The sequence below is a fragment of the Mirounga angustirostris genome, unplaced genomic scaffold, assembly GCF_029215605.1.
Source record: "Mirounga angustirostris isolate CCGP_5_RB_7025 unplaced genomic scaffold, mMirAng1.0.hap1 SCAF_4, whole genome shotgun sequence".
In the NCBI taxonomy this organism is placed as follows: domain Eukaryota; kingdom Metazoa; phylum Chordata; class Mammalia; order Carnivora; family Phocidae; genus Mirounga; species Mirounga angustirostris.
This window is the reverse complement of record NW_026991712.1, coordinates 158,256,250-158,326,533: the sequence shown is the minus strand read 5'-3', so window position 1 is coordinate 158,326,533 and position 70,284 is coordinate 158,256,250. Positions and strand designations below refer to the sequence as shown.

The window sequence follows — 70,284 nt, the reverse complement described above, 5'->3', positions numbered from 1 at the left end:
TGGTTTCCCTGCTTCTGCCCTTGCCCTTACGCAAGGCTCTGGCCCCTTGCTTGGTTCTTCCCTACCCCTCTCCTGACATGCCGACCGCAGAGTGATGGCCTCCACCCCTGCACACACCTCTCCCTCTCCCTTGTGTCATCCCGACCCTTTGTTCCCAAGAGCCTGGCTCCTGTTCTTCCTGTTCGAACTTCCCGATGGTGACGTCATCTGAGAAACAATGGAGCCTGCGCCTGTGTCCCTGCTCTATCTTTTCCGTCAGCCCTTTATCACCTCAGGCCCCATATTCTTTGTGCCCATGCTTCGCAGTCCCGAGCAAAGAAGACTGGGCCTCAATCCAGTCCCTTGACCGGTATCTTGGACGTAAGAGCATAGAGATGGGGGCGCTGAGAGGTGGGAAGATCTTTGGGAGGCGCTCATGTTCCCCCTCTCCTTTAATCCTCACTGTAACCCCAGGAGGCAGGAATACTTTCCCTTCCTCTGGGGGAGGGGCAGGAGAAGAGAGAACTCACTGGACCACAGCTGTACCGCTAGTCAAGATTCGAACCTCTAAGTCTTCTGACTCCAGTGCTCCTGCTTCTTCCACCCTTGGGGTCCTCAGAGATCAGTCCCCTTCCTCCCTTCCCTCTCCCCGAGCCCCCATATCCCATTCACAGAAAGGGGGCCCTGACATGCAGAGCCTGGGAGTACCTCTCCCAAGATCACAGGTGCAGTGACTGAGCCTGGAGGAGTCCCCAACCCACCCAGAGGCAGGAGGGGCACACACCCCACGACCAGGTCCTCCTCCCTTACGGCTCAGCCTCAAGTATGGAGACCCAGGTCGCACAAGCCCCACTGGCTCCCTGCTGGGGAGGGGAGGGCAGGGCAGGGCAGCTGTGGCGGGCGGAGGAAATTTCCCCTTTCTGTAGATTGGATCAGTCACTCTCAGAATTGATGGCAATGGCTTCATCACGAAGATCTAATGCTTTAATTATGTTGTGACATGACCTGACACGGGGGTGGCGTTTGATGGATTCTCTGGTGTCATCAGCATGGCCCTGACATAGGAAAGTGGCAGAAGGCAGGGGGGTGGGGGAAGAGGAAGGGTTCCCAGTGGGAGAGGAGTCCTCTCAGGTCCCTCCACCTTTCCCCGCTCCTCAGCTTCCAGGCCAGCTCCAGCAGCAATGGGAGAGGAGGGGAGCAGCTTCCGGGTAGGGGAGGGCTGATGTGCCCTTCGGGGATGGACAGGATCCTGGGAGGGTGCCCGGTGTGAGTGCATGTGCGTGTGTGCATACGTGAGCATGTGCCTCCATACACAGGGATGTGTCTGAACAGGTGAGAAGGTTCGGATCCATGTTGGAGAAGCCACAGCTGAACTGCTGTCCGGCCTGCAAAGAAGGTTTAGAAGGCGAAGGGTGGGGGTGGGGCACCGGGTTGGTCCGCAGGTCCTGGAGCTGTCAGGAAGCAGAAGGAGCAGATGCACTTGCGCGGCCTTGGTGGCCAGAGCTGAGACCCTCGGAGGGAACCTCCAGGGAGGCAGGCTTAGCTAAGCATGTGCTGGGGCCGTGGCCCGGGCGGCCCTGGGAGGCAGCGAGTGACATGTCCCTGGCCAAGGCTGCCGGGGCTGCAGCGAAGGGCCTTCCTTTCCCTGGTGGCCACTTTATAACTAATGGCCTCCGGGGCTAGGATTCCCTGTATCTGTGGGGGAGCCACTGAGTGTGTTTCTCTCCTTGTTTCCCCAACCCCCTCCTCCCGCCCGGCTGTGGGCTCAGCGCTTTGCAGTGCCCTCCATGGGGCAAGCCTAAGAAGCAAGCTGCTCCCCTCAGCCTGGCGCTCTTGGTCAGGATGCTCGCGTGCGCGGCCCCTCCTCTGACTGCTCTCCCCATCCTGCTCCTGTGGCTGGCCCTTTCGTTCCCTAGCTGGGCAGTCCCACTCCTCAGTGAGAAGGGAGGCTGGCAGGGGAGGGGTGGGGTGCATTGGCGGGGGCCACCTGGGTCAGGGGCTGGGCCAGGCGCTCCACGTGGAGCACCTTGCAGAGTCCTCATGACCACCTGTGACCGGGACTGGTTATCCCCGCCTTACAGGGGACGACAGAGAAGCTCAGAGACATGAAGTTGGCTGCCCAAGGCTAGGAAGGAGGAAGGAGAGGATCGCATTGACCTGCATGGCAGACTCTGGAGAAAAAGCTGCAGATCCAAATTGGAATCTCTGCCCTCCAGAAGCACAATGTCTGCCCACACTGCTCTCTCCTTCAGATGGCAACTGCTTCGCTCTGCCCTGGCTGGGGGCCCGGGGAGGGCAGCCCAGAGTGGGGAGGAACGCTAGAGCGGATGTCAGGAGACTGGAGGCTGGTCCAGAATGCCTCAGTCACCAGCCCTGGTTTGGGGAAAGCAGAGATGGAGAAATATGGGACTGGAGGGGACGTTCAAGCTCAGTTCAATACTATCTTCCCCATCCTACCCCCACCCCATCCCCTCATGGTTCAGAAGGAGAAACCGAAGCCTAGAGAGAAGAGACAGGCCCAGGGTCACTGTGTGTGTTAGCAAAGGAGTCAAGATTATGAACGTGGGCTCCTGGGTCAAGGCTCGACCATGTCTGCACTGGGCAGCCGCACTGCCTGGCCCAGTCATGAAAGGCTTCCAGGGGAGCCTTGAGCTTCTTCCAGACAGATGAGTTGAAGAAAAGCTGGCCAGAGAGGAGATTCCCAAAGCCTGGGAGGATTTTTGCAGCCCAGAGAAAGCTCTGGAAGTCTATGCCCAGCCCTAAACCCACCAATCCCAGCAGAAGGCCTGACTGGCTCAGTCTGAGGTTGGTTGGGCTGTGTCTCAGAGAGGTCAAGGTGGGGAAAAAGCAGGAGCCATGACTTGGCTGTTCCCTAAAACCCCAGCTGCCCTGGCTGCTCTACAATGATGCTCGAGGAAGCCGTGAGAACAGCAGGACCTCACGCATGTGAGTGCAGCAGCGGTGTGTGTGTCTGGGCACGGACAGAGGCGGGTGCTCCCGGGAGGACAGAGGCGGGTGCTCCCGGGCGGACAGAGGCGGGTGCTCCCGGGAGGACAGAGGCGGGTGCTCACGGGCGCTGCCCAGAGCCTGCTGTCTGGGGCTAGTGGGAAGACTGTGCAGTAGCCCCACGAGTGTGGAATCACGGGTCTGCACAGGTGAGGGCTGGGAACCAGAGCTGGCTGAGAGAGGAGGCACGTGTTCTCCCAGAAGGGCCTGTCTGGATGTAACCGCTATTCCAGTATGGCTGTGCTCCCACCATATGCCTTGGTGGGCCCTCCTCGGTGACCACTCCCCAGGGCTTAGTGTGGCCAAGTATTGTTGGGTGTCCCTGTGTGAAGGTGTTACCAGGTGCAGCCGTATCTGGCCGGGCTGGTATGGACACCTGTTCCTGTCTGAGCATCCCATGGGGACAGCTGTGTGTTTAGTGAATGTCGTTCCAGGCCTAGCCACAGCCCCTAACACAGCTCTGGGCCCCCTCGTAGCCACATTTGTGTGGAATTGTATGGCCCTATTTGAGACTGTCTCTGAAGGAATCTTGGCCCTATGGCCTGGGGCTCTGAGCTGCTGGGGCTCTATCCCAAGGGACACTGTGGTTCTTCCTAGACCATCAGCATCCGCTGGATTCCAATGCATGGGCAGGGTAGGCCGGGAACTGGCACCAAGAGCCCCTTGGGCAGGCCCAGATGATTCTGCCTCTAGGTCCCTGGGCACTCCTGGGCCTTCTCTCAGATGGAGGGAAGGGCAAAAGTGTCCCTAAAACCCTCCCTACTAGGTTTCTTGGGAGGGGTTCAGAGAGCTATCTCCTCCAACGGCCTCATTTGGCAAATGGAGAAACCGAAGGTCAGACAGGAAGTAACCTGCCCCAGATCAAATCCCAGGAGTATATTCCAACCCTGAGATAAAGCTGATGACACCAAATGTGCAAACTACATTTTACAGTCTCCAACATAGGCCTTAAGGTGCCCATTTGACAGATGGGTATTAACAGTAGGCATTGGAACTGCTCTGGCCTGGAATTCTGGTCCTGACTCCATCACTTACCTGATACGTGACCTTGGATCATTCACACCCTTCTCTGAGCTTTTTTCTCACCTGTAAACTGAGAGAATTGATGTGTTCTCTTTTTAAGTGCTCTGTTCCAGCATGAACCTTCTCAGTCCTAGAGGCTGGAGGTCAGTACGACCTGGGGATTGTGTGCACCTGTTGGGTGATCCTTATTCAGGGCTTAATTATGGCTGAGTATTAAGCATAGACCAGAGGAGACAGTGGTGAACTTGAGGTCATACAGTGAGTTGGTGGCAGTATTAGGATGAGAAGGAAGCTCCTGACCCCTCACCAGTGCCCACTCTATCGTAGAGCTGCTCCCACCCTCTCTCTGGGCCTGTGGGTGTCAGGGACTTATTGATATAACCCCACAGGCCTCCCTGAAGCTGTCTTGCCACTTCCCAAAGTCACATGTGTCCCATGTCCATGCCAGGCAGGTATTGTGCTAAAGATTGTTCTCTCCATTCCCTTATTCCGTCCTAATAGGAGACCATTTTACAGATGAGAAAACTGAGGCTCGAGGGAGTTAAGAGATAATAATTGCTCCTATTTTTAAATCTTTTTTTTTTTTTAAGATTTTATTTATTTATTTGAGAGAGAGAGAACACATGAGAGGGGATAGGGTCAGAAGATGAAGCAGACTCCCTGCCGAGCAGGGAGCCCGATGCAGGACTCGATCCCGGGACTCCAGGATCATGACCTGAGCCGAAGGCAGTCGCTTAACCAACTGAGCCACCCAGGCGCCCTTGCTTCTATTTTTGAGTCTTCCTTGACTGAAAGCAAAACTCCGTGCAGGCCACCCACTGAAATGAGGGGACGGGGACAGTCCAGCCTCCAAAATAACCCCGCCGAAGAGTGCCAAGACCTGCATGGGATTTGCCAGCCTGATTTAGACAGCAATTTGCATATAATTTACCCAGAAAGCTGCACTGTGAAGAATAGAATTCCGTTTTTAATATTCTTGCTCCGATGTGAATGCTTACCGCCCGGTAATGAATTACTTGCTTAATGAAGATAAACCTGAACTGGAGACGCCCTTTGCAGAGCTGCTGGGGCAGCCGATTTGAACCCATCATTTGCAGCTGTTCATCTCTGAAACTGATGCCCTTGTTGGTAAGATCATAAATCGAGGGGAAAGTCTATGAGCTCCAGCGCCACCAGCAACTTACTCTGTGGCACTGGTGGTCACTTAGCCTCTCTGTGCCTCAGTTTCCTCATCTGTAACAGTGGTAGGGGGGTATGAGAGAATCGTAGAAATGTAGGCGCGGAATGGACCTTCATTCAAGAATGACTGAGCATCCACAGTGTGTCAGGTGAGAGCCAGAGGGAGGAGGTGATTTTTTTTTTTCAAAGACACACATAGACTGAGGGACTTGTGAATCAAAACTATGCAGTGTAGCCACGTCTTTGCTCCCAGGTGCTGTATTTGGATCCTTGCTCCTAAATGGACTCTCAGCTACCTTCTGGCTGCTGGTGATGGAAGAGAGCGCCAGGCTGGAGTCAGGTCCTTGTAGGAGCAACAAAACTTACGGTCAGGTGTGGCCACTGGAAACTACCTATTCTTATCCTTGATGCTGGCCATTTTCGGGGACCAATCAGAGCAGAGGCCAAGAATCTTCAAGCCCTCCTTCCCAGCATTTTCTCAACAAACACACGTAGGTCAGGACTGGGGACTCCAAGACAAGAAGTCACCAGGTTAGTAAATACGTATTTACCACCTTCTATCATAAGGCATTAAATAGGCTCTAGGGATACTATGGATAAGGTCAACAAGGTCACTGTCACAAAGACCTGGAATTCTAGAAAAGTGTGGCAACCACCTAGAAATAATGAGTCAACTGATAATAAAGATACTGTCAGATAGTGATAAATGCTATAAAATTTTTTAGCGGATAATATGACATTGAGTGATTGAGGAGATTATTTTGACTTGTTAGTCAAAAAGACCTCGTAAGGAGGTGGTACTTGGGCTAAAATCTAAATGACATTAAGAAATCATCCCTGTGGGGCACCGGGCTGGCTCAGTCCGTAGAATGTGTAACTCTTGATCTCAGGGTTGTGAGTGTGAGCCCCATGTTGGGTGCAGAGATTACTTAAATAAATAAAATCTGAAATAAAGAAAGAAATCATCCTTATAAATATCAGGAATGTGGTTCCAGGTAAGATCTGAAAAGTAGGTAGGAGCCACATCAGAAGAAGCCTTATAGATGATAGAGGGGACTTTGGATTTTATTCTTAGTGCAAGGAGCGGCCATTGGATGTTTTCATAAGGGGAGTGACATGATTTATTGACATTTTAATAGATTGCTCTATAAGAAAAAATAGAAAATCTGGATAGCTCTATATCTACTATAGAAATTGAATTTATAATATAAAAATTTCCCACCCAGATGGTTTCACTGGTAAATTCTATCAAATATTTAAGGAATAAATAATACTAATTATACACAAACTCTTTCAGAAACTAGAAGAAAAAGGAACATACCCCAATTCTTCTGCTGGTTCTTTATTTTTGTACAACTATCCCTAAAAGTAGTGGCTTAAGACAATAATCTATTATTATTATATCTCACGGTTTAGACAGGCCACAGTGGGATTGGCTTATCTGTGCTCTATAATATCTGGGGCCTCAGCAGGGCTGGGGTGACTCAAATGTCTGGGGGCTATAACAATTGGAAGCCAGCTGAGCAATCTTTCTCTCCCTCTCCACATGGCCTCTTGGTTAGTGTAGGTTTCCTCACAGCAGGGTGGCCTCATTTCCTGCATGGCAGATTGGGGCTCTAAGTGTGAGCATTCCAAGAGACATGGGAAGAAGCTGCAAAGCTTCTTATGACCTAGCTTTGGAAGGACACATCTGTTGGCCAAGCAAGTCATAGAAGCAGCACAAATTCAAGAAGAAGAGACTGAGACGCCACCTCTCAATGGAAAGTAGCAAAGAATTTGTGGCCGTCTTTAATCTAACACACGTCTGATGCCCAAACCTGACAAAGACATTACAAGAGAAGGAAATTATAGTTCAGTATAACTCATAAACAAAGATGTAAAACTCCTTAACAAAATATTATCAAATCAAGTCCAACAACATATAAAAAAGAGAAAATATTATTACTGAGTGTGGTTTATCCTAGAAATGCAAAGTTTAACATTAAAAAGGCAATCAATTTAATTCATTACATTAACAGAATAAAGAAGAAAAAGCATAACATCATCTCAATAGATGCAGTAAAGGTATATTTGACAAAATCCAATACCCATTTGTGATTTAAAAAAAAAAAACAACAAAAACCTCTCAGCAAACTAGGAATAGAGGGGTAAAGGACATCTGTGATGAACCTACAGTTAATACCAAACTTACTAGTGAAAAAAATGAATGCTTTTCTCCACTTCAGGAATAAGGCAAAGATACTTGCTTTCATCTCTTCTATTCAACATTGTACAGGAAATTCTAGCCAGTGCAATAAGGCAAGAAAAGGAAATAAAAGGTATAAGGACTGGAAAGGAAGAAGTAAAACTGCTTTTATTTATAGATCCTAAGGGATCCTTAAAACAACCCCCAAACTAATGAGAGATTTTGACATATTTGCAGGATACAAAGCTGATATACAAAAATTACTTGTATTTCTGTATATTAACAGTAAGCAATTGGAAAATGGAAATTTTAAAAACTTATTTATAATAACATAAAAAGCACAAAATACTTGGAAAAATATTTAGAAAAAAAAGCAAAAATCTCTGTACTGAGTACTATAAATCAGTGTTGAAGAAGACCTAAGTAAATAGACTGATAGACTATGTTTATGGATTGGAAAACTCAATATTGTTAAGATGTCTGTTGTGCCTAAACTGATCTTCAGATTCAAAGCAATTTCAAGCAAAGCCCAGTAAAGTTTTTTGTTGCTGTTAAAATAACAAGATCATTCTAAAATTTATGGGAATATTCAAAGGAATTAAATAGCCAAGATAGTTTTGAAAAAGAACCAAGTTTAAGGACTCACCCTAGCTGATCTACAGAAATACTTTAAGCATAGTCTTTTAAAGGAGCAAAAAGACCAGATGGTGTGGTCTCTCTGCATCCACTTTTGGTTATTGGTATGGACCAGATGAGAAAAGATGGGAACTCAGACTCTGGTCTGAGGACCAATCAAGGAGATAGAGAGAGATGAAAGGTTTGGGCTATCTTTTAGAGATCGAGGCAGTGAGATTTGTAGATGATTGTAGGTGAGGGATGACAGACAGGGAAGAATCAAATGTGATTTTGACTTGAGCAACTGGGTACTACTGCCGTGACTTAATGAGATGGGAAAATTGGTGGAGAAACGGATTAAGAGGAGAACGGTCAAGTGTCTGTTACATATGTATTAAGTCTAAGAGACCCAGGAGGCCTATACGGGGAGGTGTCAAATAGGCTGTTAAATATGTAGGCTTGGATTCTGGGGAGAGTTCAAGGACTTGAAATATACATTTTGGAGTCAGTGCAGAGATGATACATAAAGCCATAGGACTGGATGAAATCATCTAGTCAGGGGAAGTAGAACGAAGAAGAGGGAGGGCCAAAGATGATTCCCTGGAGCACTCTCACCTTTAGAGGGAAGAAAAGCAGTAGGGCTTAACACAGGAGCCTGGAAAGAAAGGTAGGAGGCCAATCAGGAGAATGAGGTACAGGGAAAGTCATGGGGATTGGAGAGGGGAGACGTGAGACATAGGAAGGGAGTAACTCACATTGTCTGGTGTCTTCCACATGCCGGGCGCTGTCTCAGGACAACTTTGTGAAGCAGGTATCATTGTTCGGGAGACTCAGATTGAAGTGACTTGTCCCAGTCATATAAGCCGGAAGCAGAGAGCCCGGTTTTCAGCCAGACCCAGCTTGGCAGTTCTTTCCACCAACCCCATGCTGCTACCTTCTGCCAGTGCCTCCAGCAGGAGGTGTAGGACTGGGGGAAGGCACTTAACAGTTTCTCATCAGTAGAATGTTCACCTTTCAGGGTTATGAGGATAAAATGAGATCATCTGTGTTAAGCACCTGGTCTTGCTTGACTGAGTAGGCCCTCAGTACCCAACGTTGACTGTGGAGTCCTATGGGCACTGAGACCACTGCTGGGGGAAGCTGGGAGGGGCTGGGGCAGGCTTCCTGGAGGAGATGCAATGTAAGCTGAGGACTCAGTGATTCCAAACACTGTGATGAAGTTTCCAGTGGCTCATGGGTGAAATGAGGAAAAGGACGATGCAGTGGGGTTTACAGAAGCTAGATGCGTTCAATGTAAAGGATTACTCTTTATCCTGAGATTCTGTCCTTCCTACTTGGTTGGCATTAAAGCATTCTTTTTATGAAACCATCGTGGATAGAGGATGATAGTTATATTTTAGATATCCTTCCTAATGAAATGAAAACTTGGCAACCTTTCGTCATTCTCCAAACTTTTGAAGTTTTTAACTGGTTGATGAAATTCCAAAATCTGAGAACCTCTGACAGCTGGAGTGCAGAGGACATTCTTGGCAGAGGGAGCTGCACGGGCAAGCACAAAGGTACAGGGAAAAGCACAGTGTGCTCTGGAACTGCAAACAAGTAGCAAGAGTAGCAGGAACACATGGGGAGCAGGGTTTCTAGGGGGTCTGAGCAAGGAACCAGGAGGCCAAGTCCTGGGGGTGGGTGGTCACCCTACTGAAATGCCCACCCTCAGACTTTCAGGTGCCCAAACTGACAGGGGAAGTCACTCTGGCCTGAGATTGCTCCCCAGAGCTCCCCCATGACCCCGCGAGGGTGTATGTGTGGGCATGCATGCATGTGCAGAGACGCAGGAATCCTTGGTGAAGAAAGGAGGCCAGGAAGAAGGGATCATTGAGGACTGAAGGGTCCTGGCCTAATCAGTCTTGAAGAGACGCACAGGATGGAAAGGGAAGCCAAGAAGGGCAGTGGAGAGAAAAGGAAGGAGAACCCCAGGACTATCCGAGTGGGGATAGCAGAGTCTGCGTGTCCGGGCACAAGTGGGTGTGTGTGGGTGTGCGTGTCCCTGAGATCACATGTGTCTGTGTGCTTACACATTTGTACCCTACATCGTGTGCACCTATTTCTTGCATATGACACTTGAAGGTGGAGCTGGGGGAGGGCAAATTCTTGACCCCTCTCGCCCTCCTGCGCCCTTGTCAGCCTTGAGGCCACTCAGGCTAGAGTGCTGGGGTGGGAGAGGCCTTGTGGATTGTGGGGGGGGGGGGCTTCCAAAGCCCCGCTCCCAGCCTGGTCCCGTCCCATAGAGACTCTGTTGGCCTCTCTGCAACCTCCTCCGTCCCCCCGCTCAGTGTCTCCCTCCGGGGCTGCTCTTGGCCTCCAAACTGCTCCCCATGCCTGTGAGCAGACCCGCCCTCCTCATCGCCTGCCTCCTCTCCCCCCTCAGGCCCCCCTCCTCCGGGCTTCTCCAGAGTCAGGCCTCTGTGGTGGCGCTGGGTCACGGGGAGTTTCCCCCCGCGGTGACTTGCCCTTGCCCCCTGGCCTCTTGGCCCACGGGCAGGAGGCTGCCAGGGGGAGTTTGGCACAGAGAAAAAGTGGGGTAGCGTGGGAGGGTGTGTCTGGGGGTGAGGGCACCCCGTGAGCGCGTGTCCATGTGTCGTGTAAGGTCAGGATGACAAGTGTATGTGAGAGCAATGGCACGCCCACCTCAGAGAGCCGTGGGCAGGGCCAAGGGGCGAGGTGTGTGCAAGACAGACAGCGTGTGAAAGTGCACGGGGAGGGGGTGCGGGGACACGCTCACATTTACCAAGCGCCCACTGTTAGCCAGGCAGGACACTGAGTGCTTCGCTCAGATTATCTCATTTAATAAGTGTGACAGCGTGTGAGAGGGTGAGAGAGGGTGGAGCGGGCGGGTGGCCAGGAGCACTCCCTCACCGCACCCCAGCAGGGCCACCCCAGGCGTGTCTGAACCAGGCCTCGGGCTGGGGAGCCACCTCGCCGCCCCTCACCATATGGAGCCTGGCAGCAGGAGGGAAGGGCCGATTCCCTGCCGTGGAGCCCGGCTTCCCCTCCCGCCCCAGGCCCCCAGGGATGGGCTGACTCCCTCGGGGGACAGAGGGCCGCCTCTTTCTCGTCTTTTCTCCCACTGTGCTTAGCACAGGGCCCAACACTCAGCAGGGGCTTAACCAGCCCCTGTTCTTTAGCAGAGAGTGAGGCAGACCCTAGAAACATCTGTACATTGGCTCAGCCTCGTCTTTACTCTGTAAATGTCACATGGGGGAAAGGAGAACCCCCATGGGTCAGAAGCCAGGCCCCAGAAACGAAGGGAGCAATGGCTGAAGCTGTCTGAGCTGAGGCCCAACGGCTAATGGGGCTGCTAGATGTGAGGGCGTGAGGCTCCTGTGCCCCACCTGAGGCCTCAGGGCCCACTTCTGATGCTCATTGCTTTATCTCATTCCAGTTTGGTGCTGGGTTTTAGGTAAGTGAAGGCGCTTGGAAGTGAGGACTGCGGTCTCTTGTCACCCAGGTGGTAACGCGGTGGGGGACTGATGGCAAGAATGCCATAGATTTCTAGAGGAAAAGTGACAAGGAAAGAGGGAAGGAAGGAGGAGGAAGGGAGGGAGGGAAGGGGAAGGGAGGGAAGAAAACCATGGAGGTAAATGGAGTCTCTCCTACCCCTGCATCAACCACCCCATGGGGGCAGAACAGTTACTTAGAGATGAGTTATAGAAGTATCAGAGGACCCTGAGCAATAGCAGTAGGGAGGGCTTCCAGGAGGAAGCAGGTGGGCCCTGAAGCACAGAAGGATTGCCACAAGGAGGGGCCTGGAGGGAAGAGCTCCAGGAAGGGCCAGCAAGTATGTTTGCAGGTCAAATGCACATCCAAAAAAACAATCACCTCCTACCCGCTCCCCGTGATTGTAACAATTGTAATTTTCACAAAAATGCTAATATTAGTTATCATTTATTGAGTATTATCAGAGAAATACAATCTTTTTTTTTTTTTTAAGATTTTATTTATTTGAGAGAGAGAATGAGAGACAGCATGAGAGGGAGGAGGGTCAGAGGGAGAAGCAGACTCCCCGCCGAGCAGGGAGCCCGACGTGGGACTCGATCCCGGGACTCCAGGATCATGACCTGTGCCGAAGGCAGTCGCTTAAACATCTGAGCCACCCAGGCGCCCTATTATTATTTTTAAAGATTTTATTTATTTATTTGAGAGAGAGAGAATGAGAGAGAGAAAGCACATGAGAGGGGGGAGGGTCAGAGGGAGAAGCAGACTCCCCGCCGAGCAGGGAGCCCAATGCGGGACTCGATCCCGGGACTCCAGGATCATGACCCGAGCCGAAGGCAGTTGCCCAACCAACTGAGCCACCCAGGCGCCCCCAGAGAAATACAATCTTATTCCTGCATGAGGAAATCAAGGTTCAAAAAGGCAAAGGCACTTGCCCAAGGCCTCATGTAGGAGCAGCGCTGGGATTTGAATCCAGGGTTTTGGCTTCAAGCCTCATGTGTTTTGGCTTCAAGCCAAAGCCCACCCCTGCTGGCTCTCTGAAGTGTGGCACCACCACGTGCCAGGCACTCAGGCTCAAAACCTCATCGGACCCCCCTCCAGGAGCACCACTTCCGGCAGCCACCAGATTCTGAGTATACTTCCTCCCCAGGATGGAAATCAGACAGACCTGGGTTCCAATCCTGCTCCATCACTTGTCAGCTGTGTGATCTTGGGGGAAGGCACTTAACCTCTCTGTGCCTCAGTTTTCTTGACTGAGGGAATAGTAATGGCACTGAGAGGATTGTGGTGAGATTTTAACCAGTGAATGCCCGTAAAGAACTGAGCACAATGGCTGGCAGAAGAGATACTTGGGAAACACGAGCTATTTTTATTTCCACTAAACTACACACAGTGTTGATAACTGCCCTGCACAAGAACCCGTCACTCCTGCTTTCTACCTTGCAGATGAGCAAGGCAGACTGGCCAGAAATCCCAGAACACATCATGCTATCTGCACCAGTCGGTTGGTCCGCTCAGGCTGGGGGTTTAAACATTGGAAATTTATTTTCTCGAAGTTCTGGAGGCTAGAAGTCCAAGATCAATAAGAAGTGTTGGCAGATTTGGTTACTCTGAGGGCTCTCTCCTTGGCCTGCAGATACATGGTCTTTCCTCTGTATGTGCACCCATCCCTGTCTCTTTGTGGGTCCAAATTCCTTCTTCTGACAAGGAAACCAGTCGGGTTGGCTGAGGGCCGACCCAGATGACATCATTCAACCTTAATTACCTCTTTAAAGGCCCTATCTCCAAATACAGCCACTTTCTGAGGGATTGGGGTTTAGTGTTCTGACACACAAATTTTATGGGGGACACAATTCACCGAATAATACTATCTTCCTTCTCTGGTATTTGCTCATGTTTTCTCTGCCTGGGACACTGTGCACATTCTCTCCTCCCCTACTCCTGAAGACCTCCTACTCATCATCTAAAACTAAGCCAGAGCATCACCACCTCCAAGAAGTCTTCCTGGCTAGGCTTCCCACAGCACACCGTGCCTACCTATATCATGTCATGCACCACACTCTAAGAATTGTCTTTTCTTTTTTAAAATTTTGATTGATTGATTGATTGATTGATTTAGAGAGCGAGTGGGTGGGGGCAGAGAGAAAGGGAGAGAGACAATCTCAAGCAGACTTCCCGCTAAGTATAGAGCCCAATGCAGGGCTCGATCTAATGACCCTGAGATCATGACCTGAGCCGAAATCAAGAGTCAGGCATTTGACTGTGCCACCCAGTGCCCCTAAGACTTGTTTTCTCATACTCATCCCTGCTCAGGTAGATGCCTCTTGTTTTGATCTGTGCAGCATCCCTTGTCCTTCTGATAGTAACATCTTCCTCACAGGGAAGAAAGGACACTCCCACTCTCCATCCCCTTCTTTATGGCCTCTTTAACCTTTCACCTCCTCACAGGCCCATCTCCAAATACAGTCACACTGGGGGTTAGGGCTTCAAGATATGAATGGGGGTGAGGGAGGACACAAGCATTCAGTCCATAACAGTTAATGAGAATGTGGAGGAATTGGGACTCTCATATCTTGTTGGTGGAGATGAAAGATGGGGCATTAAATCATGGTTCCTGCTTCTTGCCCCCAGGATGATCATATGACTCCCACTAGAGTGCTTCCTTGAGCTTTTCATCTATGAATGCTGGATGAGAAGATACTTCCATTTCCTCAGGGATCCAGAATGATGTAAGCCTGGAACTTGGTGTAGTCCTGCCCCCCTCTAATCCCACTATGAAGGGCCTTCATTCTGCAGCGGGCAGAGTGAAGCTCAGGCCCAGAGGGAACACCTACTATGGGCCAGATTCTTTACCGAAATCTTAAATTTTTATATTTCAATTTCTAGTCTTTTGGATAGGTAACACAGTTAGGAAGTTCTCCAATAAGAAGGCTGTTTTATACCTGCTTCTGTCAAGCCCATTACCCACCTCCCTGCACATGGATAATCACTCTATTATCTATCTATCATCTATCTATCTATCTATCTATCTATCTATCTATCTATCTATCATCTATCTATCTATTTTAGAGAAGGGGGAGGGGCAGAGGGGGAGAAAGAGAATCTTAAGCAGCAAGCTCCTGCCTGTTGTGGAACTCGATGTTCTACACCTTGTCTATTTTCCTTTAACAATATATTCTGGTATACTTTCCATAAAGTACTCTGTGATCCTTCTCTTTCATTTTCACAGCTGCATGATATTTCAACGTGAGAATGAACTACACAGTTCCTAATGACGTACACTGGGATTATTTCCAATCTGTTGCAACAAATAGGCTTTGCATGTATCATTTTACGTGAGTATGAGTATATGCAGGCTTAATAATAAAATGATAACCCAGTTGAAAAAACTGGGCAAAGTATTTGAATAAACATTCCTCTAAAGAAGATATACAAATGGGGGCGCCTGGGTGGCTCAGTCAGTTAAGTGGCTGCCTTTGGCTCGGGTCATGATCCCGGGGTCCTGGGATTGAGCCCCACGTCTGGCTCCCAGCTCAGTGGGAAGCCTGCTTCTCCCTCTCCCTCTGCCTGCCGCTCTGCCTACTTGTGCTCTCTCTGTCAAGTAAATAAATAAAATCTTTGAAAAAATAAAAAAAAATTTTAAAAAAAGAAGATATACAAATGGTTGATAAACACATGAAAAGATACTCACCATCATTAGCCATTAGGGAAACGCAAATCCAAACCACAATGAGATACCACTTCACACTCACCAGGATGGCTATAATCAAAAAGACAGACAATCCTGAGTGTCAGTGTCTTAGCCTCCTCAGGTTACTATAACAAAAATACCACAGACTGGTTGGTTTAAACAACAGAAATTATTTCTCATAGTTCTGAAGGCTGAAAAGTCTAAGATCAAGGTGTTGGCCCATTTGGTTTCTTTTTTTTTTTTTTTTAGCATTTTATTTATTTATTTGAGAGAGAGAGATTATGAGCAGGGGGGAGGGGCAGAAGGAGAAGCAGACTCCTCGCTGAGCAGGGAGCCCGATGTGGGACTCGATCCTGGGACCCCGAGATCATCACCTGAGCCGAAGGCAGACGCCTAACTAACTGAGCCACCCAGACGCCTGGCCAGTTTGGTTACTTGTGAGACTTCTGGCTTGTAGATGGCTGCCATGTCACTGTTTACTCAATGGACTCTTCTTCATGCACCTGCAGAGAGAGGAGAGAGAGCTCTGCTGTCTCTTCTTAGAGGGCAGTGATCAGATTCGAACCCCACCCTTATGACTTCATTTAACCTTTCACCTCCTCACAGGCCCCATCTCCAAATATAGTCACACTGGGAGTGAGGACTTCAACATATGAATTTGGGAGGCACAAGAACATTCAGTCCATAATAATTGGTGAGTAAGTGGAGAAATTGGAACTCTAATACATTGTCCATGGGAATGCAAAATGGTGCAACCACTTTGGAAAACAGTTTGGAAGTTATTCAAAATGTTAAACATGGAGTTATCATTTGATCCAGAAATTCTATTCCTAGGTACATACCCAAGAGAAATGAAAACATATGTCCACACAAAAACTTGTACATGCGTATTCATAGTAGCATTATTCATAATAGCTAAAAATAGAAACAATCCACATGTCCATCAACTGATGAACAGGTAATATGTGGTATGTCCACATAATGGAATATTAAGTAATAAAAGCAATGAATTATTGATCCATGCTACAATATAGATGAAACTTGAAAGCATTGTGCTAAATGAAGGAAGCCAGTCACAAAGGGTCACATATTGTATGAATTCCATTTATATGAAATTTCCAGAATAGGCAAATCTATGGAGAGAGAAATTAGATTCATTGAGGGAATTGGTAGGAGAGGAGAGAGACTGCTCATAGCATCTCTTTTGGGGGAGATGGAAATCTTTTAAAATAGATTGTACCACTCTGTGAATGAACTGGAGTCACTGTATTTTACAGGTTAAATTTTACAGGTGAATTGTGGGGTATCAGAATTATATCTCAAAAGAACTGTTGACATAATAGGGTTCTAGGACTGCAACTGTTGGGCAAAAGGGTAAATGCATTTAAAATTTGATAAATATTGACACATTTGGCTTCTTAACATTTTTCACTCCCACTAGTGGTATATGAAAGTGCAAGGCAGGTACTATTATCTCTATTTTATACAGAAACTCAGGCATGGATAGTCCAGTATCACACAACAGATAATACCCAAGATGTAACTGAAATCAGGACTGTCAGGCTCCAAAGCTTGTGCTTTTGCTGCATCCTATTCATTTGGTGTTTTTCCAATAGACATTTGATCTTCTAAAAACAGCAACAAGAACTTTTGATTGCATTGATTTTCTCTATTATTTTTCTGTTTTCTATGTCATTGATTTATGCTTTGATCTTTGTTATTTCTTCTTTTCTGCTGACTTGGGCTTAATTTACTCTTCTTTTTCTAATTCTTAAGATAGAAGCTGATGACACTGATTTGAGACCTTTCTTCTTTTCTAATTTATGTGATTAGTTCTATAAACTTTTTTCCTAAGTACGTTTTAAGTGTCACTCCTCAAATTCCGATATATTGTATTTTCATTTTCGTTCAGTTCAGAATACTTTCTAATGTTCTTTATGATTTCTTCTTTAACCAATGGGATATTTAGAAGTATCTTAATGAGTTCCCAAATATTTAAGGGATTTTCTAATTTAATTCCATTATTGTCAGAGAACATGCTTTAATACTAAATTTATTAAAACTTGTTTTATGGTCTTGGTAAATGTTTTATGTGGATATTAATAATGTGTACTCCACTGTTATTGAGTGAAGTGTTTTATAAATGTCAAGGTTAGGCCAAGTCAGTTGATAGTGTTTAAGTCTACTATATTCTTGCTGATTTTCTGCCTGCTTGTTCTATTGACTATTAAGAAAGGGATATTGAGTGGCGCCTGGGTGGCTCAGTCGTTAAGCGTCTGCCTTCAGCTCAGGTCATGATCCCAGGGTCCTGGGATCGAGCCCCGCATCAGGCTCCCTGCTCCACGGGAGGCCTGCTTCTCCCTCTGCTGCTCCCCTTGCTTGTATTTCCTCTCTCCCTGCCTCTCTCTCTGCCAAATAAATAAATAAAATCTTAAAAAAAAAAGAAAGGGATATTGAAATATTGCCAACTATAATTGTGGATTTTCTCATTTATCTTTGCAATTCTATCAGTTTTTGGTAGTATTTAAATTTATATTTAAAGTGGGTTTCTTGGGGCACCTGGGTGGCTCAGTTGGTTAAGCGACTGCCTTCGGCTCAGGTCATGATCCTGGAGTCCCAGGATCGAGTCCCACATCGGGCTCCCTGCTCCGCGTGAAGCCTGCTTCTCCCTCTCCCACTCCCCCTGCTTGTGTTCCCTCTCATGCTGTCTCTCTCTCTCTCTCTCTCTGCCAATTAAATAAATAAATAAAATCTTTAAAAAAAATAAAGTGGGTTTCTTGTAGGCAAGCAATATGTAGTTGGATCTTGCTTTGGATAAACAATCTGACAATCTTGGCCTTGTAAGTGTAGTTTTAGACCATTTACAGTTAATGTGATTATTAATATGAATGGGTTTAAATCTACCTTCTTGCTATTTGTTTTTATTTTGTTCCATGTGTTTGTTGTTCCCTTTTCCCTATTTTTCTGATTGGGTTTTTTTAAAATTTCATTTTATCTCCTTTATTGTTTTAATTAGCTATATATATATATTTAGCAGTTACTTTGGGGTTTATAGTACACATCTTTAATTTATCCCCATCTATCTTCAAGTAACATTAAACCACTTCATGTATGGAATGAGAATCTTACAATAGTATATGCTTTCATTTCTCCCCTCCCAGCCTTTATGTTATTGTTGTCACACATTTTACTTCTATATGTGTTATGAACCCAGAACACTTGTTATATTTTTATTTGCTTTAACCAATAAGTTCTCTTTTAAATATATTTTTAAATATATTTGATATTTTTCCACATAGTTATCATTTCCGGAGGTCTTCATTCTTTTGTGTAGATCAGATTTCTGTTTGGTATAATTTTTCCTTCTGATTCAAGGATTTCCTGTAGCATTTCTTATAGTGCAGGTTTTTTTTTTTTTAAGATTTTACTTATTTATTTGATGGAGAGAGAGTGAAAGAGGGAGAGAGAGCACAAGCAGGGGGAGAGGCAGAGGGAGAGGGTCTAGCAGGCTCCCTGCTGAGCAGGGAGCCCAACGTGGGGCTTGATCCCCAGATCCCGGGATCATGACCTGAGCCAAAGGCAGATGCTTAACGAACTGACTCACACAGGTGCCTCTCTTATAGTGCAGTTTTGGTAGTGATTAATTATTTCAGCTTTTTTTTTTTTAATCATGGAAGAAGTCTTTATTTAACTTTTGTTTTAAAATATATTTTCAGTGGGTATAGAATTCTAGATAAATGGGGGGTTTTGTTTTATTTTTTATATTCTATACTTTAAAGGTGTTGTACCACTGTCTTCTGACTTGAATTGTTTCTGATGAGAAGCCTGCTCTAATTCTTACTTTATTTCTTTGTGTGTCATGTGTCTCTTTTTCTCCGGCTGTTTTTCTGATTTTCTCTTTATCACTGGTTTTAAGCAATTTTATTATTATAAAGTTATAATAATAAACTTGCCTTGGTGAAGTTTTATTTGTGTTTCTTGTGCTTGATGTTCTTTGAGATTTTTGAACCCCTGGTTTAGTTTGTCAAATTTGGAAATTTTTGACTACTATTTCTTTTCTTTCTTTTTTTTTTTAAAGATTTTATTTATTTATTTGACACAGAGATAGACAGAAGAGCACAAGCAGAGGGAGTGGCAGAGGGAGAGGGAGAAGCAAGCTCTGCACTGAGCAGGGAACCCGATGCGGGACTCGATCCCAGGACCCTGAGATCATGACCTGAGCCGAAGGCAGATGCTTAACCATCTGAGCCACCCAGGCACCCGACTACTATTTCTTCAAATATTTCTGCTCCCCTCCTCTTTTGGGGACTCTAATTACATATATATTAGGCCTGTTAGAGTTGTCCCACAGCTCACTGATTATCTGTCCACGTTAAAAAAATTTTTTTTCTGGGGCGCCTGGGTGGCTCAGTTGGTTAAACAACTGCCTTTGGCTCAGGTCATGATCCTGGAGTCCCGGGATCGAGTCCCGCATCGGACTCCCTGCTCGGCGGGAAGCCTGCTTCTCCCTCTGCTTGTGCTCTCTCTCTCTGACAAATAAGTAGATAAAATCTTAGAAAAAAAAAATTTTTTTTTCTCTCTATTTCATTTCGGATCTTTTTATTGCTATGTCTTCAAATTTACTGATCCTTTCTTCTGTGTCATTAAATCCGTTGTTAATCCCATTCAGTGTATTTTTCATCTCAGACACTGTATTTTTCATCTCTAGAAGTTAAATTTGGCCTCCCCCCCACCAACATTCTCCACTTAACGTGATCAATCTTTACTTTAGCTTCTTGAGCATGTGGAATATAGTTACATTGTTTTAATAGCCTTATATACTAATTCTATCTTCTGTGTTATTTTGGGGTCTGTTTCTATTGATTAACTTTTCTCCTTATTAAGGGTTGTATTTTTCTGTTTTTCATGCATGTTATTTTTTGGTTGGATCCAGACATTGTGAATTTTACTGTGTGTGCTGGCCATTTTAATATTCTTATAACTATTCTTGAGCTTTGTTCTAGGATGCAGTCAAGTTATGAAAAGGAGTTTGATTCTGTTGAGACTTGCTTTTCAACTTTATTAGGCAGGACCCTTACCTTTTTTCCCCACTACTGAAGCAGTATCCTTCTAAGGCATCAATTTGATGCCCCATGACTTATGAGGTTTTTCACTCAGATTCTAGGTCTTGTGTGTACTTTGCAAATTGTTTCCTCTGCTCCTTTGGGATGTTCTTCCCTCAAACTCGATAGTTTCCTCACATACAAGTGCTGCTCAATATTCAGTTGAAAGCTTGAGGGGAACTCTCTGTAGGTCTTTGAAGCTGTCTCTCTGCAAGGCTCTCTTCTCTGCAGTTCTCTGCCCTGTGAACTCTAGTTGCTTTGGCCTCCCCAGACTCCCTGTTCCATCTTCTCTATGCAGAGAGGCAGCTGGGACCCTGCTCCCTGTGCTGCAGCCTGGAAACTCTCCAGGCAGAAGCTAGCAATCAGAGGGCTCACCTCATTAGCTTCTTCTCTCTCAGGGGTTGCTATTTTGTGCTGCCTGATATTCAGTGTCTGAAAACTGTTGTTTTGTGTATTTTATGTGGGTTTTCAGTTGCTCAGGACAGAGGGTACATTGACTCCCTGTATTTTCCTCTTCCCAGAAGCCCTATAACTGCATTTTTATATTTAACTATTACTATAATCTTATATATTAGGAATGATTATCCCCATTTTACAGATGAGGAAAATTGAGGCTTAAAGAATGAGTTACAGTAGTATTGGGAGGCAGAATAATCTAACAGATAAAAAGATGGATTGTGGGGGCACTTGGGTGGCTCAGTCGTTAAGCATCTGCCTTTGGCTCAGGTCATGATCCCAGGGTCCTGGGATTGAGCCCTGCATCAGGCTCCCTGCTCGGCGGGAAGCCTGCTTCTCCCTCTCCCACTCCCCCTGCTTGTGTTCCCTCTCTCGCTGTGTCTCTCTCTGTCAAATAAATAACTAAAATCTTAAAAAAATAAAAAAAAGGTGGATTGTGTAGCCAAACCTCTGGATTTGATTCTCAGATTCCCCATTTATTAGTTGTGTGACCTTGGACAAATTCTTTAACTTCTCTGTGCCTCAGTTCCCTCACCTGTATGAGTGGAATGATAATAATAAAAACTACCTGACGGGGTTGTTAATGAGAATTAAATGAGTTAATATGTAACTGGCATATAGTTACTATGTAAGTATCAGTTATTATTATGAAGGTAGAATAGTTGACAAAGCTAGAGCTGAGTGGCAGGCAAACTCATTTTGAATTCCAGTTCCATCACTAACTTCTTGTGAAACTTTGCCATGTGTATCATTCAGGGTTCAGTTAGAGATGCAGAACGACTAGGAGATCCTGACCAGAGCTGTGCTGAAAAGGAAATTCTGGGAAATGTAGTTCAGCTGAGCTGAGGGGACAGCATCACAAAGCTGTCACACCACGCCATTTATCTGCTCTGAGAATCTAGTTCCTCATCTGTGAGATGGGATAATAATATCCTTCACCGGATGAAATGAGATCACGCACATTAAGCGCTTGGCCACGCTGTCTAGCCGGGGTTCAAGAAATGGTTCTTACTGCCCAGGATCCCACTGCTAATAATGGCCAGAGGCATGCTCTGCCCCCCAAATCTGTTGCTCTCCCCCCTTCACCATGTTGCCTCCCCGTGCCGGGCCTGGAAGTATGGAAATGAGTAAGACAGTTCCTACCCCGCGGTAGAGCGGTAGGTCAGGGGCCCCAGTGAGGATGACAGAGGACAGGAAAAGGAAAGCAGTCACTATTAGCAGGAGCTCCTCCAAGACTGGCTCTGAGCTGGATCCTCTACAGCAGGACGCAGAGGAAGGGATCTAGGATCTACTGCATGCCAGGCACTGTACATGACCATCCTATTGAGTCATCACTGCTGAAAAATAGGATAGATGGTCTTATTATGCCTGTGATACAGACAAGGGAACTGAGAGTCCGAGAGATTAAGCCACTCGCCCTGGGTCACAGAGTGACCAGACGACAGAGCCCCCGAGTCCCAGGTGATGGCTAGAACGGTGGTGGAGGCGGCATCGTGGGGTCATCCCGGGGGAGGTGGCTCTCCCGAGCTGGAAGCCAGGGCTGGCTCTGAGCCCCCCGGGGCCGGCTGGCCTCCGCGCCTGTGTCTGCCCGTGGGCGGTGGGCACGCCGGTGGCGGTGGCAGCAGGGAGACAGTCACACCTCGCTGTTTTGTAAACTGTTTCTCACAGCTTGTTTGTTCCGGGTTAGGGCTGGAGCGGCACCGTATGGAAGTGTGACTCATTGTTTAATGTGGCAGCTCATTAGCAGAGCTTGTTGCCGCCTCTGATTTCTCTGCTCCCGCTAATTGGAGAGCCCAGTGGGGCCCTGGCTTCCCGTGAAGAGCAAGCCAGTCCCCAGGGCTCCAGCTGGCCCTTGCCCCTCGGGCTCCCTGAGGAGGCCACCCCTCGCGGGTGGGCGCTCGTCTCAGCCAGGCTGGGTTCAAATCCCAGCTCGTCCTGGCCGGGTAGCCTTGGACAAGGCTCCTTGTCCACTCCGCCTCTTTGAGCCTCAGTTTCCCCACCCAGCCAATGGAGGAAGTAGTAGCGACCTCATCATAGTGGGTGGGAGGAAGAGTCATAAAATGTCTCCAGTCCCCTGGCACGTACTAGATGCTCAGTAAGTGGGTCTTGTAGTGTTATTATCATTAGGTTGGAACCTGAGGAAACCTCTCAGTCCTGACTCCCCCTGGGGCAGCCACCCCACCAAAGGGGCTCCCGAGGCTCTGGTGTGAGGACCTGTTCCACCGCAGATCATCTGACAACACTTCTTCCCTCCCTGCGACCCCTCCTAAGGCAGATCTGTGGGGCCCGTCCACCCTCCGCGCCCCCCCGAAGAGGAGCCGACAGCGCGGGCCTGCCCTGGAGTGGGAGCTGGCTTCCCTGGAGCTCTCCCTCAGGCTGCCTGTAAGGTGACTGCTCCCTGGGCCCCGGGGCCGTCCTCTGCGCTTTGGAGACAGCAACCATGCCTCTCTCCAGGTGGAACCAGTCCAGGTCCTTCATGGGTCCCTTCCGTGACACAGCTCATGGGGTCGCCGGATGCAGCTCTGATGTCCCTGGAGTCATGCAATGCTAGGGGCTCCTTCTGAGTCCCTTTCCCACTGTCCTCACTTTCTCTGGATATGCTCCTCCCCGCCCTCCCCCCTACATTTGAGACCTGCCCCGTCCGACAGCAATATAATGCCAGCCCTGCGTGTGTTTTTAAATTTTCTAGTAGCCTTCTATTCATAAAAACTAAAAAATAGGCAACATGAACTTAAAACTATATTGTATTTAACCCAACATATCTGAAATAGTATCATTTTAACATATAACCAATATAAAAATCATTAATGAGAAATCCTAAACTTTTTTTTTCATACAATATCAGGTGTGTTTTTACACATATGGCACATCCTCTTTCGGACGAGCCACGTTTCAAGTACTCGAAAACCACATGTGACTGGTGGCTACAGTGTTGGCCAGGCATTTCTAGCCTCTGGCTCTATTAGTGGGGTCGGGATTGGCCTGGGTGTTGTGGTTAACACATGATTCTGATTCAGGAGGAAAGAGTAATCTGGTGCCTGAGGGTTAGGACATCTGGCTGTTGGGAGGTCCGGGACCCAGGCTGGGTTCTCTTACCTGCTCACTCTGTAGGTGACTGTGGATACGTCACTGCTCTTCTCCAGGCCCCAGATTCCTCATCTGACAAATATGAGGAAGTCTCTGGGGTGCTCTTTATATGTTCTCTTATGCATTTCTTAGGAAAGCCCCATGATGTAGGTTTTCTTATCTCTGTTTCCCAAGTGGGGAAACAGAGGCTCAGAGATCTGACCTCTTCCTCACGTTAGGGGCTTGTGGATTCACCCAGCTGGTGACTCCTGCCTTGCTGGCCACCATGGATCCCAGTGGGGCTCTTTCAGGCAAGCAGCCCTCAATCCTGTCCCCTTCCTTATTGTTATTCCTTCCTGACGTAACAGACGGAGGGTGGTGATGGCAACATATGCAGGTGTATGCAGTGTATGCACGGGAAGGTCTGCTGGAGGAAAATGCCTCCATCTGCTCAGGTATCTGCCCTATCTCTGCATAGCTGTCCCATCACAGCGGGGGCCTGAGGTCAGGTCCTGGCCCCTCCCTGTGTTTGTTTTTTGCTCCACCAGGATGTATCGGGGTAAAACCCAGACATCATCTCACTCAAGGCTCCTTCCCTCCATCTGCTTCCTCCCCAAATCCTTGAGTCCAGCTGACTTCTCCTTCCTGACCACAGACTTGTCTTCCAATTCCAGAGCCATCTTCTGTCACCTGTATGACTTTAACCAAATCACTTTATTTGACAGAAGCTTCACTTCCATGTCTGAGATAGGGGAGACTCTCCCCTTCCTCACAACGTTGATGAGAGTAATGACTGAGTCAATGTATGTGAATGGGCCTCACCGGGTACTTTATGTAAATGTTAATTGTGACTGAATATTGACTGGTCATTTTAAGAACGACTTAGCTTAACTCTTCCAAACTGGACCTTGCCTGGTCTACTCTACAATGCTCTGCATGGCTTTGTTCCATTTTTCTAGCCAGTCAGCCTTCTTAGCCTGGCAGGCAGGCTCCCCACTGTCCTCTAAGTAGAGTGATCATCCACAGATGACCACTCTCTCTGGTGAGAACATGGGATGATGGGGCTGAAGGGGTCTTGACGGCCATGCCTGGAGCACCTCATCACCAAGACCAACCATCTTCAAAAATAAGACAGATGTGACTTTTTTTTTTTTTTTTTTAAGTAAGATGCCCAGCGTGGAGCCCAATGCAGGGCTTGAACTCACAACTGTGAGATCAAGACCTGAGCCAAGATACAAGAGTCAGACACTTAACCAACTCAGCCACCCACATGCCCCAAGATAGATGTGGCTTTTTTTTTTTTAAGATTTTATTTATTTATTTAAGAGAGAGAGAGAAAGAGAGAGGGAACACAAGCAGGGGGAGTGGGGGAGGGAGAAGCAGGCTTCCCGCCGAGCAGGGAGCCCGATGTGGGACTCGATCCCAGGACCCTGGGATCATGACCTGAGCCGAAGGCAGACACTTAATCATCTGAGCCACCCAGGCGCCCCTAGATGTGACTTCTATTGTGAATCTTTCTAAAGTATATTGCACACTTCCCTGTGTCCCCCAAACGAGGATAATTGATGTGAATTTATCTTTTTCTTGATTCAGGATCATCATCACAGAAGGATGTTTTTATATTAAAATAGGACCAAGAGCACTCACTCTCATTGAGCATCCTCTGTGCACGGATGCCTTGCAGATGGCATCCAGTTCTTACATGACCCCGATGTAGAGCTTGGATACCATCCCCTTCTCACGGGGGAGGAAGCTGAGGCCCAGAGCTGTAGAGAGACTGGGCAGGGTCTCCCTGCAGAGGGACTCGGTCCCACCGGCTGAGAAAGGCAATACTGTAGCACAGGCTTGGAAGCCTTTCCTTGACCTGTCTGTGCCACTTACACTGTTTCCCAGTTCCTCCTTCTTTCACACTCTCTTCTCTTGGCTTTCATGAGCCCCCTTTCTTTCTTAGCTCTCTGGCTGTTTTCCCCAGATTCCTTTGCAGTCTGACCTCGCTCTGCTCTCCTTAATGCGCTGGCATCCTTCAGCACCCCCTCTGGTGCCCTGCTTTGTCCACATCTTGCTCCACGTCACCCCCAGGGTCTTAGCTGTGGCCAAGGCCATGGCTTCACGGTCTCTGCGCCACGGACTCCCAGATTCACATGTCCTGTGCAGCCCTCTTCCCAGAGCTCCAGGCTGTGTATGGATGTATATCTTCCTCGGCTGTCCCACAGGCACCTCCAACTCAGCACCCCAAATGGAGTGGAGTCCATCCTCCTCCTCTGAAGCTCCCACCCCCTCTTGTGATCTCTGCCTCAGTAACCCCTTCCCGACTCTCCCAGCTTTATGATAAAACAGGCTACTATTTCTCACGGGCATATAGAGTACAGACTCGTGCTAGGTGCTTCCATGGCTCTCACTGGATCCTTAATCCACCCAGGAGGTTGCCAGTATTGGATTATCATCCCCATTTCCCAGATGCCGATGAGGTCTGGACAAGGTAGCAGAAGTTCCTGGCACGTAGTAGGCACTTGACAAGTGCTGGTTCATTCTTTTGGCTTTTGGTTTTTCAACAGTCTAAATTCATAAAGGAAACCAGCTAAGCTCACGCCAAGCCAAGGTGCACCGCAGTCATTCCCACCCAGACACCCGCAGATGTCAGCTTGCTCTGTGACTCCAGCTTGGCAAACTGGACGCCCAGGCTGCTTCCTTGTCCGGAGGTATCTCTCCTGCTGAACTTGACCTTGCCTCAAGAGGCAGTTGTTGTGCGGAGTTAGTTAACCAGGAAGTCCCCTTCAGTTGTGCGGCCCCCAGGCTGCCCCCTCCCGCACCCCGGGTAATAGCCACAGGACAGGGGACGGCAGCGTTTCCAGGCGTGTCTGCGGGTGGTGGTCTGTGAGGGGTTTCCTCCTTCTGCCTAGCCATCCCACCGTGATGGGCGGTTGTGAGGCGGGGTACTGCCCCTCCCCATGTTGGTTGTCCTTGTTATAGTTACAATCACGATTCTTATCATCATTATCGTCCCCAAGACAGCCCGTGAAGCAGGTACTGTCAGTCTATGGGGCTAAGGCAGCTGAGGCTCAGGCAGATGAAGTGATTTGCCCATGTCCACACAGCTAGAGCCAGGCTCCATGCATGTGTTCTTTTGATGTGTAGTTTCAAGGTGATCGTTTGCTTCAGGAGAGTAACATTCAGTTCTCCTTAAAATGACTTGTAAAATGTAGGCATCCCCCCAGAAAAAGACTGAAGATTCGGTCACAGTGAATATTTACTCCACATCCTGGGTGAGGCACCTTCACATATATTGTCTCACTGTGGCTCCCCCCAAACTTGAGAGGAAGGGGGGTTCTCCCCAATCCCAGACACGGAAACAAGGATTCCATCAAAAGCAGTACTTTGCTCAAAGTCACCCCGGTGACAGGTGATGCTCTGGGATCAAAAGACAAGCCTCTGAGACTCCAAGCCCAGTGCCCCATTCCCCATGAGACTATGGGCAGGAACAAGTGCTAGGGAAGAAGCAGGCGAAGAGAGAGAAGCTTGGGTCACCAGGCACAACAATCCATTTTTCTGGACAGGGAAACTGGGGCTAGAGAAGCGCAGAACTTTGTTTCGAGTTACACAGCTAGGAAGTGAGGATGCTGGCATTCTGCCCACATCTGTCTGATGCTGCCCCACTCCACAGAGTGGTTGCCAAAGCCACACTCCTCCTCCTCCGGAGACCCTCTTCTTCTAGCCATAGCCTAAGGTCCATTAGGAACTCTAGATCCTTTTCCCTAAGGTAGGAAGGACTTAAGCCCTTCTGCCTTATTACCCCAAATTGTGCCAGGCATTGTACTAGGCACTTTATATGCATTACTCTATTTAATCCTCATAACAAGCCTGACAGGTAGGAGCCATGATTATCCTCATTTTAATGATGAAGACTCTGAGGCCCAAAGACGTCACAGGATTAGAAGTGAGGAAGCTGGAAACTGGAATTTGCAGCAGGGACTGACTCCAGACCTGACTGAGTTTCTTGCTTGCATTGGGTGGAGTCTTCCCTCTTTGACATGTGTCGGGTCATGAGCCCTGAGGGCCAGAGCCTAAATCTCCAGCTACCCTTGTCCCCATCCATTAACTTCCCCTTCTTCGTAAAGACATCACCACCCCATCTAACACCATGGGTCAAGTCCCATTCTCACTTGGGGACGTCTTTAGCCATTTCTCTACTTTGTCACCAATCTCACAATTGCCCTCAGGGTAGGCAGTGTGGTCCCCATTTCGCAGAGGATTCGAGGCTCCAGGGTGCCACAGGGTGGGCATCAAGGTCTAAAACCAGGTCTGTCTGTCTCTAAGACCCATGTCCTTTCTACTCACTGCACCCCTCCCTCCTGGGAGGTCTTAGGGGAACTTGAAAAATCTCCACTTGGAATTGTGATGCCTGAATTCTGGCCAGTTCTACCCCTACCTGGGTGCCTCAGACCATCCAAGGGATTCAGTTAATGGGCTTGATGATTTCTAAGTCCCCTTCTTGATCTGAGAGCATGGGGTCCTGTCCTCATGACTCTGTCTCAAGTTCCACAGGGAGAACAGGGCCGAGCTCTGACAGGGGACCAGCCTCCTGATCTTGAGGCTGATACTCAGGCAGCAGGGGCCACCTCTGTGTCTCCAGAGGGGTCACCAGTCACAGCCCTCCTCAGTAGAGGCCAATTCACCTAACTGGTTTCTCTGGGTTCCTGGAACCTACCCCAAGGCCCTCCCCATCAGACTCTGTGTCTTTCCACCCTCTGTGCTCATCAAGCCTGTCCCAGGGCAATGGAGGCAAAGTGATCAGGCTGCTGGACCCACTGAACCAAGTCACTGGGCTTTTCAGCTGGACTCTTTTTGGGGTACTGATTCATTAAACTATTAACCCGAGGACAGATATTCTAGCAACTCTCTTCTTTCTTCTTTCATTATTCTTAATCTGTTGAAAAAAATATCCAACAATACAAAACTATATAAAGGAAGAGGGAAGGCTCTCTCTAATCCCCCAAATCACTCTTGATTGGAACTAACTAGTCTTAATAGTGTGGGGCAATCCTTCATGTGTGTACATGGAACTTTTTTTTTATTTTAAGATTTTATTTATTTATTTGACAGAGAGAGACATAGCGAGAGAGGAAACACAAGCAGGGGGAGTGGGAGAGGGAGAAGCAGGTTTCCCACCGAGCAGGGAGCCTGATGCAGGGCTTGATCCCAGAACCCTGGGATCATGACCTGGGCCGAAGGCAGATGCTTAATGACTGAGCCACATGACACTGAGCCTGGCATGGAGTAGGCACCTACTACTTTTCTGTCACTTCTTCTTTCACTTAACGTTACATTATGGCTATTTTCCTGTGTTAGCACATGGAGGTTTATTTATTTATTTTCTATCATTTATTTTTTTTTAATTTTTAATTTTTTTTTAAATTTTTTTTAAAGATTTTATTTATTTATTTGAGAGAGAGAATGAGAGACAGAGAGCACAAGAGGGAAGAGGGCAGAGGGGGAAGCAGACCCCCCGCTGAGCAGGGAGCCCGATGCGGGACTCGATCCTGGGACTACAGGATCATGACCTGAGCCAAAGGCAGTTGCTTAACCAACTGAGCCACCCAGGCGCCCTTAATTTTTTTTTTAAGTAATCTCTACACCCAACATAGGGCTCAAACCCATGACCCCAAGATCAAAAGTAGAACGCTCTTCCGACTGAGCCCGCCAGGTGCTGGAGGCCCATTTATTTTTAAAGAGCTGCTTGATTGTCCTCTCTGTGGTTGTGCCCTAATATAATGTCCTCCAGATGGCCCCCAGTGTTTTCCCTCTATGACTATGACTACAACTGCGGCTGACCCTTCTAGAGTGCCTAGCACGTGCCTGTCACAGCAGGAGGCCCATTATGTATACACTTTTATGAATACCTCCCCTGGCATCTACCAGGTGCTCAGGAAACTACCGGAAGACCGAGCTCAAGGGGCTAGTCTTCTCCCTCACCCACCCCTCCCAACCCATCAGGTCCTGCGCTGGACCCAAGAAATGAGCAAGACTGAGACCCCGTGCCAGAGGACCTCACAGACTAGCAACCAGATGTGGGAGCAGGTCATCACAGCCCAGTGAGGGGGAGAACAGAGGAGGAAGGACGGGTGTTCCTGCAGGTTTGGGGCGGGGGCGGGACGCTCTCAGGGGAGGGGATAGCTGAGCCTCGGAAGGATGCGAGGAGTGGGGCAGGTGTGCAGGGCCATGCCGGTCTGTCTACCTTCCATGGGACTGGCTTCCTGCGTCTGTGCTTCTCGCTCTTATCACCTTCATGCCCCATCTACTCCTGAGAAAAGGATTGGGGTAGATGCTGATTTTTATAAAATTATGTACATAATAACAATAGGACCACTGAGTGAAGAAAAGGAGTAAGAGTTTTATAATAAAATGGGGGAAGAGAATGACCGTCCCCCTACACTGAGGGTAGTTCCTGCAGTGGAACATAAAGCTGACCTCCACTCCCAGAGGCCAGGAGGTCCCAGCTCCCAAAGGCCCATCCAGGCCCACCGGTGGAGTCATGTCCCCTCCTCTCCACACTTGACCCCTGATTTATTCGCTGGGCTTATGGCTCCCTTGTGTACTGGGCTGCTATTTTGAAGGGATCATTAATTCTGACCCGGTCACATGACTGAACTGTGGCACATAGTAGGTGCTCTGGAGCACCTACCGTGGGCCACTCCTTTATAACCGCTTCACTCCGAGACACAGACAGAGAAGAAACCGAGGCTTGGAGGAGTTAGGGGAAAGGTGGGCAGGGCTGTCCCTGGACCCCCATCTCCTGACCGCAGCCCAGCCTCTTTATACGTTCGGCCAGGAAGGAGCTACGGATGAGATACCTCTGGACAAGGAAGCAGCCTGGGCGTCCAGTTTGCCAAGCTGGAGTCACAGAGCAAGCTGACATCTGCGGGTGTCTGGGTGGGAATGACTGCGGTGCACCTTGGCTTGGCGTGAGCTTAGCTGGTTTCCTTTATGAATTTAGACTGTTGAAAAACCAAAAGCCAAAAGAATGAACCAGCACTTGTCAAGTGCCTACTACGTGCCAGGAACTTCTGCTACCTTGTCCAGACCTCATCGGCATCTGGGAAATGGGGATGATAATCCAATACTGGCAACCTCCTGGGTGGATTAAAGATCCAGTGAGAGCCATGGAATCACCTAGCGTGGAGCTAGCCCTCGATGAACATTCTCGTTATTATGTTTGTCATTAAGATTATCCTCCTCGCAATGGTCCCATGAGGTAGGGACTGCCAGTGCTGTCTTATGGCTAAGATACTGAGGCTTCGGGAAAGGAAGTACCCAAGTTGGAGCAGGAAGCCTGTCGGGCTCAATTTCTGTGCTGTCTCCACACTGAGAGATGAGCCCAGGAGGTCAAATGAAGGCCCAGGGCAAACACGCAGAGGGCAGCCAGGCTTGGGTGAGTGTGCTTGCTGGTGTCGAGTCCCTCTTGGGTGAGGGGGCCTCCAGAGGGCAGCTGCAGAGGGAGCTGGGGCACAAGCGGCTGGCCTGGGCCCGGCGGCTAGAGCTGCAGTCCCTGTGGGTCACGCACAGTCCCCAGAGGAACAGTAGAAAAGCAGCTGCAAAGCAGGCGGGGCCCAGGTCCCAGGGCACTTGACAGGGCCAGGCCACCTCAAAAGGGGCCATCTCTTGGCACTTGGGTGCTGAGAGCTTAGGAGAGGTGGGATGGTATCATTTGCGCGACTGCATTTTTGGCTTGACCTCACTTAGTCTGACCCAACTCTTAAACTATACTGATTGAAAAGTAGAATTTAAGGGCGTGGGCTGAGCAGGTTTCACAAAGCTGTCAGCCGCACTTGGCTGGGGCACTCTGTGTCTTCCCCACCCCACCCCACCCCTGCCCTTATTTGGCCTCACCTGCCTGCGCAGGCAGCCACCAGGCGTGATAAAGCAGTTGCAGCGGTGAAGGCACCAGCTTTGGGGTTGGACGACTCTGGCTTAGATCCTGGCTCACCGACCTGGGGAAGTCATTTACTTCTCTGAGGCTCTGCTGCCCCTTCTAAAGTAACGCCAACCGCTCAGCGTCAATTAAGGATCACGGGATGTGATCATGAACATGGAATCATTGAGCGTAATGGCTGCACTTAGGAAACACTCGATGAATATTACTATTGTATTTATTATTGTCATCGTTCTCACGATAGCCCTGTGAGGTTTCCACAGCAGATCCTGCCTCAGTTTCCTCATCTGCAAAATGGGACTCGTCCTGAGGCTCCGAGGGTGCATCTGTGGATGGAACGAGGGGTGTAATGGACAGCCGGTGCATGGGAGGCCCCCTGATCACCACGGGCCTCCTCACCCCTCCACAGCTGCCTCAGCGGGGCCCGATGCTCCAACTGCCCTCATTGGCCGGGAGCCTACTGCCTCTCTTACCCGAGGCCTTCATGCTGTAGGAGTCCTGAGACCAAGAGTCAGGCCGAGGAGGTGGTGGTGTGTGCCACGCATCCAGTGGACACAGGGCCAGGCCAAGCTGTGGGCTGCAGAGAAAGCACACCCTGAGAAATTCTTTGGAGGTTGTGAAGCTCCTTCTCCCCCCATGTTCTCTCCTTTCCTTCTCCTGTCTGCTCTGGGGGTAGGTGCTGCGACCTCCATTTTGCACATGGGGAAACCGAAGTTGGTGACTAGTTCTGGGTCACACATCGAGTCCTTGACGGGGCTGGGACTTGCAGCCTCTTTCCCCAGTACTGGGGAGGGGAGAAGTAGCGACCCCAGGGTGCAATGGGTGGGTGGACATCTGGGGACTCCTCACAGACTTGGGCTCAGTGGCTTGGCATTGTCTGCTGCCTCCGGCGCCTGGTGGACCAGGCGGGGGGGGGGGTGGCGCTTGAGAGGGGGGCAGCTGGAAGAGGCAGCCTTCTCTTAGAAACCTCACTCCCTTTTCCAGGACTCCTTCCCCTAACAGTCATGGCTCTGGAATTCCAAACGACTTTAGTATTTTGCAAGGAGGTCTCAGGGCTCTGTGAACGTCAGCCTCAGATTGAACCTTCAAGATCATCTGCTCCAAGCCTCCCATCCATTTGACTAATCAGAAGATGGAGGCCCTGAGGAATGGAGAAGTGACTTAGCTGAGAGCAGGGCCGGTGGCATAACCATTCAGCCCAGCGTTCTGAGAGCGTCACTGGATCAGGGAGATGACAGGCCGGGGTCAGGACATTCCAGAGAAGAGGTCACATGGGCTGGACAGGGCAGGACAGGACCGGGCAGGGCCGGGCGGGCAGGGTGTGAGGCCACAATCAGACACTAGGTATTCTTCCGCCAAGCTCTGCTGTCAAGTCCTCACTTTGTCATTTCCTTTCCACAACCCTGGGAGGTCAGGGTTGTTGTCCTCACTTTACAGGCTAAGAAACAAGACACAGAGAAGTCCCAAGTCAAACAGCTTCTTCGTGCAGGAGGCAGAATTCAAACCTGGCATGGCCTGTCTCCAAATCCGACAGCTTTTCTATTACACCTCTGTACTAGGTGGAATCATGTCCACCCCCTACCCCAAAAAAGTCATGCTCTTTCTAGAACCTCAGTATGCGACCTTATTTAGAAACAAAGGCGTTGCAGATGTAGTTGGTTAAGATGAGGTCATAGTGGAGTAGGGTGGGCCCTAAATGCAGTGCGGCTGGATTTAGAAGAAGAGGAGAGGCACAGAGAGAATGCTGTTGGAGACCCGGAGAAGACACAGGGGAGGACAGCATGGAGAAGAAGGCAGAGACTAGAGAGAGGTGTCTACAAGACCAGGAACACCAGGCTTGCTGGTGATGACCAGAGACCAGAAGAGGGAGGAAGAGTTTTCCCCTAGAGCCTTCAGAGAGCACGGCCCTGCCAGCACCTTGATTTCAGACTGCCAGCCTCCAGAACCCTAAGACAATATTCCGGTTGTTTTAAGCCACTTTGGGGCCTTGTTACAGCAACCCTAGCAAACGAATATGCCTCCTTCCTGTCGTGCGGAGAGAGGGGTGACGTATAGGGCTCATGGATCCCAGGCGTGGTTGTGTTGCGACTTAGAGTATCAGGGCAAACGCATGGTGGAGAAGGACGGAGGGAACATACATTTTGTCTGACATTTGCTCAGGGCCGCACCTTACACGTGTGATCCTGATCACCCTCCGTGGGTGACTAGAGCCATTTCCCAGATGCCCCATGAGGCATCAGAGAAGGGAAAGGATTTGCCCGTCAGACTCTAGGTGCCTCCAGGTGCGATGCAAGGAGCAAACTTAGACTCCAGTTTGAATCCTAGGGAGGGAGGCCACTCACTTCCCTTCTCTGAACCTCTTTCCTCATCTAGAGAATAGGAAACATGGTCACTGCCTCTCAGGTGGTTGGGAGAATGAAATGGGCTCATTCTGTCATTCAACAAACATGTGTTGACAGTCTCTGTGCCAGCCCCTACTCTAGTTTCTAGGGATACCGCAGTGAACAAGATGGGCCAAGGTCTTGCTCCCAAGGGGCCAGATTCTTCTGGATAGTGCTTGTCAGGTGCTCTGCAAAGGCTGACAGTAAGTGCTCCATACAACTTCCGGGGATAAAGACCCAGGATTGAATGGGATGGTGTGCAGAACGGGCTTGGCCTGGAAGAGCAGCACGCATCAGCACTAATTGTCTGCCCTGTCAGTGTGGCACCGCCCCCTGGCCCAGGAGAACACCAGGTCCTTGGGCGCCCGGCAGTCACTGGTCTAAGCTGCCTGCGCAAAGCCAGCAGCACCCTCTGCCCCAGGCAGGGACTGTGGAGGCAGCTCAAGGAGGCTCCGGTCTCGTCAGAAGGGCCCTCCCCCGCTGCACTGTCCCCCTCCGCCACACAGCCTCAGCTCAGCCCCACCCACTCCCTGACACTGTCCCTGGGCCAGGCCTGAGCTGCTCTGGAGGCTCTCCCAGCTGTCCTGATGTCCCCTCTGGCTTCTGCAGACGCTCCCCATTTCCACCCCTGGAGGCCTCGTCTGGGCACCAGCCCCTCCCCTCCAGAGGCGTCCCCAGACATCACTCCTGTGCTATTCTCTTTTCCTGACAACTGTGGCATCAAATGTCAACCAGGCTCTGCTCGGCACCAGAGGGTGGGGGCAGGGGGCTGGTTCTTGATAATAACTGGGTGGTTTAGGGGAGGGTCCTCCTCAGCGCCCCGCGAGGGGCTAGGAATGGCTGGCCCTGGGCTGGCTCTGCTCCCAGATCACTGTGCCGCTTTGAGCAAACCTCTTCCTCCTCAGACCTTGGACTGTCTGAGCCACGAAGGGGAGGCAGCCTTCTCTGCCTTCCCCTGGCGGTATGAGAAGGAGGGGACACAGGCAATACCCTTTGGGGGCTCGGAGAATGCTGGGCCAGTGGCAGTGGACTTCCCCCGAGAGCCACCTTCCTTCTAGGTGAGCTCTGGCAGAGGTTCTGGGGGGTGCAGAGTAGCTACGCCCATCAGACCTCAGAGAAGCCCGTCCTCCTGTCCTCACTTGCCCCGAGTGAGCCGGGACAGCCGGCACCAAGCACCGGGGAAGCGGGCTCTGGCGGGCCCTGACAGCTCAGCAGTGACAGTGGCCGCTGTGGCAGAGGCTATTCTGAGAGCTGGGAAGGGCTGGGGAGCGGAGCCTGGAGGAGGGGAGCAGCTCAGGAGAAGACAGTCCTCTGAGGGTGAGGGGAGTGTCCCTGCGGCCGTGTCCATGTTCACAGTAGGGAGGACTGTGTAATGTGCACTGGTCACTGGGAGGGGAGGGAGCACTGAGGTCATGAGGCACGCACCAGGGCTGCTTGCGTGTCTGTGCCCAAGTTTTGGGATCCAAGTACAAGTTGAATGGGTAAAACATGTATCTGGAAGTGTAAGAGCAAGCGAGTGTGCATGCGTTGGAATGTGAGCATGTTCAAGTGCATGGGAAGGTGTGAGCAGAAGCAAACGATCCCGGGCGTGGAGGGGGGAAGAGCGCAAGGGTAAGCAAGTGGGGGCTTGTTTGTGAGCAGGAACAAATGTGGGAGTGGTAAGAAGGGTATATGGGAGAGCAAGCGTGGGTGAAGGGAGCAGAGTGTGAGAGGCCTGGGGCCAAGGGAATCCTCAGGAGGGTTTGGGGACACAAGTGAAGGGACGTACGCAGGTGTGTGTGTGAGTGAGCCAGTGTGCACCAGCGGATGCGAGTGTGTGCGTGCTGAGAGCAGGGGGGAAGTGTGAACTGGGACAAGTAGGAAGGGAAGATGTGTAGGAGCACCAGCAATGGTCACAAAAACAGCTAGCATTTATTGAGCACTTACTCTGAGCCCGATGCTGACATTTATGATCTTATTGAATTCTTTGCATACCCCACGAAGTCCGTGCTGGGATGATACTCATTTATAGATCAGGAAATAGTGGCTTTGAGCAGTTAAGTAACTTGCCCCTACTCTTAACCACTATGTGATACTGCCTCATAATGAATGTGTGAGCAGGGGCCAAGTTGTGAGTAAAGAATGAGTGTCTGTATTTGTGGTAAGTGTGAGTTTGAGTGTGTGTGGGGGGGAGGCTGAGTGTGCCAGACGTGGGTCCCAGAGGAGAGTGCCGGCAGCAGCTGTGGACACTGGGCGGGGCAGGGGCCCGAGCAGAGCCTGAGTCAGCCTCCATGGCTTCTCTGCCAATCTGACTTCCCAGCCCCGCAGTGGCAGCCTGCGCCAGGGCCCCCAGCTAAGGGATCCTCCCAGCTCTGGTATGGCCCCCAGCAGGCCCCTGGCTCACACAGCAGGCTGGGCCAAGGCTGGAGACTGGCAAGAAGCCTGCGTGGCCTCCAGGGTACCTGGGGAGCTGCCCACAGTGTGGGCTCCCCAGGCAGGCAGGGCATATGAGAAGTGTGGGAGGGGGTCCAGCAGTGATTTCAGGCCCCTTGTGACTCTAAACAGAACCACCTGGAGGGTGTGTGTATGTATGCAGAACGAGGGCAGCCAATGGTTCCCATGCCCACCCCTGCCTTTAGGATGTGACTCAGGCAGATGCCATGCCAGGCATTTGCAAGCTGGGCCTCCTTCCACCCTGGGGGGCGGGTGAGGAGGGGCCCCTCCAGCCCTGCCCCCACCGTCACCCTTGGACCTACTCCTCAGGACCCAAGCTGGAAGGAAGGAATTTTTGAGAGCTGGCTGTCCCCTGTGGTGGGGTCTGGCCCCCGACTACCCAGAGAAAGAGGAAAGCTGCAGTCTCCAGCCTGGCCTCCAACCTCTCCAGATGCAGTACCACCCGGGCTGGAGAGCTTGGGGTTCTGGTCCTGGCCAGTTACCTCCCCACTCCAGGCTTCTGTGTCCTGACTGGCAAAAGAGAAATAATATACTAAAGGGACCCAAAGTGTGGCTGGCAGAACAGCAAGTGCCAGGGGCAAGCAAGTAACGGAGATAGTGGTGGGAGCTGGGGCTAGAGAAGGTGTCAGGACGAACTGACATTGCGCTGAGCTTTGAGGAATGGGAGAATCTCTGGTGAGGACCCTGAGGAGGGAAAAGGGTGTTCCAGGCAGAGGCGCAAAGGTTGGCAGGTGGAGTGGGGGCTGGAGACCTAGCCCAGGACTCTGTGGGATGAGGTCATGGACAGCCCAGCTTCTCAGGCGGCCTCTCCTTTCTGAGGCCATATGGTGATCGGATCAACATCTGACTCCTCCACTAGCCTGTGCAGCAGGGACCTCATCTGTCTCTGTCGTCTGCCACTCTTGTTGGAGTGGCCCGGACAGTGCCTCATGCATTCAAGGTGCTCAATAAATATCTGTTAAATAAATGAGAAGCTTCTCCCCAAATGGGATGAACTTTAGGGCAAGAGCTTGTTCAACAGCCCCTGCAAGAGCCTCCCAGAGGCTATAAAACAGTGGTTTGCCAAGTGTGGTCCAGGTGCATCACCTGGGAACTTGTTAGAAATGCAAAGTCTTGAGCCCCAACCCAGACTTACTGGGCTGGGGCCCAGCAACGTTTGAATAAGCTCTCCAGGTTGATTCTATTACACGTTAAACTTTGAGAACCGAGGCTCTAAAACTATGTCCACAGGTCCCCTAAGAGCCCATGAAGAACCCATGTGCAGATGGAGAAGCTACAACTGTGGCCAAGTGTGGCCCCAAACTCAGATATTCTTGATCCCTTCCCTTTCCCCAGCCCAGTCCAGGGCACAAAAGAGAGCTCGATCATCCGCCCTATCAGGTTGGGAAGATTGGAAACCCGGGGTCTAGAATCAGGGGGCGGGGCACTCCCCCCCTCCGGGGAGCAGAAGGCGGGGCCAAGTGCCCTGAGCCCCGCCCCTTCCCCGTTGCCCCGGGAAACCCCGGGTTGTAACAATAACCCGCTGACGCGCTTCTGGGAGGGATCCTGCGGAGCTCGTGGGCGGGACAGCTCGGCTGCGGACCAATGAGAGAGCTCGGGCCCCGCCCCTGCTCCCCCTCCCCCAGCGCCGAGCAGGGGGCGGGGTCGCTCCCGCCTCTCCTCCCCTGCTCGGTAGGCGGCGCTGTTGCGTGCGGGGGCTGCGGCGGGGTCGCCCCAAGCCGGGAGCTCCGCGCCCCAACCCCCAGCCCGCGGGCGGGGCACCCGGGCAGGAGGAGGATTCCGTGGCCGCGGGCGGGCACGCCCCGCCCTCTCCCGCGCCGGGCCCGCCCCCTCCCCTTCCCCCGCCCATCCCGAGGTGCAGCCGGCGCTGAGCGCGGCAGGCGCGGGAGCTGGCGCTGGAGCCGGAGCGGCGGCGGCGGCGGCATTCACGGGGCGGCGGCGGCAGCGGCGGCGCGGGCTCCGGCACGGGCTCCGGCATGGTGCAATCCGGCCTCCTCCCGGGAGAGCGGGGCCCGCGCGCGGGGCCGGCGCCGGGGGAGCGGCGGCAGCGACGGTGGCGGTGGTGGCTGCAGGCGCAAGCAGGCGGCAGGTGCTAGAAGCGGAGCTGGGCGAGGTGTGTGCCCGCTGGGCTCCGGGGCCGCCGCTCCCTCGCTGCCCCCATCTTTCCCTCCCTTCGGGATTCCCAGCGCGTTCAGCCCCCTGTCTCCGCGTCCCGGCCCATGGCGCCCCGCGGTTGAGCCGGCGCCGCCAGGGACCCCTCCCGCGGGCCTCCCCGGGGCGCGCAGATCCCGGAGCCGCCCGCCCACCCTCCGCGGAGTCTCCCTCCCCTCCTCGCCCGAGCCGGGCGGGACCATGGCTGCGAAGCTGCGAGCGCATCAGGTGGACGTGGACCCGGACTTCGCGCCGCAGAGCCGGCCGCGCTCGTGTACCTGGCCCCTGCCGCAGCCCGACTTGGCCGGCGACGAGGACGGAGCGCTGGGTTCAGGGGTGGCAGAGGGCGCCGAGGACTGCGGGCCGGAGCGCCGGGCAACGGCCCCGGCGATGGCCCCAGCGCCGCCGCTGGGCGCGGAGGTCGGACCGCTGCGGAAAGCGAAGAGCTCCCGGCGGAACGCGTGGGGGAACCTGTCCTACGCCGACCTCATCACCAAAGCCATCGAGAGCGCCCCGGACAAGCGACTCACGCTCTCGCAGATCTACGACTGGATGGTCCGTTACGTGCCCTACTTCAAGGATAAAGGCGACAGCAACAGCTCGGCCGGCTGGAAGGTGGGAGCGTCCGGCTGGGGAGGGGAGCTGGGGTCGCCGGCTAGGGCTTCCAGGGGCTGCTAGGTGCGTCCGGGTTCCCGGGGAGCCGTCGGGAGGGAGGCCCTGGGGCACCCCCAGGGGTCACGGAGTGTGTGCCCGGGGAGTGGGGCCGGCCCGGCAGACAGGCGGGGGCGTGCTGGGAGCAGCTGTGTGCGTGCTCTGGATGCAGGGTGGGAGGTCTGGTGAGGTGACAAGGGACTGCCACTTTGAGGCACCCCCGAGGGACACCCCCACCCCGTCCATGGCGGCATAGCAGAGGAACCCACTCCCAGGCCTCAGATATTAAGGGGCCCCCTCTTAGCCCCCGCGAGTTTGCTTTGTGTGTTACTCTTGTTTTACCTTCTCCACCGGGGCACCTTCCTTAAAGAGCTGAAATAATGGCCTGGGGCCAGTGCCTGCTTTCTCCCCAGATCTTTCCCACTACCCTCCCTGGAGCTGGCCTCAGGGTAAGGAGTGCGACCCTGAGCTCACAGTTCTTCCTGTGGTGCCAAGAGTTCACCCTAGGGCACCAGCAAGCCTGGGGTGGGGAACTGGTCAGGTGACCTGGAATCTGAGTTCTCCATGGGGCAGCTGCTGTCCCCCCTTGCCTGGATCAGCATGGTGGGCTGGTGATGACCTCTGCTGGTGTGAGGGCAGGATATTGAGGGCTGGGGAATCTGTCCCTTCCCACCCCAGGCTGTCTGGCTTTCAGAGCCCAGATGCATTTGGGGGTGAAGGGAGGGGCAGGGGCACCCTTGGGAGGCCTCAGTGCCATCCAGTGGAAAGGGGGGAGCCATCTTGGGAGAGGACAAGGGCTTGACTGGATTGTGGCCTCCAGACCCTCCTCTGGCCATCTTGTTGGGGAATGGGGATAGTCGATGCCTTTGCAGGAGGAGGAGGTTGGGGGGTGGGGGCTGTGCCTAGGGCCTGTGAGCTGTTAGGCTTCCTATGGGTGAGGGGTCTCTGCAAGGGAGGTATGCCTAGATGGAGGGAGGGAGCCATGCCTGGTAGTGGCTGCAGACAGGGTCAGAGGAAGGAGGTGTGCCAGAGGAGGAGGGGAGGCTGGTGGACAGGAGCAGCTCTGGTTGCCCAGTGGCTGCATTGTAGGGGCCACGGTGCTCTGACCTGGGGCCCTTGGCTGTCAGGCTTCATGCTGGCGTCATGTCTGTCTCTCTCTGGCCACTATGGGGTGGAGGCACAGGTTGGAGGAGCACCCATGAGTCTCCAGTCTCCTTGGGCTCAGCCCCCACGAGAACACTTACTCCTCCTAAGTGGGTACTGCCCTTGGGATTTGCTCCCACCTCCCTCCCTGGGCCCATGCACTGTCCCACCTTTCACTTCTCCCTGTAGATATATTTCTTGTCCTCAAGAGCACAGAGTTCAGATGCCTCTTCCAGGAAGCCTTCCCTGACCCTTTTTAGCTAGCTAAGGGCTCCCTCTTCCCTGGCCCTCTCCCTGTCATAGGGCTCGGTCTTTTGTGTCCTCTTTCGTTTCCCCTCCCCACCCACCCATTAGAAGACAGTGGCAGTGGCAGAGCGATCTCGGTGCCCACGGCGCCCAGCATAGAGCCTGGCACTGAGGAGCCACTGGCGCATGTCTGGTGAGAGTGTGAAGGAACGGGTGGCTGGTGCAGAGGATGCTGAGGCTGGGGAGGGTACTGTGGGCCAGAGTAAGCCAGGAGGGCTTCCTGCAGGAGGTGGAGCCCCACCTGAGCTTGAGGGATCAGGAATGGTGGGGGCACACGGCAAGGGGAGACGTGAGACTGGAAGCCGAGGGAGACCTGCAGTTCCTGAGGGTCTCAGGGCCAAACCAAGGCGTCCAGGGGCTGCTAGGTGCTAGGTGTCAGCCACCTTCAGGCATCTGTGCCAGGTGTCTCCTTAACGCTCTCAGCAGTCCCTGAGGTAGGTTTCACTGTCACCGTTTAGAGCTGGGCACTGAGGCGCAGAGTGGAGGCGTGAACTGCCCAAGGTCACGCAGTCGGTAGATGGGAGAACTGGACTCCAATCCAGGTGTGTCTCCCGCCAAAGCCCCCTCCCTGCTCCCTAGCCTCCGGAATAGTGCCCTGCTGGCACTGGGTGTGGGAGGCGGACACAGACAGCTTTTGAACAGGGGCAGGTCTAAATCCTAGAATGTGACTGGGAATGTGCTTGGAGATAATTTAGTCCCTGGACTTCATATCTTGGACGGTGAGCCTGAGGCCCCGGAAGGGGCTGGAACTCCTCAGGTTGTTGGTGAGTGGCAGGTGCTGGACGGTGACCCAGGTCTCCTGCCCGCCCACTGGAAGTGGTGTCCACGGCACCACGCTGCCAGGGACACACTGGTTCTCCCTGCACCTGACTCAGGGAGGAAGGCGCACTGGCAGGCTGGCCCTGGGCTGGGGCATGGGAGAGGAAGCCTGAGGCTTGGGCTCCTGACCCAGGCCCTGGCAGAGACCACCCAGGCACTGGAGGAGGGCTGTTCAGAGGGGCCTCTGGCCTTTCCCATCTTATTCGGTCAGTGGCTGTCCTCATTCTACCCCACCCCCCATCCTTTTCCTCCTCTCATTCCTGCCCCTGCCCCCATTCCCATTCAGTCCCTCCAGGGAGCGGGTGGAGGGACCATCCCCAACTCCCAGCCAGCCTGTGTGTTAGCAGAGGCTGTGGGACACCTCAGGTGCCAGGGCTGGGCCATTGTTCCTCTCCCCCCTTCTCCGCCCCATAAGTGTTGCACCTGAATCCCGGGGGTACACCAAACCCTGTGTTAGATGGAGGGTGGGGGACCAAAGGGGAAGGCATCAGGCCTCCACACCCAGGCAGGAAGGGCCGGAGGTGGGGGGCAGGGGTGCAGGGAAGGCAGGTTAGACCCCCTGGGAGCCCAGGCAAACCCACACAGAGAAGGTGGCACTTGATCTGGGCTGTCTTCATTGGGGGGTAGAATTTGGAAGAAAGTCTCTCAAGGGATGTTGACTGCAGATGCAAAGGCAAGGAGGTAGAACTGTAGGAGAGGAGAGGATTGGGCGGGCCAGGCTGGAACCAGCGGCTGCTAGGGATGGCAGGGAGGTGGCATGGGAAAGGCAGAGTGGGCCAGATCAGGAAGGGCCCATGTGCTTGGCTTTTGCCCTGTGGTCCCACCTGTGATGTGGGGAGGTAGTCAAAGGTGCTGCGGATGGGAACAGGAGGCCAGATCAGCAGCAGGTGCAGGACCCCCAACAGGCTGAAGCCTGCAGACAGGCTGGCCTTGGTGCTGGAAACTCCACCAAAGAGCCTGGTAGTGTTTCTCTCAGGACAGAGGGTCTCCAGGCCCTGGATGAGGGCTCGGACAGGAGGTTCCCCTCCCTCTTCAGTGTCTTAAAAGTGTGGATGTCAGACAGCAGGGTAGAGCCTCCCACTTCCTCCCGATGCTCCAGCCCCACCTTCCCTAGCACAGGACTCCTCCAGGAAGCCTTCCAGACTGCTCTGGGTCCTGGGTGCTCCTTCCACTCAGCGCCCCTGGAGTTGTTCAGCCTGCTTTTGTGTTTCCTGGCTGCCAGCTCCTCTGGGAGCTCCCAGGCCAGGCCTGGGCACCTCCCATTCCTGTCCCCAGGCTTGATGGGGGAGGAGCACAGTGGATGGGGACTTCCCTTCTCCCTCAGGGCCTGGAGCAGCCCTGTGGTTGGGGGATGGGATCAGGAGGGGTGGTGCTACCCCCATCTGGCCCATGCTGGCCAGTAGGTCTTAGGTGGGGTGGAAGGAGGGACTGATCCAGAGGCCAAGAGGAGGGTCCTGTTACAGCCAGGCTGAGCAGTGGCTGTGAGTGCAGAGGGCTCCCCCTCCTCTCCCCCCTCCAGCTTGCTCCAGCAGGGCTCCCTCCTCCTTCTTTGTCCTCCGGGGATCCCCAGCCCCAAGGGCTGGTGGGGGTGCCGGAGGAGGCGGTGTGAGCCCCGGTTGGGGGGTGTCCTCACCCCCCGCCGTGCACGAGCGGGGGGCTGGCAGCTGCCCGCCTCCTGGGCACGAGCCCGCGCCAGCCGCTCCTGGCACAGTTGCTGGCACGCCCGGCAGACTCCCACGGCCACCTGCTCACACCCACCCACGAGCGCTGGCGCGCTGCGGGCCCTTCCGGCTTCCCGGGCCTCCCGGCGCCCCTCCCCCGCCGCCCTGCTCCGGAGGCCCCCCCCCCGCCCCCCACACACGCAGGCCCCCTCGCTCCCGCCAGCCAGCCCCAGGCCTGGCCCCCTCCCTGCGCAACTTGGGGAGCTCCCGAGTCTGGGTGCTCCTGGGAGGCCCCTGGGGTGGCTGCGGGGAGAAGGAGGGATGGGGAGGCAGGCAGACAGACAGACGGACAGACAGGGTGAGGGCCCCGCCTGCCACCTGGCGCCGCTCCAGCGGGACGATGGCGGGCAGCGCCGTGCCAGGCGGTAATTGCAGACAGACTAATTTAAAGAGATGAGACGGTTATTTTTAACTCGTGTTAAGGTAATGAACGGCGCGGGGGGTTTGCGGGTTCGAAAGTTCAGCGCCCCCCCAACCCCCACTTTCTGTGGGTTGGGGCCCCCCTCTCTGCACACCCAGAGGACTCCAGCTTCAGGACTGACTGGAGGTGGGGGCCTGTGCCAGGGACTGGGAGGGCTGAGAGGGCCTGGAAAGAGGCTCCCCCTAGCCCGGTGCAGATCTGTTTGCATCCTGGCCACCATGTTTCCAGGGGGTGTATTAACATCCCAGTTTCCAGGGTGGAGAAGTGACTTGCTCTGGGGTCACATCCTTAGAAGGCGTCTGGCCGGGAAATTGGACCCCCTTTTGACCCCAAAACTCAAAACTTTTTCTGTGCCATTGGGGCTGGAGGAGAGGGCTTGTGTTTGGGTTTTGAAAGGGCGCGGGCTTGTTCCTTGCAATCCAGGGTCTTGTCTTCAAGTGGCAGCTGGTGATGGCCCCCATACAGGGTCTTGGGGGCTGTGGAAGCCCCTCTGTCTGGGTCTTGTGAGGGGTGAGGGGGTAGTGGTCATGAACTGGGTGTGGCCATAGGCTTCTGGGATCTGGGTGTACTGGCTTTAGCCAGGGGAGCTGCCTCCTCCCCTCACTGTCTCCCTTACCTTGTGGGAGGCTCACCAGCAGCCCCTCCCTATTTGCAGCCTATGAGCCTGCCTCCTAACTTGGGGGTGGGTACCTGGGAAACAGGTCACACATTGGGGCCCACTCCTTCCACCTCCAAATCAGACTTCACGTCTCTAAGGGAGGTGGGGAGTCGTGGAACCCAATATCACCTTCCACGCCTCCTTCCCCAGCTCAGTCTCCTTCTCACACACCCCTAGTGACTGAGGGCTCTGGCCTCTGGAGCTGCCCATTCTATTGCTAGACAGGTCTTAAAGTTGTTAGCACTTCTTTCCTTCTCCCTGGCGGTGGTCCAACCCCCTGGAGTATCGCTCCTCTCCTGGTGTATTAGTTCAGCTGTTTGGGTCAGCTGGAGTTGCAGAGTCCAGAGCGGTTGAGGGGTGGACGGAGCACCCACAGAGCCCCCGTAAGGGAACCTGATCCAGTGTGTGTGAGCTGGAGCAAAGCTCTTTCCCATTCTGATCCTTGACGTTCTCATCCGTGTCCACAGGGCCTTAACTGGATCCCTGGTTCTTTCAGGTCTGTGACTGACCAACACTGTGGTTCTAGGAGCCATGAGGGGTTAGTTGGGACCCAGGGCACAATGTACTGATAGGACTTCTCAGGGGTGCAAGCATGTGATTACAGGTGTGGATGGACTTGAACTTGGGACTCCTGCTTGGGGTTGCCTACTCTGACCCTGGCAGTACCCAGGTGGCAAATGTACTTTGGACACAATGAAGGGAGTGCTCGTGGCAGTCTCAGTGGGCCCTCAGAGCAGACAGATGGGGGGTGCAGGGTATTGGGTGGGCACTAACTAAGGCTCTGGGGCCCGGGTAGGGTGCTCAGGGGGACAGCTGGATCTGGAGCACCCCCCCTTCCTCTTGGCACCCTGGTTACCATAGAAACCAACTCCTGTTTGGGAGGGTTTGGCTGTTTGCTGCCTCTCCCCACCCCCCAACCCATATGTGGAGGTGGGAGGGGGGCCAGGTGGCGTGTGGGGGAGGGGCCTCCCACACCCTCCCCCTGGGGCCTCCCTCTTTGCAGAGAAATCTTTCTGGTCTCTAAGGGGGGTGCCTCTTGTGGGAAGGGGAACCAGAATTAAGAAAATTAATGTCTGGGTGCTAGGCCTTTGGGCACTTCACATACGTTGTCTTTTTACATCCTCCCTGGACCCTGCCAAATATGTGTTAATAGCCCCATTTTGCAGTTGAGGAAATGGAGGCCAAGAAAGGTGAAGTCACTTGGCCAGGGAAGCATAGCTGGGATGAGGCTGAGCCTGGATTTAGACACAGACCTATCTCTCCCATGTTTCTCCCAGTGCTGTGCAGTCTCAACCCCACGCACCCCAGCCCTCCTGCCCCAAGGCTCCCTCATGCCCCAGAACCCTCTGGGGCTCCTCAGTCCCCTCTGGGAGCCAGCCAAGCTTGAACGGCTCTGTATGGATTCCTGGGCCCTCAGCTGGCCTTGGCCAGGCCCTGCCCTCCCTCCTGCTTTTCCTGCTGCCTGTGTTCTCAGGATCCCCTTGCTTTGCCACCTTTACACCTCATACCCCTGCTATTGTCAGATGCTCATCAAGGCGGCTCCTGACTCTTGGACTGATCCCTTGGGCCAACCCTCAGAAAATAGGCTGCGTGCTTGGGTGGATTGAATACAGGCCCACCTCCCAGGTGATTCTGGAACCCACTGCATCTCTCTGAGAATTCCTGCCTTAACGCCTGCCTTGTTGGCCAACCTGGTTGATGATCAGAGTCACCTAGAGGCTTTTAAATAACACAGGTTTCCAGTTCCCATCTCAGATCCTCTATATCAGACCCTCAGAGGGTCTGATTTTAACAGGTCTGTCTAGTGATGGACCAGATTCTGAGCCAGTGCCTTCGATGGTAGCGTCCTGGACTCCTGTTTGTCCCTCCCTCTGCTCCCAGTGTAGACCAGCTTCTTCTCTCAGCAGGCTACCCAGGTGGAGCCCCCTCCCCTCCTCCTCACTCTTTTTGGGCCTCCCAGAGAATTAAAAGCCAGGAAGTCAGCTCCAACACCAGATCCCCCAGCCCCAACACTTTCACCCTCCTGTCTTAGGTGTTGTGTTGTATAGAACACAGCTGGAGAGGATGGAGCCAGCAGCTGGGGCCGATGCCCTCAGCCACTGAGGGCCTTTGGCTGCAGGAAGGTGCGTGGTGGCGTAAAGACTCAGCAAGCGTCTGGAACTGGCCCAGTAAGGACCTAAAAGTCACAGCCCCTCTTCTCCGATCACTCCCTATGTGTCCAGTGCAGTGCTATTCCTACAGGGTCCTGGCCAGGGGCCTCACTTAGCAGGACGCTCAAGGCCTTGGCCCCCTGGTCCCAATCAGTCTCTCCAGCCACATCACTCTGCTCTTCCGACCCTCGAATCAGCCACTGAACTACGCTAGCCCAGGGTTCAGCTGCCAGGTGCCATTATATACATGCTTTCTTCTAACTCTTGTCCCCCACCGTCTGCCCTGTGAAGCCGCTGCTGTGATTTTCCCCGTTTTAGGAGGAAACTAAGGCTGGAGAAGGAAAGTGGCTTTTACTGTATCCTGCTGTAAGTGACAGAAATAAAACTCCCGGGGCTAACTCTCCCTAGCCCACTGTTCAGGCCAGGCCAATCCAAGCTCACACACACACACACACACACACACACACACACACACCCCTCGCCCCCCTGCCACGCCTTGCCCCCCCCCTCCCCCGCCTCCAGCCCCATCATTGTCTCTCTGTTCTGTCTTAGAGTTTGGCCCTGAGGCTTCCAGTCTGCGGGGGATGGCTCCAGGGGCACCTGGCTCCCTCTCTCTGAGACAGAGCTCCCCGAGGGCAAGGCCAGACCAGCGTGTGCTGTGGTGTTCGCTACCCGCCCTTCCTCCCCTCATCTGCAGGCCCAAGGCTGAGGACAGCTTCCTCCATGCACTTGAACCCAGGCTTACACCTGTTAGCCACTCCCTGCAGTGCTGCTGAGAGGAACCAACCTGGCCCCCTGACCTTGAGTGACCCACAGGTTGAGTTGGGGAGATAAGATGAGGACTCCTGTGTTTGATTCGGGGATAAAGATTGCTCAGGGTCATGAGGGAAGGCCAAATAATGAGCTGTGGGTATTCGGAGGTGGGGGAGGGGAACCAGACAAAGGAGGTCAGACCTTGGCGTCTGGTTCTGTTGGTCAGAGCACAGCAGGACTTGAGGCTGGGGAAGCAAGCCAGGGACTGAAGGGAATGGTCTTGAATATCTGGCCAGGGACCTGGCACTCCAAGCTGGGGAATAATCTAGGCAGAATGATCATTCAGGGGTGGTGTGGACAGGGGAAAGACTGGCTTGGGCACCCAGTGTGGGCCTGGCACTGGGGTCCAGGGGAGAAGATGAGTCTGACGGGGTAGAGGCCCAAAGGGTCTAAGAGCAGGCCTGAGGTGCCATGCAGCACCCTTCGGTACCTGGGGGGTCTTAGAGGTGAGACTGTGGTGTGGTTAGGAGTCTTGGGGGCAGCAGGGAGGACCAGAACCTAGCTCTGCCCCTCACCGTCTGTGTGGCCTTAGGCAACTGAGCCTGTTTTCTCCTCTACAAAATGGGATGATAATAGGACTTATGCCCAAGCTGTGTGGTGAGAATTACAGGAGAGATACAAATAAAGTCCCCATGAAATCCTAGCAAACACCCTTACTGTTGTACTTCGCTCTGGGAAAGGAAAGGAATCCCTTCTCCACTGCTGTGTAGGGTGGGGATCTGGGCCCGGATCCTTGAGAGACACTGGCTTGTGTGAGTGCGTGAGTGTGCATGCGTGTGTGTGTGTGTGTGTGTGTGTGTGTTGGGGGAGAGTGGTCCTTCCTCTAATGCCCCCCTTTCTGTCCCTGAGGTGTCAGCTCTTCAGGATGTCCAAGCTTCCACCTGCCCCTACCTTAACCCACTGTTTTCTTGCCTGCAGAGCCTTCCTCGTGGCCTTGGGAGGCCAGCAGGCAGGTTTTAGGCTCAGTATTTTCACAGATGAAGGCAGTGGTTTGCTCAAGGTCACCCTTGAACCCAGGGCTGCCTGCCCCTGGACGTGGGCTTCTCTTTGCCCACTGGGAGGCTGTGTGACCTTGGATATGGCCCTCCCCTCTCTGGCTCTGAGTCCCATCTAGAGACCCGAATTCCCCTCCCCCAACACTCTGGGAAGCTGCTTGGCCTCCTCCACCCCGTCTGTCCCCTCCCCCTGTCCTCTGCTGGCCTTGCCTTCTCTGTAACCTGAGCCGGGGCTGTGGGGGAGGGGGCTTGCCCCTCTGCCAGAGGCACCTGCCAGCTGAGCAGATGTGAGGGGATGAAGGCCCCCCTCCCCCCAGGGGATCTTAGGCTCTTAGCGCAGCTAGGCTGGGGCTGGGGCATGCAGTGCTCAGCACACCCAGCCCTGGCCTCTGGCCTCTACACCCAGGGCTTACCCCGAGCACTTGTTCATTTTTCAGGGGACATTCATGCTCCAACATGTCCTGCGAGGACCTCTCAGAATCCAGAAGACAGATGGCAGATGAGGGCTGGTGCCCCGGTCTGGGTGGGCTGCCTTGGGCTCCTGGAGCCCCTTGGCATAGGGACAGAGGGCCAAGGGCAGTCCCTGGGGGTGAGGCCAGTATCTGTGCGGGTGGCCATGCCCCCGGGAGAGCAGATGGTTCTCTTGGCGCTGTGCCCACTCTTCCTCTTTTTCCCCCAGGAGCCAGCCTACAGGGCTGGGGCACAGCTGCTTGGCCCTCCCCAGAGCTGGGCCCAGGGCAGGGCTGGGTGAGGTCACCGCAGCTGCTCCCAGGGCCTGGGGCAGGGGTGTAGGGAGGTGCTGCATGCAGAGGGAAGGACAGGGCTCAGATTGAGGAGAGATAGGGAGAGTCCTGGAGGGCTTTGCATTTAGGGATCCCCGTTAATCTTGGATGAGGGAGGAAAGAGCCTTTGGAGGACTCGATGAGCCAGTATGGACAGCCCCACCCCAGCTCCTACCCCAGGCCCACCCTGGAGCTTCTGTCTGGCCTGGGCGCCTCCTTAGAGGCATCTCAGGGTGAGAGGCAGAGCAAGGGCCCTGGGTGTGACTTCCTTCCCGCACCACCACATACACCATGTGACCTTGAGCAGCTCCATTTGTCTCTTGGAGCCTCAGTTTCTCATCAGGAAAATAGGCACACTAAACCAGCTCAGAGGATGGTTAAGAAGACAGTAAGATTTTAAGCGTTGTGCTGGACAGTGCATAACACATAATGAATGTTCAGTAAACGGTAGTTCCTTTTCTTTTTTTTTTTTTTAAAGATTTTATTTATTTATTTGACAGAGAGAGAGAGATAGCGAGAGCAGGAACACAAGCGGGGGAGTGGGAGAGGGAGAAGCAGGCTTCCCGCCAAGCAGGGAGCCCGATGCGGGGCTCGATCCCAGGACCCTGGGACCATGACCTGAGCCGAAGGCAGTCGCTCAACCAACTGAGCCACCCAGGCACGCTTAGTTCATTCCTCTTTTTTTTTTAAAGATTTTATTTATTTATTTGACACAGAGAGAGAGACAGTGAGAGAGGGAATACAAGCAGGGGGAGTGGGAGAGGGAGAAGCAGGCTTCCTGCCGAGCAGGGAGCCCGATGCGGGGCTCGATCCCAGGACCCTGGGATCATGACCTGAGCCGAAGGCAGACGCTCAACGACTGAGCCACCCAGGCGCCCCTGGTAGTTCCTTTTCTTATTTGACTGAATTCTCCCGAGGAGCCTGGAAGTGCTGAGGAAAAGCAGGGAGGTGGCAGAGACAGCAGGAACTGGGGGGGGGGGGGGGGGAGCAGGAGGGAGGAGGCAAGGCCTGGAGCTCTGGCCTGAGGTTTTGCTGAACAGAAACGGCAGAGAACGGCCGGGCCTGAGTGGCTCACCGCTGCCGAGAGCTCGTCCCGTGTGTTGACTTCACTGTGAGCCGCGGGTTGCCCCGCGGAGTTCAAGTGGGGAGCCAGCTCACACCAGTTATCCTCTGGTTTGCGGTTCTGTTTCTGCAGCAACACTGAGGTGGGAGCAACACCTTTGGGACTTGCAGGGGGAAGTAGAAAAATGTCACAGAGCTCGCCTTGCTGGAGCAGCCCGACCTGGTCAAGCAGAGAGGGAAGGAGGGGCCGAGGGAGCGGAGTGTGCAAAGGCCTGGCAGTGTATGACATCCAGGGTGGCTGGAGCCCCAGTGGGCCGAAGGGAATGGCGGTTAGGAGACGGTTCTTGTGTGTCGGTCTGGAGTTGGACCCAAGCCCACAGGTGATGGGGAGCCATGGGCTCTGGAGTAGAGGCGGGCTTTGACTTCTACTGCTGGTTTGCTTGGACCAGGCTAGGTGTGTGGGCTCTGCTCTCTCTGGGGTGGGGGTGGGGGGATGCCAGGGCCTGTCTTTTGACCTCGTGCCTTGCTTTGGACGTTTGGTTCCTCCTGGCCCCTGGCTGCCCACTTCTGTTCCATGGCTGACCCCAAGCCCGATCCCCTGTTGACAGCTGTGGCCGTGGTGCCCCTACCTGCCCTTCTACCCCTCCTCCACTACAGACCCTGGGATCGAGGATTTGCACATGGCCTCAGGCCTCTCCAGGTCACCCCCTTCTGCCAGGAAGCCTGCCAGGACTGAGCATCCCAGCTTGAGCCCAGGTGGCAGAGCAAGGGACCCTCAGAGAGACTGTGGCTCTGAGACAGGCCCCAGCCTGGGGCTCCAGAGTGGGGTGTCGGGTAAAGGGTGGGACAGGGGCAGCCCCGGGGGCTCTGAGTCAGGGAGAGGATGAGATTCTTAACATGTAGGGTCCCATCCAGGTCTCAGCCCTCCCCAGGAATACTCTTTTACAGGGGAGGCCCAAGGTCACATGAACACAGTTGGGATTTCAACCCTGCCCTCAACCTTACTTCATGCAGGAAGGGAGGGAAGGAAGGAGGGAGAGGGCCAGTTGGAGCCATGGAGGGGGTCAGAGAACTCACACAGCCCCAGAGGTGGTCTCTGCCCAGGGATCATCATCACCTTTGGGTAGGCCAGGCCAGCTTCCTGAAAGAGGGGCTGGGCTGAACCTCAGACAGTGATGGAACCTGGAGGGGTGTCTGTACCTGGCTTTGGGCTTGGGCGGATGGGCACCGGTCCTAGGACTGAACAGGGAGGGTCCTGGAATTCCCCAGATGTCAGGAAGGTCAGGAGGTAGCAGAGGACTTGAGGTGGGTGGGGACACAAGATTTGGCCGATGAAAGCCAGGAAGCTTGGGCTTGAGAACCAAGGCAGGGATGAGCATTGAGGTGGGCGGGACGGTGTCCCCTGCCACATTGGGGGAGGGGGTGAGAAGAGCCCTGGTTTGGAACCCAACAGCTCCATGACCGCGCAGCTTTGTGGCCTTACTGAGCCCACTTTCCCCTCTTTGGAAAATAGCGGCACTTGTTTGCAGGATGGCTTTCAGGATTGCATCTAAGGAACCTAGCCTGGGTCTGGCGTGTGGTTGGTGGTGCCCTTCTCCTGCCTTGGTATTTGAAGCACGTGCCAGTGGTGTGCTGGAGCTGGCTTGCCTTGGCTCAGAAGAGCCCGTCCTGCGCACGTCTTCCCAGTTCCGTACTCAGTGATGTCATGCTGGCAGCTTACAACTGGCCGCAGAAATCAGCAAAAGCTACAAATCAAATCAGGTGGGATCTTTTCCCTACTGGGGAGCTGGAGGAAATCAATCCTATGGGCCCTTTTGAATGCTGGAGGGGACAGAATGGGAAGTGGGGTAATGGCGGGGCACTGGCTGGGCCGAGCAACCTAGAACTCTGAGTCCCTGGGCCCTTTTGGTGTGGGCGGAGATTGGACAGAGTCATAGCGCCAGGCAGCCCTCTGTAGGCAGGGGATGGGAATGGTGAGACCACTCCTGTCTCCACGTTCTCCCCCCCCCACCCCCGCCCCCCGCCCCGGGCGCTCTGGCGGCTCGGGCTCCGAGGAGGGTGAGCTATCAGAGAATGGAGCTGTGTGAGAAGGAGAAATGAGGTTGTAGTGGAAGATAAACGAGGTTGTACCGTCAGGGAATGAGGTGGTACTTGGAGGCAAGGTGAGGCTGCATTATGAGATAGATGAGGTTGTCCTGTCAGGGGCTGAAGAGTACTTGTAGGAGAGGTGACGTCCTGCAGGACCGGTCGGGTTGCACCGGCCGAGAACACAGCCCACCACAGGCAGAAGGAGAGACTCGGACTTGGAGGATAAATGAGGGTGTCCTGCTGGATAGATGAGGGGGCCCGTCAGGTGAATGGAGCGCTGTTAGCAAATGAGGTTGTACTTGCTGGATAAATGGGACTGGGGTGCTGGATAAATGGGGTTGTGCTGTCAGATGAATGCATTACTGCTCGTGGGCGAAGGGTGTCCTGGGAATAAATGAGGGCGTCCTGCTGGATAGATGAGCTGCCACCACCAAATGGATCAGACCCTGTCTGTGTGGGAGGCACCGGCAGCAGGGATGAGGTGGTTCTCTCCCCACTGGGGCTCCCGGCGTGTCTTCCGGCCCAGGTGGGACAGGCTCTCGGAGACCTCGGTCGGCCCCAGCGATCCCTTGATAACTCAAGTCTGTCTGGGTAGCGGGAGGGAGTGGGGAGGGGGCCTGGGGTGGGCAGGTGCATGGTCACCCCCTGAGGCCTTCCCCCATTTCTCACGGAAACCCTGACCCTCCTCTGCACTTCCCTCTGTGGATCAGGCTGTTCCCGACTTGTTCCCATGCTTGTCTCTCATTCTGCCTATGTTTCCTTCTCTCAGCCCAATTTGGGGAAGCCCCTCTCATGTGCCAGCTACTCTGCCCCGTTTCCTTTAATTCTTCCTGCAACACAGTATTACCCCCCCCTTTACTCTCTCTCTCTCATTCATTCGTTCAATGAACATTTATTAAATGCCTGGTACGCATCAAACACATGGGGTAAAGTCAAAAATGGACAAAAATCCCTCATGAAACTTATATTCTAATGTGAGGGAAACCAGACAATAAATAATAAATACAGAATATAAATGAATTATATATTTATATATAACTTAACATATTAATTTATTAATGTATGTATACAAACTATTAATTAAGAAAGTGATCCTTGCTTTAGAAAAGTTGAGAGCAGGTAAGGGGGCCAAGAAATGGCAGAAAGGGGGAGCAAAGGGTTAGAGTGGTCAGGATGGGCCTCGTTTTGGCAAAAGATTCTATCTGCATGCGGACTCGAAAGAGATGAGAGATTGATGGGGGTATCTGGGTGAACAGTTTACCCCTGAGACAGAGGCCCCAGGGCAGGACCGCACCTAGCAGGTTCAAGGAACAGGAGAGAGGAATCGAGTGGGATTGTGTTAGGAGAGGAGTCTGAGGGGTCATGGAGGCGCCTGTGGATTATGGCAAGGCCTTTGTTTTTTACTCTTAGATGGGGGGCATCTCAGGGTTCTGGGCGGGACTGGATGTGATCCAAGCTACTTAAAGGGCCACTCTGACTGCTGGGTGGTAGAAGGCTGTAGGGAGGCAAGGGTGGGAGCAGGTAGCTGTGTGAGGAAATAGAGGTTCAAAGCATCTTGCCCCAGAGCTGCATTGCTCATGGGGCATTGCAGCCACAACTGGAATCCAGATCCAACACCAGAGCCCATGCGCTTTCAGCTGCACCAGCCTCCTCTCCCAGGTGGGTGAGGCCCCGAGGAGGGGGGTTGCCCAGCCTCCCTAGCCCGGGTTCCAAGGGAGAGGGGGATGGGCGTGGATGTAGCTCACTGTGCCTTCCCCCTGCGCTGGGATGGCCTGCCTCCCGAATCAGGGCGGTCCGACCCCCCCCCCCCCCCCCGATAACCTGCCCCAGGCCGGTGTGGAGGTGTGGGAGGCGTGAGGCCCCCGAAGCCGGGCCCAGCTCTGGGCACTGGGGAGCCTGGGCATGCTGGGGCCGTGGCTGTGGTGGCGGGTTGCTAGGTGACTCTAAGAGGGAACCCTGGTTACTGCTGCCTGGCAGAGGCGGCTCCCTCCTCGGCCTCCCTCACCTCCTCTGTGGCCTCTGGCCTCCCAGGAGGCCTTGTCGGGGAGTTGCGATCTGCGCTTGCCACTGGATCTTGGCTGGGAGCTCTGACTGGTACCAGGTGGCTGGGCCCCGAGGAGCCAGACTGGGCTTCAGGGCCTGGACTTCCCTCAGGGGCCACAGCCCTGGTGCACACCTGGTGCCCAGCCTGGCTCCACAGGCAGAGGCCTAGGTTGTCCTTAGCCAGCTCTGGGCTCCCTCCCCGGGTGACCCTGGGCAAGGTATGGCAGCCCTCTGGACCTCCACGGCCCCATCCATCTGGCCTGCACCATCCCTCCACCGGGGCCAGGTTTTCTACGAGAGTACCAGGGGTGCTGAGCCAGCCCAGCTCCAGGTACCCCGCCCCCGCTCCCTGATGGCTTGAGGGTATAACACTCCGTTTTGCGTTAGGTTCCATTTGCGAACAGAGTTCCACTACTTAAAAAAAAAAAAAAAAGTTTGGGACACCTGGGTGGCTCAGTCAGTGAAGCGTCTGCCTTTGGCTCAGGTCATGATCCCAGCATGCTGGGATCAAGCCCCACATCATCCGGCTCCCTGCTCTTCCCTCTCCCTCTGCCCCTCCCCCCTGCTCGTGCTCTCTCCCTCTGTCTGTCTCTCTCTCAAATAAATAAATAAAAATCTTTTTTAAAAAAGTTTGAAAACCTGTGGACTGGATGAGTTCAAGAACTTGCAGTGTCAAACTGAAAAGGTCACAGAGTACGGTTGGCACATCTCATCAGTACCCAGGCGGGGAAACGGGCCCGGAGAGAGACGGACAGGCTGCCCCAGGTGAGGCTTGGTGGGGTGAGAAGAGCACTGAGCCAGGGGTCAGGAGGCCTGCGCTCGAACCCCTGCTCTGCTACCAGGTCCTGGGTGCCCTTGGGCAAGTCCTTTCTTCTCTCTGGGTCGGATCAGCAGTGGTTTCAGGCTGGGGCTCCGGCTCCCTGGGGTACCTGGCCAGACAGGGAACAGAGTGGGGGAAGAGTGCAAACCTTCATAGGCCCAGAGCAGGTGCTCTTGGTAATCGAGAACATCATTTTTATATTCAGAAAACTTAGATGCATTATGAAGTATAATGCAAAAATCCCCCTGAATGCTAAAAATGAAGCACAAGACTTAATAGGAAATTTTGACCTTGCGACATGCCCCCAGTCTTCCCATGCTGCCTGCTTCTAGGGATAGTTTACATGGAAAGTTTGAGAAGCACTAGAGTCCTGGCTTCCTGAGATTCTTTGGAAATTCCCTGACTCATTTCTCTCCGGCGTGGTGGAATGTGATGTCCTTTAGACTCAGGGCGTGAGTAACCTGAAATCAATACCTGGCTCTACCATCTGCACTGTGGGACTGGCAGCTTACTGAACCTCTCTGAGCCTCACTCTCCTCATCTGGAGCTAGGGATCACAATCCCCGAGTTGTATGGAGTTTGATAGACTACGTGAGATCAAGTACTTATAACACCTGGGGCTTAACAAGCAGGTACTGAGTGGGTGCTGGCACTTGGCGATGTCCTTCCTCCTCCCCCCTCCCCCCAGCACTCAGACTCAGGCTGGCACATAGTGACACTGATAAAGAGGTGTTGCCTGACCGACCTCCAGCTGGGGAGAAGCTGGGAGGCGGAGCCTCTGTGAAGCCAGACAGTCCCCTGGGGAGGACAGCCCCCCCACCCCAAGACCTCCAAATACAGGTGTGCTGAAGGGGCTAGGGAGCCAGGTGCAAGGGCAGGGGTGGGAAGGGGGTATCTACTGGAGGGAGCACCACTCCCTGGGGCTCTAGCTCCCCTCTTCACAGGATCCCAGGAGAAGCCCAGGCAGGGCAACGCTGGGAGGGGTCTCGGAGCTGTCACCTCCCAAGACCAGAAAGTGCCAGCGATAGGGAGGGGGCGGGGTGCCCGGAGAGTCAGGGCAGTACCTGGAGCTGGGAGTGGGAGTGGGGCAGCGGGAAGGAGCCCTCCTCCTGGAGACCGGTGGGAAGGAGGCAGGAGGGAGGGCTCTCACTGGTCAGTGGTTATGGGGCTGGGCGGACAAATGGGTTAGGAGTAGGTCCATGAACTGGGTTAGATCTGGAGTGCTATCTGGCATTGTGGGACCCTGGGCAAATTACATCATACCTCTGGGCCTCTGTTCCCCCGTCAGTGAGACCGGGCAATGCCAGCTTCCCAGACTTGTTGGTGCCTAGCACACTTATACTCAGGACAGGATATTAAGGAGGTAGAGACAGAGCAGGTCTATTGAATGATCTCAAAGTGTGGTCTTCTGGCCAGAGTGAGGCCTTTAACCAGTGTTTATGAGCACCCGGTGCATTCACCAAACACGCACCCACACACATTACCTCAGGTAGTGATCTAACAGCTTTCTGAGGTGGTTACTGAATGGTGCCCGTTTGGTCCAAGTCGTTCACTGAGGCAACTGAGGCTCACGGAGATCGAGTCAAGAGCCACAGTCACATAGCTGGGTGGCTGAAAAGAGCCAGAGAGCCAGGCATCCTGCCCATCCTGCCTAGCCCTTCTGATAGCCGAGCCCATGCTCTTTCCACAGCAGTGCGTGAGGCGGGAGGTCAAGGCCACCAGGTGGCGGGCCCCAGAGGTGGGGCAGGGCAGCGTAAGTCTCCCTCCTTCAGGTGCCTGTGGGGAACCAGGCTGTTGGAGCCGTGGCGCTCCCCCCGCCCCCGCCTTCTTGGCAAAAGTGGGCTGTGACATGGGGAGCGCTAGAGACTGGCACAGCAGAAATTTAGAAGAGTGTGCAGGGGTGGCAGAGGTGGAGCCCAGGGAGGTACCGAGCGACAGCAGAAGGGGCTGTGTAGCCCTGGGCAAGCCACTTGACCTCTCTGAGCCTTGGTCTTGTTGTAAATGAGGATTACATTTAGTCCCCCCACCCCCCGATTTGTGGGGACTTTGTGAAGCTTCTACCAGAATGGGGCTTTGGGGGGCAGAGCTCTTCTGCTTTAGGTGGTCAGGAAGGGAGGGCAGGCTGGAGAGCTGGGCTGGCCTGAAGGTGGGCGCTGAGCAGAGGTGGGGTCTGAGGTCCCCATGGCTGATGGATGTGCTTTGAGGGCCTTGCTGGGAATCTAGGCTTCTATAGTTCACAGGAGCCCACAAGAGTTGGGGGAAATTTCAGAGGAGTTTCAGGTCTCTACCCACCTTAGGGACCCCCAGCCTTTTCTGCTTTCCCTGGCCAGGCCCTCCCAGCAAAGGGTTAACAGTCTTCTCTACCTGCAGTTGCATTTTAAAGACACGAAATTAAAGCAGGTAATTTATTCTCCCCACACACGAAAGAGCAATTAGTTCTAAACAGGGCTTAATCAGTCACCGCGAGATTGATTTCTGGAGCCCTGGGTTTTCGGGCTCCTGGCGCCATGCCAGGCTGGGGAGGGAGGGGGCAGACAAATGAGCCGCAGCGGCATGAGCCCTTACATAATCTGCTGGGGGGCCCTGGCAGCCTGGCTAGCCCCAGGCGGGGCTTGGCTGAGCTGGGGAGAGGGGGCCCTGCTGCAGTTCCTTAAGAGTAGCCCTCAGGCTTCTTGCCTTGCCTCCTGGGGAGAGGCCAGGCCCAAAGCTCTAGCCCCACCCTCTGGGAGGTGTGCGTTGTCGGGGGAGGAGGTGCCTGGGAGAGGGAAGAGTGGTGCGGTTCTGGGGTATAAGGTGGGCATTCCTGTCCAACCTGGTACTTACACCTGTTCTCCCCCTCTTTACCCCACTCACCCTTCATCATTTCTGTTTCCTCCCATTGCCCCTCTGGCCCTTCTCATTCCTCTTCTCTCACTTTTTTCTCTGTTTTCTCCCCCTCCTCTTTCCATCACTTCTTCCTCTTTTTTCATGGCCTCCTCGCTTCCCGCTCCCCCACCCATGTCCTTGTGTCTGGCCACAGAACTCCATCCGGCACAACCTGTCGCTGCACACCCGTTTCATCCGCGTGCAGAACGAGGGCACTGGCAAGAGCTCCTGGTGGATGCTGAACCCCGAGGGCGGAAAGACAGGCAAGACCCCTCGGCGGCGGGCCGTGTCCATGGACAACGGGGCCAAGTTCCTGCGCATCAAGGGCAAGGCGAGCAAGAAGAAGCAGCTGCAGGCACCTGAGCGAAGCCCCGATGACAGTCCCCCGGGCGCGCCAGCCCCGGGGCCTGTGCCTGCCGCAGCCAAGTGGGCCACCAGCCCGGCCTCGCACGCCAGCGACGACTACGAGGCGTGGGCCGACTTCCGCGGCGGCGGGAGACCCCTGCTCGGGGAGGCGGCCGAATTGGAGGACGACGAGGCCCTGGAGGCCCTGGCACCGTCGTCGCCGCTCATGTACCCGAGCCCGGCGAGCGCGCTGTCGCCCGCGCTAGGAGCGCGCTGCCCAGGGGAGCTGCCCCGCCTGGCCGAGCTGGGGGGCCCGCTGGGCCTGCACGGCGGCGGCGCGGGGCTGCCCGAGGCCCTGCTGGACGGCGCGCAGGACGCGTACGGGCCGCGGGCCCGGGCCGGGACGCCCGCCTACTTTGGCGGCTGCAAGAGCGGCGCCTACGGCGGGGGCGGGGGCGGGGGCTTCGGGCCGCCGGCGCTGGGCGCGCTGCGCCGCCTGCCCATGCAGACCATCCAGGAGAACAAGCAGGCCAGCTTCGCGCCCGCCGCCGCGCCCTTCCGCCCGGGGGCGCTGCCCGCGCTGCTGCCGCCGCCGCCCGCGCCCAGGCCCGGCCCCGTGCTGGGCGCGCCCGGGGAGCTGGCGCTGGCGGGCGCGGCCGCCGCCTACCCCGGCAAGGGCGCGGCCCCGTACGCGCCGCCGGTGCCCTCGCGCAGTGCCTTAGCCCACCCCATCAGCCTTATGACGCTGCCCGGAGAGGCGGGCGCCGCGGGCCTGGCGCCGCCGAGCCACGCGGCCGCCTTCGGGGCCCCGCCCGGTGGCCTCCTGCTGGACGCGCTGCCGGGGCCGTACGCGGCGGCCGCCGCCGGGCCGCTGGGGACCGCGCCCGACCGCTTCCCGGCCGACCTGGACCTCGACATGTTCAGCGGGAGCCTCGAGTGCGACGTCGAGTCCATCATCCTCAACGACTTCATGGACAGCGACGAAATGGACTTCAACTTCGACTCGGCCCTGCCTCCGCCGCCGCCCGGCCTGGCCGGGGCCCCGCCCCCCAACCAGAGCTGGGTGCCGGGCTGAGGGCCGCCTCCCGCGCCCCGGGTGCCCCGCCCCGCCCCCGAGGGGCTTCTGTCTTCCCGTCCTGATACCCTGGGCCCCATCCCCGATTCCAGCTCCACGGGAGGATCCGGGAGGCAGCCCCAGGCCTGCTAGAGACGTCCCTCAGAAGCTGACCACCGAGGGAAGTGGTAGGGAGGGGCTGGGGCACCTGCCATTCCTGCCCAAACTCCTGAGACCCGCTCCTCCTCCCTCCCCCGGGGGCAGGAGGCCTGGGCGGAGAGGAATTTCAGGCTGGGTGGGAGTGGGGACGAGCCAGATGGGCTGCGCTGGTGGGGGATACCAACCAGGAGGTGTGGCACAGGGCTGGGGGCGTCTCCGAATCGTCAAGTTTCATTTGCAGGGGCCCTCGCCGCGACGGATCACCCACCCCAAACTCCGGATCTGATTCCCAACTGACACCTTCCCACTGGTCTTAGCCTCATCCACCCCAAGCCAGGAACCCCTCCCGGAAGCACTCACACCTACCTGTTGGCTGTTCACCCTGAGCTGTTTTCCTTCAGCCCCAAACCCCTGCTTAGAGCCCCCATTCCCATGGTTCAGCCCCTCCCTCCTATCCTTGCAGGCCCTACCTTCTCCTCTCCTCTCCTCTCAGGTTGGAGTCAATCCCCCTTCCCACCCCCACTCTCCAGTAATGGTCTCAGCCTCTCCAGCAGGCCTCAGCTCCGGATCCACCCCCAAACCGACACCCCTTTCTCCATTCCAGTCCTGCCTCCTCTCCCGTATTTATAAGTGTCCGGTCGGGGCGGGCTGTGGGCGCGGCGTCCCCGGCGCATATCGTAGGCAGTGTACCGTGGCCGTGCCGTCAGCGTGTGCGTGTGCGTGTGTGCCGTGTCGAGGCCGTGTAGAGTGCATTGTACAGCATATTTTCATGAATAAAATTGTTTTAAATATTTCCCGCGCCTTGGGCTAGCAGGGGTGGTGGTGGCAAAGGAGGAATATCGGCAGGGATGGTGGGGGGGGGGTCCCTGTGCCTGAACCCCTCTTGTGGCTTTGTGCCTGAGTATATGTCAGCATTCCCTGATGCCTGTCTGCTCAACACACGTTGGTTAAGCGCCTACTGAGTTCTGGACACTGGCGATGTCCTGGTGTGGAACTCTGCACCTGTTTCTGTGAACATATGCAGGCAGGAAGTTTCTGGTTTGGGGGGAATTCTGTCCTGAATACATAAGCCTCAGAGGTTGAGAGAGAAGGCACAGATATTCACTGAGAACCTGCTAGTGTCAGGTCCTGCATTAGGTATGATTTTTGTTCCCATTGTGCAGATGAGAAAACAGGGTCAGAAAGGGAAAATGGCTTGGGAAGGCAGGGTGGGATAAAGGAAGGGAGGCCTTTGAAGGTACACAGACTTCTCTTGGAATCCATTCCCTGCCTTTTGCTAGTTCTGTGCCCACGGGCAAATTTTCAACGTCTTACTTTCCTGGTCTAGACCGTAGGATAGTAGCACCCATTGCCTGGATTTCTGCTGAGGAGTAAATGAGAAAAGGTGTGTAAAATGCTCAGCCCTGCACTCATTCATTAATTCATCCATGGAAGATTTAGTGAGCACCTTTAAGTGCCAAGGTCTTGTACCAAGCATTGGGGCTGCCAGAGAGAGCATCAGAGGCACAATCTCCGCCCTCAAGGAACTTAGAGGCTCAAGGGGGACCCAGGTGAGTAAACAGGTGATTATCGATCAGAGCTGTAATGAACGGAGGAGACAGGCTGCTGTGGGAATGAATGACATGCCGCACCCATCCCAGGCTCGAGGAGTCAGGGAAGGCATCCGGAGGGGGTGCTGTCTCAGCTGAACCTTGAAGGGTGAGTTGGCACTGGGAAGGGGACGGATTCAGACAGGGAGGGAATGGCATATTGAGAGGTCCGGAGTCGAGATCATGTGGGTTCCAGAACCAAAAGCAGTTTAGTGTGGCCAAAGCAAAGAGATGGAGAGATTACTGATGATGGGGAGGCAAATGGGCCAGAAGGGGGACCTCTCCCGTCAGTGGCCAGGCCAGAGGTGTCAGTGGTAACTCAAAACAGGAGGGGTTGGGGAGGGCAGTGGAGCAGGAGGGGAAAGGATGAATTCCCATATATTTTGGATGTAGAATCACGGGGACTGGTTTTGGATTGGACACAAGGGGTGAAGGACAGGGAAGAATCAAGTGATGCCTGGTTTCTGGTTGGGCACCTGGACGGGCAGGGCCATTCCCTGAGGAGAGCATCGAGGTGGGAGGAGCCCTGGGGAAGATGGTACACTCAGCCTCAGACAGGCTCCTTTCAGTTAGGCTCCACGGAACCCTTGGGATTTTGGAAGGATGTTCAGCAGTATATCTACTGTGTGAATGGCAGTCCCTGGCACTGGGCAGCATGGTGGCCTAGAGATGTCCAGCTGGATCATGGAGTCAGAAACCCTGGGGAGGGAAGATAAAGAATCAGGAGCACAGAGGTTGTCATGGAGGTGTTAGGAGTGGCTCAGGGGATGGTGCTGAGTGGGAAGAGCAGGGCGACCCAGGCCTGCTCCAGTGAACACCTAAGAACACGTTGGCACAGGAAGAGGAACCCACTGGCTGAGAAGGAGCAGCCGAAGGGAGAGGAGGAGGAAAAGCACAAACACCGAGTATGTGAAAAGAGCGTGGTTCTGGAAATAACGCCTAGTGCCTTTACCTTTCGGAGCCTCACTTTTCCTGGTCTGGAAGCTGGGTCAGTAGCACCTGTCTCAGATCTGTTTTGAGGAGTGAACAAGATTGGAATTATTCTCTGAGGTCACGCTTCCAGCAAGGGGCAGAGCCGAGGTTCTTGCCCAGACTGTGTGTACGGCCAATGCCCAGGCTTTCCCGTGGCCCCCACTGCCTCTGATGAGGTGGCTGTGAGCAGGGCAGCAAAAGAGCTCGGAGTCAGCAGGACCTACACAGGTCCTGGGCTAAGGGCTGGGAGGCAAGACCTCACTGTGGGGTGTGGTAGCTGTCCTCGCTGGGTGGGGAGCATATAGAGGCTGATGGACTATCCCCTGGAACAGATGCCCCAGCCCCACCCCACAACCAGACTCCAGGACAGCCCCGCTGGGTCTGGGCTCCATATGGGCTGCAAAGCTGCCCCCACCCTAAGCTGATGGAGGGTGGGCTGCTGGTATGTGCGTGCAGGTTTTGTGTGTCCATGTAGCCCCATATGCATCTGTCTGTGTGGGCCCGTGTGCGTGAGCGCTGGCGGGGGGGGGCAGGCTGGATGATGGTTGGGGTCTCCCTGTCTGTGCGCATGCCTGAGTGAGCGTGTGTGTGTGTGTGTGTGTGTGTTGGGAATAACAGCATCTCCATCTCCGAGTGTGCCCACACGTGCGCCCGGGGCTGTGGAGACTGCTGGTGTGAGTTGTGTACACTGCATGCTTTCCTCTCTGGGTGTGTCTGCTGTCTTGGCGCATACCTCTCTCTGGGTGCACCAAGCTGGTGTTCCCCCCGCCAGGAGCTTCTTCTGGGCTGCTCTGCGGGGCGGGGAGGGGGGGGAGCAAAGGGCCACTCCCAACCCTGGGAATGGGCCAGGCTCATGAGCAGGGAGCAGCGAGACCACCTCAGAGTAAAGACAGTTCTGCCAGGCTCAGGCCAGAGACAGCGTCTGTCTTGCTGGACCCCATCAGGAGAAAGGGGGCAATACCCCTGCAGCTGGGGGTCTGCAACTGGCCCTTCCCTGCCAGCCTTGGAGCCCAGCAGACGCGCCCCCCTCTATGCCCACTCCCTGGGAGGCGTCTGACACATGATTTATTCATAAAAAGCCATTATTTGTGCCAAAGAACTGAGGCGCTGCTTTTTAAGTGCTGATAATGCTCTGGGCCTCCTTGCCTCTCCACCCCCCACCTCCTGTCTCTCTCCTCTCTCTCACCTTCTTGGGACTTCCCATCCTTTCTCCTCCCCTTCTCCCCCTTCCCTCAGCTCCCTTCCTATTCCTTTATTGTTTCTCCTCAACTCTTCTCCCAGTTTTTCATTCTCCCTTCAGCCCACTCACCTGCTCCACAATTAGGGGAGGCCGGCAGGGATATGGAGCCTCAGAACCAATTGTCCCAGACTGGGGAAGCCGGCCTGGAGCCCAGGGCTCGCCCGCCTCCACCTCAGCTGTCACCTCTTCAGGACTAGGGCTGGGTAGGGAGGAGGGACAGCAGGCTGGGAAAGGCAGGGGACGGCTGTCAAAACCAGCTCCCCCTGTGCTAGAGGCTCAGTCGCCCAGCCTCCCAAAGAAACATTCCATCTAAAAAGCAGCGCCCTGGCTCGGCTAATGCAGATTCTTGGCAAACTCTGTAGGCCCTGTTGCCCCCCTCCCCCGCCAAGTGCCACCTATAGAAATTCTGGAGCCACCGTTATCCACATGGTGTCAGGGGTGCTGGCATCAAGGGAGGCACTTGGGGTCCCCCCGCAGAGTACCCTCTGTCCAGACGGGAGGCCGCAGAGTGAGGATCACAGATGTGAGCGTGGATGCAGACACACGCAAGTCTCTTAGAAGCAGACACCGCAGACCCACGTGTGTGTGTGTGCGTGTGTGTGGTGCCCTCGTGTTCGCACGTGCACACGCACAGGCTTGCACACAGACGCACACCTACTCATGCAGATGGAGACTCATTCCTCCCCTGAGCACCTGCAGCGGGGGCTGGAACTCTTTCCCCATTCAGGTACTTGTTTGTTCGTTCATTCGTTCATCCATTCCTTCATTCATTCACTCTTTAAACCTTACTTTTACACCCTCTCTGGGCCAGCGCCGGGGCTGGGCACTGGGGTGGCAGAGATGAACCTGATTGGGCCATAGGGTGGGGAACTGGAGCAGAGGGGGCACTGCAGACCCCTCCAGCAGCCTTGGGCTGGGGGTTAAGCGCCCAGCAGGCAAAGGGTTAAGTCATTTGGCATCCAGAGCTGGAGCCATTAGGCCTCCTAATTATGAAATTATCGAGGTCCTCAGGTGACTGCTAATTTCACACACACTGTTCCTCTCACGGCTAATGAACGCCCGCAGAACCCACGCCTTGTCTTTCCTGCTGAACGGTGACCTGCAGTTAATGAGCTCAGGAAGGCAGACAGGCCGCCGGCTGGGTGGGTGGGTGGGGCGCCAGGCCTGAGGAGGGGCCCGCAGGAGGGCGGCAGTTTGCAGGACTGGCTAGGCCAGGGGCTCTAGCGAGCAGGGAGACGTGCAGATGGGGGGCGGGCTTCAGGTCACAGGGTCCTGGCAGGAGCCTGGGGAGGGGGGGGTAGGAAAAATGGAAGGTCAACGATGGGGGAGAGCGTTGGCATGGGCCTGGGGCTGGGGTAGGAGAAATGGGATGTAAATGGTGGGGAGGGGAGAACACTTCTGCTGGGTCCCGGGCCTCTGGCAGAGTTTCAGGGCTGGGAGTCACAACAGCGCAGCGTGAAGGGTGGGACTGGTGGCGGGGGGCACAGTCATCATACCGCGATGCTGGAGATGGTGATGACTCTGGGGCCTGGCAGTGCTAAAGGCCATGTAGTGATGCTGCTGGTTATGATTTTTTAAGTTTTGATTTTTTTTTCAATTAAAAGAGGAACATAAAAAATATCCTGCAAAATAGGAAGAAAAAAATGTAACACAGGCGGCTTGCAGTCTTAGGTGGGGGCGGGGCAGGAGCCCAGCTCTCTTCCCTCTGGGGACACCACGGGCCCTTCAGGCTCAAAACCAAGTAGGGTGGACCTGCCCGTGGGGGCGCCCCGCCTGGCCTGGGGTTCACCAGCGCGGTCAGGGCCAACAGAGCCTGAGTCCCCATCGGTGACCCTCCCCTGAGGCAGGCACCGCAGGCCCTGGGGGCAGGGGAGGAATCCCTCAGGCTTGCGTATTTATGCGTGGGCTGCATGAAGATGTGCATTGCTCGGTCCTCGTGAAGCTGCCCCTCTCCCTCAGGGATACAAGGGGCATCCCGGCTTCCCACAGCCCTGGCAGCGAGTTCCCGCTCTGCCACCCACTCCTGTCTCCTTGGGCACCGCAGTTTCCCACCTGGCAAAGGTAGATAATAAAAGTGTGAACTCACTTTGGATGTGACAAAGATTTCGGGGGTTGTCGCTGCTACTCTGTGACCAGGGCCTGACCAGTTCTCCCCTCAAGTGCCCAGAGGGTCTCTTCTAGACCGCTAGCTCCATGTTGGGGCGGGGTGTCTTCACCGGGGTGTTCCCAGGGAGGAGGGAAGGATTGGGAGGGTGGGAAGGACCTCTCCATCCGCGCATAGGCACACGCCCCTGCATCTTGCACATTCCTGCTAGCCCTTTGAGTGTATGTTCCCATTTGACCCGTGCATCAACAATATGAGGTAAGTGCTTTTATCGCCTCCATTTTACCGAGGAGAAAACTGATGGTTGGAGTGGTTAAGTGATTATCCCAAAGTCGTACAGCTGGAAATGGCAGAGCCGGGCCTCACACCCAAGCCTGTATGTGGGCCCTTCACTCCGGCGTTACATCTCCCCTCCACATACCCTACACAAATGCCCGAGTGCACGCATGCCACCTGCACATATATACCCCACCCAGAGGGCTTCTCATCTCCACACCCTTCCTGCCCGCACGCAGACGCCCATGTCTGCCGTCCTCTGGGCTTAGGCGTACAAACCCACACGCCCACAGGTGCACTCAGGCACAGATACAGACTTTATCAGTAGCCTTGCAAGGATTTGCATGTACATAAAAAATTCACATGTACGTCTGCAAACAGACGTCCACACGCAAACATGCAAAGCACATGAATGCACGCATAAATACACACAAGCTCTATGGAATACGCATACAGACACGCCCGCCCAGGAAGCTGTGCACACACACAAATGCACACCCCCACATGCACATGTGGTAGTATTCACACATTTGCACGCACTGGCATGCAAACACATGGGTACACAATAAATATCCTCGAAGGAACATTTGCACGCACACGTGTGCCTGTGCAGACAGGTCCCCCACATAGGAAACAAGGCATGTGGGGACTCTCACATGTGCACACGGGAGCAGAAGCCCAGGCTGGGCACTCTGGTGCAGTGAGGTGAGCAACCTCCTGGACTGCGGGGGTGATGGATGGACCCACGTCCTAAGTGACTATCAAAGTGTCGCGGTGTGTGAGGCGCAAACACCAATTAGTGGGGCCTTTGAGAGCATCAGCTTGTTAGAGGGGAGGCAGAAGAGGCTGGAATTGGCATAAAACACGAGCTATTTAACCATCGTGGGGTGGGGGTGTGTGAGCTGTGGAAAGGCCTTTGGGCAGAGCTCCCCCTCCACTCTGTACTTGTTAGTGGAAAAGGACCCTCACGAAGGGCCTTGGCAGGCGGCGTTGACGCTCCTTGAAAGCGGGGGGGGGGGGTGGGGGGGCAGCCTCCTGCCAGTGCTGGGCTGGCACTGAGCGCGCGGGGGCTACGCCAACTGGCGATCAATTTCATGCACATCGTAAACCTAAGTGCTTTCTGGAGAGTCGGGCAGATTGCACATAAAGTCCCCCTTCTGTCCCTAGCACACGGGTGGGCGGGTGAGGCAGAGGCTCACCCTGGTAGACAGACCTCTGCTATGCTGCGGGAGACCCGTATAACCTGGTTCCCGGGAGGAGGTCTCCTTGGGGACGTGGGGGGTTCCGCGGGGAAGCCTGGCACTTCCGGGAGCAGCTGGGTATGTGGACAGGGCCTGAGCACGGGGGTCGGCCACACTCTGCTACCTGATGGCTGAACGACTTTGGACACTCAGTTTCTCTGCCCCTCGGTGTTTTCATCTATAAAGTGTATTGATGTAAGAATTCAGTGAGTTCCTGTCTGTGGCATGGTGTGTCACAGAGCTGAAGAGCCTCCTGAGCGCAAGTGAGGTCACATTTGCATCTATTGTGATGCCCAAAGGATTCAGGCTCTGAGCCCCCACATGCTCATTGCAAGGCCTCAGACCCCTCCCCACAGTCTCCACCATTTCTGGGAGGCTCCAGGGGTGGGGGTGTCACAGGGGCCCACAAGCCAGTCCTTCATTAAAGGAGCCTACCTATTATTCCATCCTGGTTCTGCCCAAACACCAGTTTATGCACGTCTGCCACCCTTAAACATGTTTGGGGAAGCCTCCCCACCATCCCTTCCGTCATGCAATATCCATGCCAGACCAAAGGGGTGGCCTCTGGATGTTCTCCAAGTCCCCTGCCCTTTGGATGCCGGAGCATCAAAGCCAAGATGGTGGGGTGAGGGTGGGGGGATGGGAAGGGTGAAGGGTAGAGGAGGCCATGTTCCTGCTCAGCTCTGTGCCTCTGTCATCTGGGCCCCAAAGAGCTGTGCTTGTGCATATCACTTCCCAAATACTCTCACTAAATCGGCTACTTCAGCTTCTGCCCTCATCCCTAATCCTGGAAGCTCGAATGCAGGCCAGGTGTGGGGCTGGGGAGGGGGCCCACACTGCCCTCCTCCCCGTAGCCCCCACGGGCAGCGGAGGGGTGAAGAGCAATTCTGAAGCCAGACTGCTCAGATTCAAATTCTGGCTTTGCTGTTTATAAGCCACGTGATGTTGGGTAACTTACCTACCTTATCTCTGCCTCAGTTTCTCATCTGTAAAATGGGGATGATGATATTTACCTCATAGGGCTGTTGTGACAAATAAATGAATAAATGTAAGTGAAGTGCTTGGAGCAGTACCAAGCACATAGCAGCATGATGTGACTGTTTCCCGATATGATTATGATCCTATTAATATTATGATATAACCATTGTTCCTCTTTCTCCTCTGCCCTTTTTAGACACCCTGCCGTCCTTCTTCTTGTAGCAACAAAGGCAGTCTCCATATTTATCAGTGGGTTCAAAACAGAACTGAGAGTGGAAATATGACAGGTTACTATAGTTCTCAACTCCAGGGGGTGACTTCCAATTACAATTTTTGTCAGTGTCCCAGTTATTCAGTACCCAACCTGAGCAACGGAACATAACTATCTTCTTTTCTCTGTGATATAGGGAGGCCTGCTGTCTTAGTCTGCTTGGGCTGCTAGGACAAAATACCATAAACTAGGTGGCTTAACCAGCACTCATTTCTCACAGATCTGAAGGTTAGAAGTCTAAGATCAAGGTGCTGGCAGATTTGGTTCCTGGTGAGAGCCCTTCTGGCTCACAGATGGCCACCTCTGCACTCTTTCCTTCCATGGCAGGAGAGAGGGAGCTCTGGTTTCTTCTTCACACCATAAAGGCACTAATCGCATCATGGGGGCTCCATCCTTATGACCTCATCTAAACCTAAGGCCCCAAAGACCCCCCACCTCCAAACACCAACCCATCGGGGTCAACATATGGATTTGGGGTTGACCGAAACATTTATGTCATGACCTCTGCCCAGTCAGGCACTCAGAGTGAGCCTGATGGCATGCAGTCGGCACTCAGGAGCTGACGGTGGACCTTTGAATAACTAACCCTCACAAGCACCCTGTGAGGAGCAGATGGTTACCTTCAGACCAGCGATGGAGAAATAGAGCTCAGAGAGGGCTGGAGAGTCAGGAGAGGAGAGGCTATGCTGTGGTGACCAACAGCCCTGAAATCTCAGTGGGTGAACACAACAAAAGTTTCTTGTTTGCTTATACAAAGTCTGCTGTAGTTTCTGGCATCTCTCGGGGCTGTTGTCCTTCATGGGGTGACTCAGCTTTCTGTGCTGCTTTGATCTGGAGGAGCCACCATTTCGAAAGCGGCTTTCTTGGTTGCTACAGCAGCTAGAAGGTCAGGCAGCAGCTCTTGTATGCTTTGGTCAGGAAGTGGCCATTTCACCTCTGTCCACAGCTCATTGGCCAGGAGCCGTCCTATGACCCACTTACAACCAGGAGCCCGGGAAATGTAGGAGTCCAGGTCTGCAGGAGGGAGACGGGTGGAGGTGGTTCTGTGTGTCCGGGCACGGACCAGGCAAGAAGGGCCCAGGAGCTTAGGATAAGAGGAGGTCCTGCCAGCCGGGTGAGTGGGGAGAGGCTTCCTTGGAGGGGGCTGGAGCTAGGCTTTGGAGAAGAGGGGCAAGACGGATTGGGACAGGCAAAGAAGAGAAAGAGGGCATTCCATGTGGGCACAGAGAATGAGCAGACACCTGCAGGTAGACTAGCCGAAGATGCCTCTAGGGAACATTTGAGAACATGGTGGCTTGAGCAGGTCTGTCTAGGGAGGATGATGAACAGAAGGGTGGCCTTTCAAGGTCTTAGAAAGAAATATTTCGGAGGCAGAGTTGATGAATCAAGAGTCCACCATTGCCCCCTGTGTGGGTGGGGTGGGAGAAAGCGACCTTGGTTTGACTTCCAGTTTTCTGGCTTGGGAAACTGGGAGGTGAAGGTGCCAGTCATCAAATCAAAGAACCCCAGAGAAGGAGTCTGGTGTGGGGTCAGAGGGAAAGCTTGGTTAGGGCCATGTTGGGTTTGAGATAGCCGTGGAACACACAGGGAAGGGGCCAGGAGGCAGGGGATGGTTGGGTTCTGAGCTCAGGAGAAGGGGCTGGGCTGGCATGGAAGACCAGAGGGGTAGGCACACAGATGGGGTCACGTGAAGGGCAAAAGGAGAAGGGGACCCCAGCCAGAGCTCTGGAGAGCAGCCTTGTGAAGCAAGGACAGAGGAGGAATCCGAGAAGGTACAAGCCAGAGGGATGGGGGCAAAGCCAGGAGATGTCATGGGAGCAAGGGAGAGTCAAGAAGAGAGGAGCAGCTTGTTGTGTCTGACGTTGCCCTGGCATCCAGATGAGGTATGGCCAGGGGACTTAGTGACAAGAAGGTTGCTGGTGACCCTGGCGAGGATTGTTTCTAGGGCACGATGGGTACAGAAGCCAAATTGGGGTGGTCAAGGAACAAGTGTTGACAACTCTCCCAGGGGCTTCCCAAGAGGGCAAGGAGA

The 70,284-nt window shown here is 54.0% G+C and overlaps 1 protein-coding gene across 1 annotated transcript; it reads left to right on the top strand.

The window, feature by feature from the left end:
• Positions 1 to 38,393: 38,393 nt before the first annotated feature.
• FOXO6 (forkhead box O6) lies at positions 38,394 to 60,375 on the top strand. The gene is made up of 2 exons (XM_045897950.3): positions 38,394 to 39,301; positions 58,178 to 60,375. The coding sequence occupies exons 1-2, from the start codon at positions 38,888 to 38,890 to the stop codon at positions 59,441 to 59,443; spliced, it is 1,680 nt and encodes a 559-aa protein (XP_045753906.1). The 5' UTR covers positions 38,394 to 38,887; the 3' UTR covers positions 59,444 to 60,375.
• The last annotated feature ends 9,909 nt before the right edge of the window (positions 60,376 to 70,284 follow it).

Excerpts from the sequence above, each read along its gene's own strand:
- FOXO6 (XM_045897950.3), top strand. The coding sequence starts at position 38,888 with ATGGCTGCGAAGCTGCGAGCGCATCAGGTGGACGTGGACCCGGACTTC. Across the intron at positions 39,302-58,177 it reads ACAGCTCGGCCGGCTGGAAG|AACTCCATCCGGCACAACCT; the intron begins GTGGGAGCGTCC and ends GTCTGGCCACAG.